This window comes from Melanostigma gelatinosum (assembly GCF_949748355.1).
Source record: "Melanostigma gelatinosum genome assembly, chromosome: 4".
NCBI lineage: Eukaryota > Metazoa > Chordata > Actinopteri > Perciformes > Zoarcidae > Melanostigma > Melanostigma gelatinosum.
This window is the reverse complement of record NC_136637.1, coordinates 21,967,574-22,031,251: the sequence shown is the minus strand read 5'-3', so window position 1 is coordinate 22,031,251 and position 63,678 is coordinate 21,967,574. Positions and strand designations below refer to the sequence as shown.

Here is a 63,678-nt window from a genome sequence, read left to right as displayed (position 1 = left end):
GACTGACATGTTTTACTATTCACTGGTGGTTTTCTTATTTTGATGTGATTTAGAACTACAGATAATAAGGGTAGCTGCACAATTTAGGTTTTAGTAACTTTTATACCTGGGCCTTCAGTGCTGTCCTACTACAGTTGAATTACCTCCTAATAACCTCATTAGGAAGCATCAATCCAGCAAACCTGCAGCAGATCCACGCATTCCACCACACAAGAGCACGAGCCATTCAAATATTATTCATAAAAACGAGTTATATTTGGCGCCATTTACTTTTACGTCAGGCTGCCCTGTCATAACGTAACGACGCAGATACTTTGGCATTCCTTTGTGTGAATTCTGTTGTCTTGCATGTTTAGGAGCGGATGTATACAGAGAGAGTGAGACCAGGAAGAAACTAATGTGGTTTATGTTGTCTTCTGCAGGTATGTATTTTCCTTTGTTTAATGTTATAATTTTCGCGGGTTTTGTTAATCGTTCCACCTCATGTAGTTGGTTGTTTTGTCCACTTGATGTCGCTGTTAGTCCCGACTTCCCCAGACAGTGGCGTTTCGTACTGATGAGGGAGCGGATGTATACAGAGAGAGTGAGACCAGGAAGAAACTAATGTGGTTTATGTTGTCTTCTGCAGCGAATAAATGCTGGAAAACTACCCTCTGAGTCGTCTCCTTCAATGCCATTCCAAGTCTGTTACACTAGTGCCGTGACCTTCGGATCTTCAGATCAGCTTGATGCTCGTCGCCGTGGATGCTGTGCTGCCGTCCTGATCTGCCTTTTCAGGACTGCTGTGATCATATAAGGTTTATAAAAGACTGTGGAATAGGGCATAGTGATTTGAATTGTCTATCTTTATTGTGTTAGTTATTTTTTTTTAATTTTCTTTTTACATTAACTTGCATTTCTACTGCATTTTGGTTCTAAGTACACACAACGCAAGTACATTTAATAGTTATAAACGGCTGGTGAAATAACAATGGATGAGTTTGCTAGTCCTCGTCTGCCAAAAGGTAGGGGTGTTTGGCTCAGTCATATAGCGGGCAGTAGGGATGTGGGACATTCTAAGCTAACACGTGACAGTCGTGAGGATACAGGGCTAGGTCAGAGCCCAGGTAGTACTCCTGTTAGTGGGCTTATGAGAGACGGTCCCCTCACGTCCACTCCTAGCAGTGATTTGGATGCTATTCATCATCTTACAGACATGGTAGGGCAGTTAGGTGCTCAAATTGGGGAATCCATTGTAGCAAAGTTGATGTCAGCTGGTGTAGTAAACATGAACAGTGACCACCAGACTACTACCACCCAGAACACACACTGTGATGTTGACCAACATGACCGTTCTCCACATGTGACAGTCCATGTAAACTCTGATAAAGGACTCCAGACATTCAGAGGGGATAACACCGACAAATACCCAATCCAGGACTGGATTGACATGACTAAAACACATCTCAGAAAACGAGAGATTCCTGTGTGCGACCAAGCCGAGGAAGTTATGAGCCATTTAATGGACAAGGCCAGGGATGTTGTGAAGATTGCATTGCGTAGTGATCCTACGCTTGACGTTAAACAGAGACCTGAACTGATATACAATGTTCTTCTTCACTACTTCAGTGTTGCTCCCTCATGTCTCCCTCTAGCAGACTTCTATGCCACTCTGCCTAAGCAGATTCACCAAGTCTGTCTGTGGCAGACACTTCTGACATAAGAAGTGTTGCTTCTGATCCCCAGGATGCTTCTGTTTCACTTGAAGACCACATAGAAGATCAGTCTGTGACTTATGATTCTTGCTCTGTGACTGTTGGAGGTATTTCAACACATGTGAGACAGCCAGACTCTGCTCTTGACACCATGACACAGACAGATAACACATCTGACATTTTTGCACACTGATGTTCAGACCTCAGCCACGATCGGTGGTCGTTCTATTGCACAGGTCAGGTCAAGTTTTGGTCGCTTAGTCAAGCCTGTGAACAGGCTCATTCAGACCATGTCCAGGCAGGATGTTGTTCAGGAGAAGTCGAATGTTAAAGTTGTTTGACAATCTATGTTCCTGGTGCTTCCAGATTGAAACCGTAGGCATGTAGCTTATGCCAATGATGGGTTTGGAATTATTTTTTTTTTGGTATAATGTTCCACTGTTTCATTTTCTTATCTGACATGAGCCTGTACTACACTGCACTTTGTGTTTGGGTCTTGTGGGGTGTACAAGGCACCCTGTTGCCAGTTGCTGGATTGAGGGATAAGCGCTGCTCTCATACCACTTCATCCCCATGGGATACATTAGATGTTGGTTTTCTTGATGATAACCCTTTTGTAACTTGTTGATTTGTAGTGTTTTCGTTAGTGCACACTGTGTAGTCGGTGCTCATATTCGCTAAAATTTAGTGGGGGTGGATGTAGCAGAGTTAAAAATGTACTTCATTATTCTGTTGAGAAACTAATGTGGTTTATGTTGTCTTCTGCAGCGAATAAATGCTGGAAAACTACCCTCTGAGTCGTCTCCTTCAGTGCCATTCCAAGTCTGTTACAGTAGCAGAATCACAAATAGCTTTGTGATTCTGTTTAGGCCAGCAGAGAAGGCCTTGCAGGTCCTGTCGGCCCGCCACTGGTTAAATGTCTGCCTCTGGCAAAAAAATACAATGCAAAGTTAAATGAAAGTGTTTTATTTCACTTCTCTCTTACAAGGTGGTTTCCAGTAAAGTGATCAACGGCCCCATCACTAATAAAAGATCACTGGTTGCACTGAGAAGCTCCCAGGTGTGCCACACTTTGAATGCAAAGAACAATGCGCAAAAAGACCAAAACTGTCACTGGATAAGTAGAGGTACAGTAGACTCAGAGCATTTACAGAGATTAAGAACCTGTGAAAGCCTCCAAACATTTAGTTTAATATCGCTCCTATAAATTCTCGCTTTCCCTTAAACATCCCCTGTCATGTGATCAGATATTATTACTTCCTGTTTTGCATTGGCTGTACTTCAAAGTTACTCAATCATGAAGCACTCAACCCAACAGAAGTTTGTAAATTCCATTTTTTGTTCACTTTGCCTGCAGGAGTCGTTCAGTATGGCCACACACTTACATTTGTGCTTGCAGATTATTATCATGTTTTTGTGTTGCACAGTGTGCAGTGCTGACATTTCCTGTAAGAATGAAGCCGGTGAGCCTGTTGATTGGTGAGTTGATATGATACATTGCAGCAGAGTTATACCACAAACTTTTTAGTTATACTTGAAATGTCCCGTGACTTTTGGAGGGTAAGCAGATTTTGTTATCAATATGAAATGTTTTCACTTGTTCTTGCTTTTTTTCGAATTGAATTGAATTGAATTTATTTATTTTTCAGGGACAATGCACACTAATTAACAGTTACACTGTAAGTGAGCCAGAGTTAGCCAGAGAGGCTAATTTCCATCTGCTGTCCCCGGCCAGATGTTTCAAGGCAGCCTAAAATAACAAAATCTCAAATTGAAACGGAGTTAAAATTCATAGAGAAACGGACAGCAACATATAGACAAAACCGAAACACAGCAAAAGAAAAGTGTACGACATTAAAGCAGAGCAGACATAACAGGTTTCCGCATGCATCACGCAGAACAGACCCACCTACAGGACAAGCACATGTAACACTGAAGCACTTCACATACACATCAAAACAAATGGAAAATAGCAACACTGATCAAGACAAATGCACATATAGGCAAAGCAAGCAGGCAGGACAGACAGTACATCAATGCTGGCACACCTGATTGGCAACAAGCCATTTCTTTAAGTGATGCTTGAATGTTTGGTACGTGTTTTGTGTGCGTATGTGTGGTGGCACAGCATTCCACGAGTGAGCTGCCTTCACAGAGAATGTAGATTTACTGAATGTGCTTCTAAGATGTCTTCTTTTGTAAATTTACAACCCACATAAAAGTATCTCCTTCTACTGCAGGTTTATCATCTACAAACTGCCCAGGTATAAGATTGGCGAGGTCGGCAGTGGGGTGGACTACATGTACCTGGACTCCTCGGTAGGGAGCTGGCAGCTGAGTAAATTCATGGTTAACACCAGTCAAGGAGCCATAGCAAACACATTGAACCAGCTTTACAACGGAAAGGCCTACAAGGTAAGATAATATCCCAGTTCTTCAAGTGGGTTTTATACAATAATTCCTGTCTATAGAAATATAGAGACAGAGCCCATAAGCTTGCTGAGTAGACACTCTTTTATTTCCTTTGGGGAACTGAACTGAAGCTCTACATTGAACAACTTCCTCAGACAAATGAAGTAAATAACACAGTCCTTCCTCATGCAGTTCACATTCATGTACCGGTAATTGTGCATCATAGTGTTTGGAGATCAGTCTCTGTGCAGCATCAGAAAAGTAATCAAGACAAAATTCAGAAAAACTGAAAAGAAACAAAGAAAAAGGTTGCTTTTGAATAGTTAGACATTTTTGGAAATGTGTTTTTTCACTTTCTTGCTGAGAGTGAGATGAGGAGATTGATTTCCCCCTCATATCTGGAGAGGCTAAATATGAAGCTATATCACTGTCAGCAGCTGCTTAGCTTAGCTTAGCATAAAGACTGGAAATAGCTAAACTGGCTCAGTTCAAATGTAGCAAAATACACCCACTAGGACCTCTAAAGATCACGAGTAATGTATGTTTGGTTTCACCTGTACAAAAAAAGAAGAAGACAGCCAGCAGAGAGTAACAGGAATTTAAACCTTTGGTCAAACAGACTAGCTGTTTCCCCCTGTTTCCAGTCTTTATGCAAAGCTAAGCTAACCAGTTGCTGACTGGGCTGTAGCTCTATATTTACTGTGCTAAAATAAGCTAACTTTGCTCGCAGTTGCCATATATTTACTGTACAGATACTGTACCGAGAGACTAACTCTCGACAAGAAAGCTAAATATGTTTTCCAAATGTCAAACTATCCCTTTAAGAGCGATACAAAGGAACTGGAAAAAGCACATCCCCAAATGTATTCCTCTCCATATTCTGTACGTATAAAGTATTTCCCTCAGTCTAACAGTTCAGTGTATGCACTCTACAATGATGGACCACCGATCTTGGAATACATTCAAGGATACGGACACACTAAAGGTACAGCGCTGAATGAAAATTTAGTTTTCGTTAGTTTTGATTTGATTTGAACTCTATGACATAGCACTCACTACCTGTGGGACCTGTGTATGATAATCAATGACATGTATTTCCACATTGCTATTCAAGCTTTGCAATGCTATGATTTTGCAAAAAAGAACAGATCAATATGTTGTTTTTTTTGGTGTCAGGGGGAGGAAACGGGCAAAGAGCATCTGGCTGATAACTGCTGTTGACTCTGGATCAATGACTGCCCTGATGTTTGCATGATACATGGATGTGTGAGACATTGTACGGGCATTGAGCGTTGTTTGTGTGCATCTTGCAGGGGTGCTGCTCTTTGACCGCTCTCAGGGTTTCTGGCTTTCGCACAGCATTCCCCATTTCCCGTCATTCCCTGAGAGAGGCTACCTCTACCCCTCCTCCGGAAAAGTCAATGGCCAGACTGCTCTCTGCGTGACCTACCACTATGACCAGTTCCTCCGGATAGGTGAGTGAACGCTCATGAAGCAACAGGGCCTGATTTACTCCAGCTCTGAACACATCCCACACTTACAAAATTCTCTAACGTTTACACAGTCAATGATCTGGACTTATGTCAGTGCCTTTAATACATATACAGATATGACTCTAAATAACCTGCAAAGGGTTTGTCCAATGATGTTTTGAGGGTCTACTCTCCTATGATAAGTATAAAAATGTTTTAAAGTCCCCTTCCACTCAAATATCAGCCATTATGCAACTAAATGTTAATGTTCACTGTGTCACCATTTCTTTTGTATTGTGATATGTATCTGTGTTTGTGACATGAGTCAATATCTTCATGTTTTACAAACAAAAGACATATTTTAATGGCTAGCAGCTCCTTAAAGGAGCATGTCCACATGTATATAGTGCACCCTTTAGTTTTCTAACATACACCATATCTCTTCTTTGTGATGCACTCTCCTCCCTCTCCAGCAAAGCAGATGGTGTACCTTTACCCACGCTTCTACAACTGCTCTGTACCTGCTGCATTCATGGCCGACCTGCCACAGTTGGCCGTGTTATGCAAGGGGTCCAAACCACCTCTGGCCTCAGATAAGAGAGTGGACCAGCTTTTCTCCCTGCAAGGGGACAAGTTTGTCAGTTTCGTCAAATCTGAACGCTTTGTGGATGGTAAGATTTGCCTTGTGTGCTGTCCGTCATTTGTTTTGCTGTAGGCCTACAAAGAAACGCAGATATGAATGTATTGCAACAAAATCACTTTTCATGAGTTTTTTGGCACTTTTACTCCACAAAAAACGTGTGACCCTCATTACATTTTATGGCCTTAGTGTGGACAGTTGTGATCAGTACTTTTCCCCCCTCTTTTTTCATTTGAAGGATTTTTAGAGCCCCCTGTTTGTACTTGTATTTCAAAAGAAAAAAAGAATACATCAGCATGAAGGTTATATTTGTGCTGTAAAACATAATCGCTTATTTGGAAATGAATCCCCGGACTCACTTTAAATTCTAAAAAGGATTTCTAATTTTGTCCAAGAAGTCTGCATTTGCGTTTCATAGAAAAAAAAGATGCTAACATAAAACTCTATTACTATTCCTATATTTTTCTATATGCTTTTTAAAATTTATCATAATGCAACTGATCTAACCCCCTAACTGGCATTCATTCAGACATCTACACAGGCTGGGTGGCTCAGGCTCTGGATGCCGATCTGCTGGTGGAGTCCTGGCAGAGACAAGGTCACGAGCTTCCCTCCAACTGCTCCTTGCCCAAACACGCTATGAACATCAAGAGGATTCGGCTCCCCGGATCAGTCCCGTTCCAGTCTCACTACGACCACTCAAAGTGGTGTGTGTCGCAGGCCTACGACGACCAGGTGACCTGCCTGGGGGATCTGAACAGAGAGCGGGCCCAACTGTGGCGTGGTGGGGGGCTGGTCTGCACCTTCAACCCCATAATTTACAAGGCCTTCAGACAGGTTGTGGACTGGTACATTGGCTGTTGAACGAGAGAGAAAGATAAGATGATTGGGACTTTGAGGATGAACAACAGGTCTTTGATAATCTGCTGGAAAAGTTACAAGTTACAGGCTATAATGTGACGATATGTTTAATGAAGTGTTCCTGTATTCCCATCACTGTCTCGCGTTTATATAAAAAAATATAATTCAGTTGCATCACATAACTTGCCTGTGTTTAAGTAAGAATCTTTATTTCTTTACTTTTTATGTTTTCTGAGGAATTTAAAGTAAATCTAGATTAAATACTGCTAATTCTGAATATGTTCAAATGAAATAGATCAAGGACAATGTTGGCCTCAAGAAAATGGGTTAAATCTGGGTGGGGAAGTGAAATAGCATCGCCTCCGATGAAATTCCTCTTCGTCATTCCCACCTCAGGCTTTCCCTTGAACAGGTATTTTAACCCCCCAACTTCCAGTGGACCTTGCCCAGTAGTAGCCAGCTGCAAATCACACTGCGGTTGTACTGGTGTGTGTCAGCATAAGTGTGAGTGGGCCGTTTCTGGATAAAAAAGCAGTTGCTTAACTTTCCTGAATGAATGAAAGTCAATATGTGTATCTATTGAATTTTTATATTTTACGCAGGTGGAGACTGTGAATGCATTTGTCATCATTATGTCTGTAGTTACCTTGTCAGGAAGATGCACTTGGTGAACAACTTAAGTATCCGCTGTTTTTGGTAAACAGTGTCTCCTTGTGGTTAGACTTATTGAATCACACTGAGTCGTATTTTCTCTGTGAAACATTAGATAGTGAACATACCAACACGGCTCTTTACATTCAACCTATTATTGTGTCCTACATTTGTACTTCCCTTAAACAAACCAATAATTCTGCCACAGGGTTAAGATGAATTAATGTCTTCAATACTCGTCAACTCATTTCAAGGATTTTCTAGAATCGTATCACATTCTTAATACTAATAAAGACATCGGCCTTATTCTGTCTTGTTCAAAGACACCGATACAAGAGAAACTGCACAGGTAACAATACAGAATCACAATTATCATCCAAACCACACCTCAGCTTTGGATTTTTATACTTTTCATCTGTTGATTCCTGGTTCAGCACCAATTTTTATACTCAATGTTTGACTCAAAATGGAGGAGATTTAAATTTCTCAACTCTGCCTGAGAAGCTGACCTGACCTCTCCCACTAGCTCTGTTCTGTTCCATGTCTCACTGTGTGGCAGCACCGGTGGCGCTCCTTCACAGGATCTAACTTTTTTACCTTGTGACTTTTACGAAATTGTAGTCCCTGAAGGTAATGTCCATTGTGTCCCTGACCCATGGAGGCATCAAAGTCATACAGTGTTTTGCAAGACGCAATCAGCTGTGTGGCTGAGTGCCTTAGAGGGTGTTGGATGGTACAGCCAGTACCATCCAACAACAAGCAATAACACCAAGTTTGTTATCAACTACTGCACGTCGGACGGTTCTGGTCTCCACGTCGTGCATTAATTCCTGATAATGGATACCTCATCAAAAATAATTGTACTGTTGTGTGTTGCTCTCCAAGAAACAATCTTAATTTTCACTGTGGGACAAAAATGGTTTGACCAGCAGAGAGAAAGGGAACAAACCTGTTCATGTTAAAAACCTTTTTAGCACTGTACTTTTTACTTGTTCTGTTAGTTGTTTTCAGGTCCTAATTTTTGTGAACTTTTATCCGTTGTAATGCCCTTGAAGTGCCAGATGGATGCAGTAATTCTGTGTCAAACTATTTGTCAATCCACTTTTCCCTTTTATAATGACTATTCCTTCCTAGAAATATTCAAAACTGTTTCTTCAATCCTCAAAAAGTATTCATCCTTTAATTTTAGGAGTACAACCATACAGTAATTCGTTCTTTGTGGATGTAGAATTTCTATCAAAAGCTTTACTCTTGAGCTATGATACAAGTGCTCAGTCTGAAGAGTATCTTACGCATGTCATTGTCATGTCAAACCGGTTACTGGTGTGAGTCACAAAAGCAATTGTCTGAACGAGGAACAAGGAAGCAAATAAAATGTGAGAAATGTGGGTGCCAGTTCCATGAGTGATATGTCACAAACGCAGCTTTGTAAAACAAAAGCACAGTTGACTCTGAAGAGAAATGACGATGGCTGGATACGTAAGTAAAATGATGCTAAAAACAGTAATAGTCGAAATTTAAGATAAAGAAAACCACAGGATGAGCTTCACGTGTTTCATATGTATTCTAAGAAATGTCAAAATAACTAGTCAGTGGAATTCAAAGTTTATATATATTTCCCTCTGAGTATATTGATCTAGAAGTGCACAGAAAATGGAAATAATCAAATTACTGTATTTACATTTTGTTACAGTGAAAGGATGTTTACTCAGAGCAGCCCATAATTAAAACTGTTAACTGTTGTTTTGACCTGTTAATACTTGTGAAAATGGAACCAGTTGTGTTGCACTATTGGAATGATTTAATCTACAAGGTCCAGGAAGTTCATTGATTGAAATGCAGAACTCTTATAGCCCTCTGATAACTCACCAACTTCCCTCCAAAACCACGGGTGAAATTCTTAGCAGAGCCTTGAAATGAATTGTAATACTGTATATCACAATCCCTGATGGTGGTGCCAGTTACAATTCTCCATTTAAAAAGATCAGTAAAACAGATGCATCCTAAACCTCTATCACCACTATCATCAAAACATCAAGAGGACTATTTTTTTGTAGAATGATGTTCCCTCCTGGAGAGTTCAGAGACTTGTGAATTTATGCTTTGAGGTTGTTCTGTGTTCTGAGTGTTAAGAGCAGGGGTCTCAAACTCCCGGCCTGCGGGCCGAATTTGGCCCGTCACGTCATTTTATGTGGCCCGCGAATCCGCCAGCAAAAAAAAGAAAATGTTTTTAAAAAAACCCCTTTTTTTTCTTCTTTTTTTTAAGTTAGACTAATAACAATAAAAATATCCCCATAGTCGAAATTATGAGATAGAAAGTCGAAGTTATTAGATAGAAAGTCATAACTATGATATAAAGTCATAATTCTGAGATAGAAAGTCAAAATTGTGAGATTGACAGTCAAAATTATGAGATTGAAAGTCAAAATGATGAGATTGAAAGTCAAAATGATGAAATAGAAAGTCAAAATTATGAGATACTTAAACACAGTCATAGAATCAGCTCTTTGGCTTACTGTACATTTAACATGGAAATGTATTGTGAGCACATTGAAGACTACTTTAAACTGCGAATGCAGAGAGTTATTTAACAATATGTTACGAGTAGTTACATTTACAACCGGCCCTTTGCGGACGACCATGATGCTGATATGGCCCGGAGTGACAATGAGTTTGAGACCCCTGGTGTAGAGTGTAAACCAGTGCTGGCAAATCAGCAATCGGAGTTTGCTCCATTGACATGGTATTGATTCAATTTTCATCATGTGAACTCAGTATTGACTTTTGGTTCCATCATGACGGGCGAGATTGTTACCTCTCGGCTCAAGGATACAAAGCTGAAAGCTCTGGATATTTATTTATGTCATCAACGTTAAGTTCAATAAGACTTTGTGCCATTTTGAATTCACTCTAAATTAAGGTGAGGATGTTTTTGTCGACCAATTGTCCAAATTCAAGAAAATTGTAAATTTCTTAAAACTCAGAAAATGAAAGGACTCTTGTCCTTGTAATTCTCATGATCATGTTTGATTGTTTCAGCGAACAATGATGGAGTTGCTCTTCAGTGTCTGGATCCTTTTTCAAGGGTGTGATTCAGATGTGAAATGCAGGGATGACAACGGAAATGAGGTGGACTGGTTGGTAGAAATTTTGAATTGTGGCAATTCATATTTTCACCTCACCTATTCTCAGTGTCAGCTGAATATGTGATAGAATATATTTATCTCCGTATCATTAGGTATATCATATACAAATTTCCCAAAGCGACTGGTTACGATTTGTCGTATCTGTACATGGATGAGAGCACCAACGGATGGAAAGAGAGCAAAAAAGCAATCAACAGTGACTCTGGTACTCTGGCAAACACCCTGAAACCTCTTTTTGACTTCTACAAGAGAACGGTAATGTATTAAAGGACATAATGTCTCTCTTGGACAGCACAGAGTTCAATCTGCACATGGATTCAGTTTGCTGTTATTTTGTTGTAGACTGAAGGTCTTGGATACATTCTCTATAATGATCAACCTCCAGAGCCATATGATAGACCTTCTGCTTCATTTGGCCACAGTAAAGGTGGGTGCAGCCATTTTCCACTTTAATAAGTTAAAAGTCAAATATATCATTGTTTAACAAAGCTCTGCTTCTGTTGTTTTCTTCTGTTCTACTTCCTAAAGGAGTTGTGATTTTGGACAAACAAACAGGAGTTTGGCTCTCACACAGTACACCAAACTTTCCAAAATATCGCAGCGAAGACTTCTGGCCAGACAGTGGAAGAGTTAATGCTCAAACTTTTATGTGTGTGACTTACTCCTATAAGGAATTCAAAGAAATAGGTAGGTTAATGTCGGTTACATTCATGAAAGTTATTTGCCAAAAAGAATAACTTCAATTTGAATTCTCAGGATTGCAGCTCAAATACATCCATCCTTTTCCATTTGACCATCACATCCCGACAACCTTCCACAATGACCTGCAAAGGGTTGCACAGTCACGGCATCAAAGATTCTACCCAAAAGAGAAACCCTGGTTTCGTGTGAAGATACTGACTTCAATGAACGGACGTAAATTCTCCAGCTTTGCCAAATACACACATTTTGGGGATGGTGAGTGGTTGCTATTAATCAATCAATCAGGATTCAAGTGTTAGAATTCCACATTAGGTTGACGATAAGCCCGATGAGTTTTTTACAAAGCAAAATTAGGAACACGTTTATAATTATTCTAGTCTGTCCTGTTGACTGTTACAAAAATATACCATATAACTTGTTGTTTGTACCCCTGTATGTACAGGGGTTTACTCTTCATTTTCAAAGATAACAGTATTGTGTTTTGTTTTGTTTTCAAAACTTTTGCAGATCTTTACTCTGGCCTTATTGTGAACTATGCCCAGCAGAATCTGTATGTCAAGAGCTGGGGAAGCATGAAAGGCCCTCTGTCTTCTAACTGCAGCTCCAGCATCCCTCATCATGTGTACAACGTGAAGGAAGTAAAGATCCTGAATGAGCCCTTTAGGGATACTGTAGATCACTCCAAGTGGTGTGTGACTACTGTTGGTGGCTGGACCTGCATAGCTGATATAAACAGGGAAGAGAGTCAGATGAAAAGAGGTGGAGGAGCAATATGCACTGAAAACCTTGCAGTTGCGGAGGCTTTCAGATCCATAATCCATTCGTATGAACGATGTAAACGTGCACGACCACATTCTGATGCTCAAGACAGAGAGCTTTAAAGACATCACATGACCCTTTAGGGCGATGTAAAGAAAAGTGTATCTGCACTACCAAAAACAAAGAGACAAGACGGGGCAGCCTGATATCCCTTGACATTAACTGCACCATTATATCTAGACTTAAACTTGTTGCAAGCTTGACATTTTAGAATTTGAACACACCATCTTCGGTGTAACTGCATTTTTTTTCATTTGTAAGATCATGCCTTAAGCATTAACTTCCATACCATCAGGATACTATGACTGCAGATGAAATACATTGAAATGAATGATTATATTAAATGACATTGAATTATAAATGTTGCCGTTTTGTTTTTGTTTTTTTGTTGATTAGCCTGTCAGCCATGGACGGATTAAACTGTGGGCCCCTGCGCAAAAGATTAGTTGCTGGGCCCCTATAAACTATAAGGTCTCTCTCAATGCTGGGATACTATCTGGCTCCACAGTAACGCAGGAATATGAAGCACAAAACTAAAATAATTAAAGTCTCTCAACTAGATTTTGACACAAGGACCCCCTTCAAGAAAGAGACTCAAGGTCAGATATTAAAGCAGGACCCAGCATCAGGCCCTTATCATGTCGGCTGATATAGGCGTCAGTGTTTATTCCTGAACAGTGTGTCCGCTAAATAAAATAAGCTGAGTCACAGCAACCCTGGAGCTTTTGGGGGTCCCTGGCTCCCTGGGCCTGTTAGGTCTGTTTTATTTATTCAAGTGTGCAGTGTGTTCTCACAAAATGAACAACACTCAAAGAAGTCAGCAGAAATACTGAACCCAAACTAAGAACTTGAATTTGTAGTTTTCTTTTGATTTTGGATGCTTCATTTCAAATGGAAACAGTAATTCAGATACAACAGTAAACACCAACACTTCAGATATATTCATGATGTTTCCATTCCTTGCAGATGTGGAATTTATATCAAATCTGTAGGCTTGATGCTGCAAGAACAGTAACTCCTGTACATTATGCCCTTTTCAACTGTTTTCTACTGCAAAAAGTACAAAGTACAAATTATTGAGCTTAAAATATGTACTTTTCTAAATGTAATTTGTTATGTTCCTGCTTTGTAAACAAGTTATTGTTATTTGTTATTTTATTATTGTTTTCATGCTTTATTGTCACATTGTGAAAATCGAGCAAATATATGTGTTAAGAGGAGCATTTTTACAAAAAGGCTGACGCTTTGACTTGTTAATAAATACACTGGTTGTGTTGCACTATGATGTTGATCAACAAGGAAGTGGCTTTTTAAAAATGTTGAACTATCTTTGCCCAGTGATACCACACCTTCCTGTTCACACCACCACCACGCCTCACCATACTTTTAAAATTCTGGATCCTAATCTCGTGACCATTATTATATACCAATATTATAGTCAAAAGTTTAAAATGTCCTAAATAAATCCTTTCAGAGACATTCTGTTGTGTAACAGTGACTGTTTTTGCAGGTCACCCAATGAACACTTACAGCATTATATTAGGGTTGGTTGTGATTTCTGAGGAAGACATTTTTGGTGTTGAACTGGATTGCACTGCATTGGTATATATTTGAAAAATGTTGTCTCCACTGTGTGCAGTGGGGGGATCCTCTGTTATGCACATTTTCATGGTCAATAGTGTATTAAGTGTTTAATTGCCTTCTTGTGATTGTGGTGTGTGTGTGACTCCTGATGGTGGCTGGACCTGCATAGCTGATAAGAACAGGGAAGATGGATCAAATATGGACCATGTAAACTTGCACCTCCACGTAATCACAACTTGCTTAAAAAGGTGCATTTAAATGTAAACAAAAGGAAACGTGCACCACCAAAACACAAGCGCAAACACCCAGACCATTTTTACAAATAAATAGAAATGACAGTTGGCTTTCTTTTTTCCCCCTGAAAGATGAATTAATACGCCCATTCTTAAATAATTCCCCTTATCTAAGCTTATTGTTGACAGTATAAGCAAAACTGATTGGACCAATAGCAACGTTTTCTAGGATGATGAATCATCAAATGATTTCCACTGTGCCCATGTGGCCGATAAATCAATTACATTAGGTTTAAGCTGTTCAGAGAAACTTTACCCCTTCTACAGATGAATGTGTACTTTTCATACATACATATTTCTGCACAGGGACGATCAAACAACCAAGAGAAGTAACAAACATGTTGAGTTGAAAGGGGCATTAAGAATTATACTTGAATGTACTGACCATTACTTTGTCTTCAGAGACCAAACATCCCCCGTTTGTCCCCTGCTCTTTCTCCTCCTCACCACTAGGTGTCCCCATATTTTCATCCTCGACCACCACAACAGGGTCACTTCCGGTCCCCGGTAGCGAGAACACGAACAGGAAGCTAGCTCTACACACGTGAAAAATCTGTGGCCAAAACAGACAGCCTACCCAAGATGGACATTACAGAGGTCCCCGTGAGTCACGACAACAAAGGTAAGAAAAAGAAGAATAAGAAGACAAAGAATACGGAGGGAAGCGGAGGAGCCGATGGAGTTGAGACGAAGGAGGACGTGAAGATGGAGAAGAGCGAGGCAGCAGAATCTGCCTTCCCCCCCGCCTTCAGTGTGTCCGAGATCAAGAACAAACAGCGAAGACACCATATGTTCCTGAAACTCAAGCTGGAAAAAAGAAAGGTAAAGATCCATACACATACTAGCTAAGCTAGTTTTTACCAAGTAAACTTGTGGGTCCACCGAGCTAAAACTAACCTGAGTGCAGTCTGCTACAACAGTCACGCTGTAAGCCCTCCCTTAATGTGGCCTATAGAAAGCAGGTCAGGTTGAATTGTTTGTCACTTTTTATGTTTGTAATATTAATTTACCCCTCATAAGTGGTGGAAGGTACTCACCCACTCATGTACTGTACTTGACGGTACATCTGAGGTACTTTCTCCATGATTTTACTTGAGCACTTCCAATTGTATGCCACGCTATATATCTATTTTATTACATTTCAGAAGGCAAGGCAAGTTTATTTGTATAGCACATTTCAACAACAAGGTAATTCAAAGTGCTTCACATAAAACCATTAAAAGCATCAAAACACAAGGCAAAAGAAAAGGAGATTTCAAAAACAATTAAAAAACAGTGTAAGAAATAAAATGCAGTAGTAAAATGCAGAAATGCAGGAAATTGATTAATATATTAATTGAACGTGGTTCAATTAAAGGCAGCAGCAAACAGAAAGGTCTTCAATCTTGATTTAAATGAGCTGAGGGTCTCAGCAGACCTGCAGCTTTCTGGGACTTTGTTCCAGATATGTGGAGCAGAAAAACTGAACGCTGCTTCTCCATGTTTAGTTCTGACTCTGGGAACAGAAAGTAGACCGGTCCCAGACGACCTGAGGGGTCGGGATGGTTCATAAGGTAGCAGCAGATCAGAGATGTATTTTGGCCCTAAACCATTCAGTGCTTTGTAAACCAACAGCAGGATTTTAAAGTCAATTCTTTGTTGGACAGGAAGCCAGTGCAAAGACCATAGAACTGGAGTGATGTGATCCACCCTCCTGGTCTTAGTGAGGACTCGAGCTGCAGCGTTCTGAATCAGCTGCAGCTTTCTGACGGACTTTTTACAGAGACCTGTAAACACACCGTTACAGTAGTCCAGTCTGCTGAAGATAAATGCGTGGACAAGTTTTTCCAAATCCTGTTGAGACATAAGTCCTCTAATCCTTGATATATTCTTCAGGTGATAATAGGCTGATTTTGTAATTGTCTTGATATGGCTGTTCAGGTTGAGGTCTGAATCCATAACTACACCTAGATTTCTGGCTTGGTTTGTGGGTTTTAACATCAGTGACTGAAGCTGAGCGGTGATTTTCAATTGTTCGTCATTAGTACCGAAAACAATTACTTCTGTTTTATCTTTGTTTAATTGAAGAAAATTCTGGCACATCCAGTTGTTGATTTGTTCAATGCAGTTACCCAGCCCTTGTATGGGATTATAGTCCCCTGGTGACATAGTTATGTAGATTTGTGTGTCGTCTGCATAATTATGATAACACACTTTGTTGTTTTCCATAATCTGAGCTAGTGGAAGCATGTAGATGTTGAACAGAGGAGGCCCCAGTATTGAACCTTGGGGAACTATGAGGCACTAGAAGGAAATATGGTACTTCTTACTCCACAACGTTGACCTTAAAGCTGCAGTTATCAGTTGCAGCTCAAATTTAATTTTATAATCCTTAAAACATCAGAAGATAGTACATTTACTAGAGCACAAGATGACATCTTCAAGTTGCTGGTTTTGTCTGTCCAACGATCTAGAAACCTGAGATATTCAGCAGACGTGGACATGAAATCATCACATTTAGAAGCTGGAACCACTTTATAACTTTCAGCGCTACATTAAATACAAGTTGCAAGCACACTCCGGCTGACATTTCAGTATTTATATTTTTCTGTGTTCCTATTTCAGCAAAAGTTGCAGCTGAAGAAGAAGAAGAAAAAAGAAAGAGAAGCTTTAGGTGACAAGGTGAGTTTTCTTTTTACTCTGCGTCTTGTCGCATGTGTTGCTATCATCAGTCAAAGACTAAAGTTTATTAAGTGACCTCTTAGTTCAATGAATTTTACCATTGAACAAGGTAACAACATTAATATTGGGCAATCATTTCTTCTTTTATTCTGTCCCTCGTGAAGGCGCCGCCAAAAGAGGTCCCAAAGACGATAGAAAACCAGAGGGTGTACGACGAGACAACCGTTGATCCACAGGATGAAGAGGTGTTTACAAAGTTTGGTCGAGCTTGTTCAAACCATCTCTCGGGTTGTATTTAATGGGTTTGCATTAACGTGTGTGTTTTCATGTACAGATTGCGTTTGATGAGGGAACTGATGAGTTTTCTGCCTATTTCAATGGGTTGACAAACCCCAAAGTGCTCATCACAACATCAGACAGACCAAGAGGGGTAAGTGGCTGCTGCTCGGCAAAAATATTGGAAGTTGCCAGAATCTCTCACCTTTTCAAACCATTTCAAAATATATGCACCGGTAGATTTGGTAATACTTAAAGGTCATAGCCTGCTTCGTACACCGGGATAGAGTTTGCAACTTGCCATAGTGCAATGGGTCAAATGTTGAGGCTGTGTTATTGATATTTTAAAGATGGCTGTATACATTTTACTGTGGTGTTGAACATTAATAACTCTCTCGATGTGCGTCTTGCAGAGGACGGTGAGGTTTTGTCGGCAGCTGGCCACAGTAATCCCAGACGCCCACGTGTACTACAGAAGAGGGTTGGCCCTGAAGAGGATCATTCCTCAGTGCGTCGCCAGAAACTTCACCTACCTGATGGTCATCAACGAGGATCGCAAAGTGCCCAGTATCCTCAAAGGCAGCTGTGTCGGGAGAGGGGAGGATGATGCACAGTGCTCTGTATACTGTGCTGTTACCCCGTATTCATTACATCGCTGTCATTTAGATAATGGACGATGTGTCTTTTTTTTGTGATTACGCTTTGAATCTCACCAACTTCAGAGACGGCTGCACTAACAAACGTTGACGCGGTGAGCTAGAACTTGGACTAGCTCGACTAACCCTAGTCTGACCTTATTCGGCCCCCTTAACCCGCCTGTCAGATGGTTTGGTTCTCTGTCATCTTCCCGACGGGCCGACTGCCCACTTCAAGATCAGCAATGCTCGACTACGCAAGGAGATGAAGGCAAGTCGATGAGTCCAAATTCTATTTCCTGCTTCTGTTTTGATTAAATGAGGCTTTTGTAATACCGTGACAATAGTAATGGGTTCTACAGCTTTAAAGAAAATCATGTGCATGATGAATTAAGCCTACTATCTCTAGTTAAAAGTGAAACGTATGCCTTTTATTTATTTGCAATCATACCTCAATTAGTGTTTTGATGATTAGCTGTGTGGCATTCGAGCCTGAATCGTCCACGTGGTTTTACAATCAAAATCATCATTTAATATACGAAGCCACTGTTAGTCACGTGATCCCATCATAATTGTAGTGCTTTCTCGTTGCAGCGACGAGGCAAAGAGCCAACTTTCCACTTTCCAGAGGTGATCCTCAACAACTTCACCACACGTCTGGGTCACAGCATCGGCCGGATGTTTGCTGCCCTCTTTCCACAGGACCCTCATTTTGTGGGTCGGCAGGTCGCCACCTTCCACAACCAGAGAGACTTTGTCTTTTTCAGATTTCACAGGTGAGTGTTTCAGCTGAACTATATTGTATTGGAACCGTCGTTTTTTCCGAAGCTGTTCCAAGCATATAGACTGTCTATAAACTGGTATTGTGATCTCTCGAAGGTACATCTTCAAGAATGAGAAGAAAGTTGGTATTCAAGAGCTGGGACCTCGCTTCACCCTCAAACTGCGCTCTCTACAGAAAGGCACCTTTGACTCAAAGTTCGGGGAGTACGAGTGGGTCCTGAAGGTGAGTCTCTCAGCGCCGAAATCTTTGAGAAGAGCTGTGATGATGGAACCAATGGAGTCTGCACTTCAATAGTAATTCGTTTTGTGCCGTGCCACATGACGTTTATTAATGTCTGCCATGTTTGAAGTGCTTTTTAAATGTGACTCGGAATAGGAATAATGTCCCAGGCTTTTTCTGTAATGCTAAAAAAAAATACACTTCTTCTGTTTCCAGCGCCATGAGATGGATGCCTGCAGACGAAAGTTCCAACTTTAAATGCAAAATAACAACCAGCAGGACAAAGATATTACTGCACTTTGTGGCTTTCCACAAATGGACTTTAGAGTGGACATCCAGATTATTCTATGGACGACTAGTTATCACTTGTCCTTTCAACTAAACATGATGACAACACCGACTACTGGATTTTTTTTTTTTTTTAATATCACATCGTTGTAGAGTCAAACTCACTCTGAAAACGACTTCTATAAAGCTGCATCTGCAGGCCAAGTGTGGGACAGGAGCCTGGTGCTCATCACAAGGATTTAGTCTGGGAGACACCAGAGAGGAGACATACTGGCTCTCTACATGAATCTGAATAACCTGAATGCAAGTGTCTGTGAGAGTTGTATGTGCAGTTCCTTTCAAATGTATCTAAACAAACTGTATGAATGTGGCAAAAATGAATAAGTCATTGTGTGACTGCCGTGCATGCAGACCTATGACATCCTGGTCTGTGCAGATGATATCAGTGCAACAGTTTCTGGAAATGGTTACATGGTTCAAATCGTGTCTACAGTGCAGCAGCTTTTTGTATTTAATAATAGACACATTGAACACATTTCAAAAGGCATATAATAATTTTAATAAAAACATGTTGCTGCAAGTTTAAAATGTGGAAATGCCATTTATTCTCAATCAGGAATGAACAATATGCAATTAAAAAAAAAAAAAAAAAAAAAGGCACATGTGTGGGTTCGTTATGTCAAAGCTAGTAGGTCAAGACGAATATCCTGCCACATAAGCACCAGGAAATGTTTCTGTGAGATTTTACAAAGACAAAAGTAAAAACAAAACAAAAAATGTAGTTGCTCGTCCCAAAAATTCAAACGCTACTGAGGCCGTTCCAGTCCACAACGCAGGTCCTGCAGTCCAGTTCCGACAAGGCAACACAATGTCCAAAACCTGCAGAAATGTTTAATATGAATCAGTCAGACCCAATAACCATTGTACTTAAGAGTAACTAGTACTGTACACGTCATCTCCAAGTTTCTTTTAGAGTTCATGAACCAGTTACATGCCATTTATGAGTGGATCATTACGAACCAGGTGTCTGTAAATGAGATGCATCTTGTTGCCTAACAGTTCTCCAGGTATTGCACTGTGGCTGTAAATTATGACCTAATATAAACTTGATGTTTTTACTTAACTTGAATAGCAAAGTCCATTATAGATTAACATATACTGTTGTACAACAGAAGGGGCAAAACATGTTAAGCTTTTCAGATATGCCTATTCTCTCAACTGCTTGTGTTTTTGTTTTTGTTTTCATAAAGACTGTGCTGCTGGTTATCGGTTGGGGGGGGGGGGAGAAGTACTCTGTGTACAAATGATCTCATTACAAGTAAATGTCATGTATTCAAATGTTTTACTTTAAGTAAAAGTAGAAAAGTATCAGCATCAAAGTACCAAAAGAATATCCCTTTTATTTTTTTGAATGAGATTTTGTGATGTGATTGCAGGTGTTAATACTGTGTCCGGTCTCTGATCTCTTCGCACCCAGAGAATGACATGCACAGATGTTACTGAGAAGAACACGTGCTGCGGTACTACCGGAGGAAGAGGCTCCGTGTGTCGCTGCTATAGAAAGGAGCAGACTTTCTGCGGTCTGAACGGGTTGTTGCTGGGCGACATGCCGGTGAGCAGAGGGTCCTGCTGGGCGTTCTGAAGGCAGAACTGCTGCAGGTCTGCTGCGGCCTGCGACACCTGTGGAGGGAAACCAAAAACAAGTCGCTGTTATGTAACCAACCAGATGGGATAACATCTGAACAACAAACGAAACAACACGCCCTAAACGGAGTAACGTTAACGTCACCTTAACTCTGTGTATGCCAGCTTCCAGGCGTAACCGTTGGACGACTTTCTTCATCGCTACGATGCTGGACGATCCCGACATTGTTGCGGTTTCGTGGGACTGTAGTCTTTATAATGACTTCAAAAGTTTTCCAAAAAAAAAGTCACTTTTGGGTTCCAAAGCTTGGTTGCCAACTATTTCTTCCTCATCACAGAGTTTCCGGTTTTCTTTACAGGAGTGTCCACCGGTGCTGCCTTCACGGGGTGTTCTTAACATGTATTCTTGTTCCGTCGACTGTTTATTTTAGATGGAAATTACACCATATGAGAATACGTTCATGAAAGCTAATTCATTTAAGTTAATAATAAATAGTTTTTATGTTGTATGAACGCTCTAACTCTACTATCAAAAACACGAATGAGCTTTGAGGGAGAATAAACAATTTCTCAGTAAAATTCATAATTACGACAACTTCCAGGGTGCACGAATGCAGCATCAGACCAATAGAAATCGCGACCTCTAGTGGTAATAAAGTGGTATCACACTTAGACATAAAAACCAGAAATACTGTACAAGAAAAACTTCATTTCTCGACATTTCTCGACATACCCTGAATGTTTTCAATGTAATGTGTGACGTTTAAGAAGTAACTTAATTTTTTTGTTTTGTTTTGCTAAATCTATAATACAATCTGAAAACAAAATATAGCTTACTAGTAAAAAGGGAATTAAACCATATCGCATGTCGCCTTTGCTGGATGAATAACGTAATATAAAATAGCGAGGTTGCCCTGCCAGTATTCACCCATTGAATTTCAATTTACATTAAACTGAAAACTGAATTCAAACTGAATTCAAATTTAAGGACAGTGTCAGGTGACGACAAATTGGATTCGCTGCTTCTCTCTGCAGTAATTGTCATCATCAGCACCAGAGCAACCAGCGCTGGAACTCTCATAAAATAAACTCCACTGGGAGACTGTCCGGGTTTGATTGCACCAAATTGTTACCGAGCAGTTCACCCCTTCACGTCCCAATAAACGAGGCTTCCTGCGAACAACCCTAACAGAAATCTGCCCTCTTAAAAGTGTTTCTCTGCTTCTCCTGGGAATGGTAATGGAGCTGTCTTGTGAGTCAATGAGAAATCCTGAGGACAGAAGACCGGCCAGTTGCAAGGTACGTTAAGAAAAGTACTGCATCATTGTCTTTGTGTACAGGGAATACAAATGTACTGTCTAATACTTACGCTGCCAATATGCACACTGAAATGTGTTGATGGCCGTTTTTGTGTGTTTAGTTTGTGGAGCTCCATGTGCTGTATGTTCCAGAAGACCAGTGGAACGTGAAGCTCAATAAAGTCCCTGCTGCAGCCATAGGGAGCTTCATATCGGCTGGCTTCATCAGGTAAAAAATGTTATTCTGGAAATGTTTATTTATTAGCAAGTGTTATCAGGTAATTCTGTCAGACAAACACAGTGAAATAACAAGTACAATATTTATTTAAATTAAAACCATAAAGTGACTATCTCAAAGTTCTCGATGTTTTCAAAGCACAGTGCAGCCTGTAAGGAAAGGTTCTTTACTTTAAATGAGTATTTAATGTTTAATTATTAGCTTTTAAAGCTTGATATGATTATGGTATTTAAATGTGAGCTCTTGAAAGCTGTTATATTTTTATTTCAGCAATTATTAAACTTTTCCCTCAGATTTGTATTTTACAGTGTTTAGACTATAACAGGTCACTAAAAAATCCACAGAAACCCAGATTACAGATAGTTATACCTGGGTTCTTCACGAGGTGTCACAGTGCGAAAGAAGTGTGAAAACATAATTGGTGTTGTGGTTCAGTTATCTCGAATCTCCTTTTCATCACTCAGGGTTTATCCTGATAGCACCCTGAGAACTCTGAGGAGCGAGCTGGGAGCTCTTCTTGGCGCTGAGAGGCACATCGAAAAATTTTCCTTCCTCAAATGTGTGGGCCGCAGTTTGGCTCTGGTGAGTGCAGCTGGATGTTTATTGTGGTTTTCTAAAGCTGGTTGTGTTTCACCGGGCAGAGAGAGAAACAATGCAGACAGTTTGATTAGCAAGTTCACTATTCAAGCTGTAAACACTGAAGTGTGTGTGTGTGTGTGTGTGTGTGTGTGTGTGTGTGTGTGTGTGTGTGTGTGTGTGTGTGTGTGTGTGTGTGTGTGTGTGTGTGTGTGTGTGTGTGTGTGTGTGTGTGGTGTACAAGAGAGGGAAGTGAGTACACAGTTTTTACTGCCTTTCACAACAAACAAATCCTTTGCTATTACAGGTCAAGAGCAAACAGGAGAAGGATCTGAAAGTGAAAACGTTCGCTCCACCGTATGTATGTAGAATCCATGTTCCATATTTGCATTTTTGTTTTTGGTATTATAAATAATAGTTTTTCAGGTTTTCAAAATAACCAAAATGTAAAAAAAGAAAGAAAAATAAACCACTCTTGTGCAAGAGCGGGTCCCAATCACAGCAAGTGGATTTCAAATGTATGGTATTGCCATTGCTGTCCTTTTGAAAACAAATAAGAGATCATCTTCACTTGTGTGAGTGTGACTTTATGGCTTTCAATTTTCTATTTGTTATGCCATCTACGCTGCTAATTTCTCCCTCAATTTTGTTATGAACTTCAGTGATTTCCTGTACTTGTCTAATTAGTTCGTTAGTGTTGCAGCTCTACAGTATGTGATGATCTTCATTATGTGCCAGCTAAGCCCCGCTTATGTCTTGTTGTCACCTGTCGGCAGGCCCCACAGCCAGAGCTTTACCTGCTGCCCACTACGGAGATCGACAGCAGTGTTTGCTCCCAGTCGCTCAACCCAGACACCAGCAGCAGCTCCCCAGACCACCAGACCGATTACCCCCCTCCCAAGACATGCAGCCTGCCAGCAGGAACAAAAGAGCCTGTTAAATTTCCCCTCATCCCCCAGTGTTCCCATCAGCCACCTCCCACTCCCAGCCTGGAAGAGGAGGAAGATGAGGAGCAGAGCTATAGTTCTTCAGAGGCAGAAGGGGAAAATGAAGAGGAGGGTCTCTCTTCCAACAAGTTAGAGTGGGCAGAGCAGGAATGTTGCCCGAGGAAGCCTCATAATCAAAGGGCAACACAGCTTGTTTCACAGAATAAAGGCAAAATTACAGGTACAATATATTAGCTTTTGCTCTGCAACAAAGAATGCCTTATACGCTCCAGTTGTACACATTTGCAGCCTGTTATCGGTGCGATTATCCCATGTGATGAAAGTGCAGGTTTCTGTAATTTCAAACAGTGCTGCTGATATTCACCATGTTTCAGAACAGATCTTATCACTCCTCTTGTGACTCATATTCTTGAGGTAAATGTGAAAATGGCAATTGTAAATCATGCTACAAAATACCCTCATCTTCTCTGAAAAGCCCATTTCAGGCAAACAGACAAGACACAAAATGATGCAGAACAAAGTTTTTATTCGTTTGAATGTGAAAATGGCATTTTGTAATCTGGTTTACCAGACACTTGTTGCATTGGTAGAACAAGATTGCACATCTGCCAACAAATGACATCTTCAGCCCATTTTGACACTAATCTCCTGGATCTCACATTAATGTACTAAGCTCTTCAGTTATATATATCCACAGCTTTACAACGATGTGAAGCTGATTCAGCTCAGGTGAAGCAGTTGCCAGAGAACAAAGAAACCTGCAAAAAGAACAAACAGTACCACCGACCGAAGAGAACGGCCAGATATTCAGGAGTCACCAAGTCTCTGGAGGACAGAGATTCAGGCTGCTCGCTCACAGACGGGTACTGTGCAGCTTAACTTGAGTGCCGTACTTGTACCCTGCTGTGAATACGCACACTACTGCTTCTGTAACGGTGTGTCTTTTTGCAGGCTCGGCAAATCAAAAGATGTACATGTATTGAAGTCCAACAGGACTAAAGCAACAAGTGGGGTAATGTATAGCGTTACATATGTGCCAGCATTTTCTGATACAACTTTAAAACATATCTCAGCATGTTGACTTCAGTCTTTCCTCTTGAGAAAACACCTTTGAGAGAGGTTGCCCTTAAAGGACAGGGCCTTTTTTTTAAAGAAAAGAAAAAAAGGAAATCCTAAGTTTCTCGGTGTAGTCGTTAGTCTAAATTCCACTGCCAGTGGAGTGTGTGAGGAATACAGACTGGTCCATTAAAATCAAACTCTGTTCAGACTGGTGTATTTCTTGCTTTCTTTAAGGTGACAGAAAGTCCAGTTGGGTTGTCTCGGTGTGTTGGGCTCACCTCTCCAAGTCGAGCCTTCACTGTGGTCACTCAAAAAACGACTGCCTCGCTCGCCTTTCAGACAAACAGTGAGCTGTCACTTTGGCCACAGACCAATGATGAATGATTGTTCACTTTTCTTTTTTTTAACCCAACTAACATGTCTGCTACTGTTAGGAGAGGAACTGATCGAGGAAATCAAGCTGGTGAGGGAGGAGAGAAAGCAACTGGAGTGGAAAAGGCAAGAGTTGCTAAGAAAGGGGAAAGATTTGTTGGCTCAAAACAGACATTGCAGGAACCAAGGTGAGCAATCAAATACTGTAGTTCTGTAGTTTGTCATCAGTCTGTGAACCCACGAACAGAACAGAATTGTTCTTTATGTGGATCAACAAACCTGTAACATATTACTGTTGTAAAGAGAAAATGCACTTAAATTTAAGTATAAATATTCTAGTGCTTGATTGCTAATGCAGAGTTGGAGAAGATCTAATCCCGTGGTTTTAATTGCAGTTGACTATACGATAAATATATATGAAATAAAGTCAAAATGTAATTCCTATATTTTTTAGTAGGTCAAATTGTCAAAAGTAACGCAATTCGGCTCATGCCTTTCTCGTCAATGCAAAGCACGTGACAGTTGGAAGAAGAAATATTTTGAGACCAAGAAGGCCACGGCACCATTGGAGGAAAAGCTGAGAAACTTACGACAAGAGTTAGAGACATTTTACAACAAACTCATGCATCAGCTCCAGGCCAGAGATAACAGAGGGAAGCCAAGACGACAGGGCAGATCTTCCATAAAGGTAAAACAGATTTTATCTTGATTTTTATGTCTGTTTTTTATGTTGATTTTGACTTATATTAAAAGGTAGACACAGTATGGGTTTGGAAGATTCCCCAATCCTATTCTTTCTCAAAATATTGCATAGCTTTCAAATAAATCGGACACACTGAGTGACATTTTGAATTGCTAATGTACCTTTTTCACAGCATACATTTGAACTTGTAGAAGGAAAAGCAAAAGTTGAATAAAGAATGCATCACAGCAAAGCCCTGTAAGTGGAACCCCTGGCTTTTGTTGTGATGTCGTGTCAAAATGTCTGCTATGAAAAAGGTATGGGTCAGTGATTAAAAATGACACCAGTGCTGCTATTGTTTTCATAAAAGTCAAGTAAATGACTGATTGAAAGATCATGACTTTCAGAATGAGCTCATCATTCAGATCATGACAGAGAGCCATGAGATTGACAACCTGAAGAGGAAGGTAGAGAATGCGAAGATGAAGCTGGTAACAGAGATAAAGGTATGAATCTATATAAATGTTTCTATGACCTCTGAACAAAAGGAGCATCCTACAAATATGATGTGTTCTAACATGTACTTGAAAGTGATATTATTACATAAAATATTCTACATACTTTACTATGAGGATACAAATTATTACTAGTTCGTACTACAATGCAAATTGGCATATTTGACCAGCAAATACATCATTATTTTATTCATTATTATAGTAAAAGTCCTGCATTCACGTACTTAAGTAAAAGTATGCAAGTATTATCAGCAACATTTACTTAAAGTATCAAAAGCAGTAAAGTGATGTTTTTGGATTAAGAAAACCGCTGCATTAAAGTACTGTAGATGTCTTAATGTTTTGCTAATGTCTACTTTATATACTGTTATGTAGTTTTAGCTACAGTGATGCATAAAAGTCTACAGGATCATCATGTGTCTGCAGCGTGGCTGTCCTGTGAGAACCACGTTATCTCAGGACGTTAGTAACAGTACCTTGAATTTCTGCTTCAGTTGCTGTACTTGGGTAAATACTTAGATATGCTGGTGCAGCATCTGGTGTATTATACTAAGAAACTTTCAATAAAACTTTTATTGTTTCATGAATGGCTGCGTAGTTGAGGAAACAGGCTGCCACAGAGCTGACGGCCCTGAAGGCTGAGCTGGCCCAGAAGAAGTCCTCTCATCCTGGTCCCATGTCGTCGCTGGGCTTTGGAAAGACCACACGGGACAGACCACAAGATCAAAGCACCTCCATCTAATTCAGCACATACAGACTGAAGAAAACCTTTGGTGGGACAGCAGTTGATATTGATTTGTTTGATTTTCTGAGTTAAGTATTTTTGTACTTTTATTTTTCCACTTTTTTTGTTATTACTTCTTGTAAATGTGTTTGAAATGTTGATACTTTTTTCATTCTGAATTTCTGAGGTTCTGTAAGCTGAGAGACCCACAGACCCGTTTTAGTCAATTTTTTAAGGGGGGATTTTTAGGGTGAGATAGCAGGTCAACAGATTCATTTGAGATGCTCAGGAGTGTGTGTCAAGTTGTAGTCATGACTACAAAATTAAAAATAATAATTCAAATACATTGTGTCAGTGTAAAAGGGCTAAGAATATTATGATGGAAGGTCTGATGGCCATCCCCATGCTCTATGATGCCATTATTACACAGATTTGGTGCTAAATGTCACAATTTCTTTCCACTGGATAATAATAAAAATGATCAAAGATGCCTCCAAAATACCACATTAAGACACCAAGACCTTGAGGAACACCATAGAAAAAGTCATGCTTTAAAATGTTAAACATGTTTTAATTATCAAAAGAATCAACAGCTCAAAATTTGTCAATCAAAAAACTGTTTATGTCACTTTAAAGATTGGTTGTCTTACCATCCAAGAATCAGTTGTTTCAGTTTGCACAGAGTAATGTCAGAGCCGTAACTACATTCAATGACAGCAGCAATAAAAGCCCCAATAAACACTTGCGTGCGAGTATGCATCCCTGACCATAAAGAAGCCACACCCCATTACTGCTGCAAAGGGATCTATTGACTTAGCAACAAACAGGAGGGGTGAGGCACATTTCTGCAGCAGTGTCGAGTGTATCCCAGCTAGCATCCCAAGAGTGCATTCCACATCACTGCAGTCTGCTGCTTGGCAACCGGTTCATCACTGTAGTCCAAGATGTTGCCATTCCACATACCAATGCCCCTCAAACCTTTAGATTTCACTGACTCCGCCTTGGGACAGACACTCTGTGGGTCATCGTACCAAACCTGATGAATCTGTCCTTTCTGGTCCTGAGGAAGAACAGGAATCCTAAAGTTAAATGTGATACATTCTGAGACCCTTTCCAAACATTTAAGACCTCATCGGCAATTTGAGTTAATACCAGATACATCAGTGACACACTTTACCTTTACTTTACATTGATTTTGATTCTTATTTTGTGATTACTCCTTGGACTACTGTAGCAATGCAACTAAATTCATAGACGGCATGGGAACAAAGCACAAGGCAATGAACCGAGTGACTAACCCAATGCAAGATTGATTAGAAATCTTGCATGACCCCCGCGATAGAATCAAAGGTAGCGTCACTCACTCGCAACAAATCAAACACACATTCATACTTGTAGGACCGTTATTTCACCTATGAGCGTTGAACTTTGACAAATAGTAACGACAACTTAAGAGAATGTGAATGGTTGCATAGCATGTCTGGTATGTCATCAAAAACGTCATACAAAATTATTATAAGTAAAAAGAAATGTATGTATTTGTGTAAAATGTATACATTTTGGCCAACTAAGTAGCTGTATATTTGTAAGCAAATGAAAGCAGACATAATCCTTAAACTACAGTATATGATAAAGACAACGTACCTCGTAATTGAAGTTAGGAGCGTGCTGCTTGTCGTCCCAGAGCCTGCCGGACAATGAGTTGTTGACCTGCTTCATGATCCACTTGTATGTTTTCTGTGTTCCAGCTGCATCACTACAGGGGGCTCCACGGAAAGGAACTTTGTTTATAAAACATACTCCCTCCTGGTATGGAAAAAGACATTAAGGGAAATCTGTGTTAACATTTCAGACAGAACAACTTATGATGTCCTGCAACAACAAAATAAGTGTAAATAAATGACAGCAATAGCATGTTTTCCAGGATGGGGGAAGAGAAAAAAAAAAAACTGAAGAAAGATCATAAATCACAGAGAGAAGAGAAAAGGTTCAGAGATTAATAATTACCATATTTCATACACAAAGGCAATTAAAGGGCTTTATATAATGCATTTTTTCTTATTGTCAATAAATTCCATAAAAGTTGCAACACAATGTCTTGGTCTGTCTCAATATATCTTTTGACTCCCTCCCCTATCTGTAGCTCTCAGCCATTTGTTTGTAGTAATGGAATCAACTGGGCACTGTACATTACATAAACACCAGTAAATAGTGCATGTGTTATTAGTATTAATACATAACACATTTAGTGCTCCAGTGAGAAGCTACAGCAACAGTAAAGCATACATGCAATTGACTCAGAATAAATGGTCATCAACGGCGTGGCTCATTAATGTGTTTTATTAGTTTTAATAGCCAGTCATTGTCAGTCTTTTTATGGGATTTGTAAACAATAAAAACCAGGCTAAGAGTCTACATCCATGGTAGGGGCACTATGAGGCTGATTTGAGATGAATGCTAACTGCAAGCCACATCCATGATGCTAACACGCTCTCAATGACAATGTGATGAGCAGTGTTAGACAAATCCTGAGGTGGACGTTAAAGTCTGTCCAAAATCCTCACAGCAGTCACGCCTAGTTTTCAAGACATTTCACTTAAAAGCGGCACGAGTCAACCTCAAGGTGACGATAGAGGAAAAGTCAGATAATCACTCAAGTTATCAGCATTCATCGACAGGGCACCATAGATATCTGGAAATATATTTCATGGCAATCCATCCAGAAACTTGTCAAAACATTTCACTAAAATTCAAAATGTCAACCTGCAAGAGTCAGGGACTCACCAAAGTCAGTATAGGAGTCATCCTCTGAGGACCCTTGCTAAAAATATAGATTACTATCCTTAAAAATACAACAAACATTTGAATTGTATATCTTATTAAAGGAGCATATCTCACCTGGGAAAAGTTAAGGCATGGGTAGTCATAGCCGTACCATGGCACTCCCATGACTAGCTTCTTTGGATCGATCTTCAGACTCAAAAACTGGTCATAACCTTAAAAGAACAACATTTCATATCGTGGTGATGAATAAGTCTGCATTGATAAAATAACGCATCATCATTATCATGCATTAATGGACAACAAACCATTCAACGTTTGAGAGAGTGGGGCATTTGCCATTGCGATACAGTCCCCCGTGATCTGGCTCTGCTCGTCATAGGACATCACAAACAGCAGGTCACAAGATTCAGCGATGGTAACGTAATCGTAGCAGCGCCCGTCGATACCATTTGGTGACCAGGCAACGTCAAATGAGACCTTGAGATCGAGATGAGATCAAGAAACATAAGAGCCCAGTTAGGCAAGGCTTACAGCACTTCAATCATTCATTTTGTTGCCTGCTTGATTCCTATTTAGGGCGAGGGAGGTATTTAGGGAAAAGAGAAGACGGCGAACCCAAGCTACATGTTCATATTAGGGGACCTCGTCAAAACACTGTGTTCACCTGGGAGCCTGGGATCGCGCTGTGGAAGGCCTCAGTGGTCTCTTTGACCAGATCTGTCAAAGCATGGTACTCCGGGGAGCCCTCCTCCACTGCTTGTTCGATGTCGATGTTGATCCCATCCATAAATTGACTCTTGGCCAAGTTTACCTTCTCTGTTACCCACGCCGTCCTGTTATATTGGTCCACGATGTCGGGGAGGTGAATATCACCTTTTCCCACCAACAAGGAAATAGAGAGATGGAGATAGTTATGGGTCGATGGATGTGGACAGCAGGAGCAAGGAGTAGAGCCAGAGTTGATTAAATGCCATACATTGATTAAAGATTGAAGCTAATAACATTCACTGGATGGATATAGAGAAACATCTCAATGATAGGAGGACGTCATGTCATATTGATGTAGATAACTTTGTATGTTACGTAGATAACGGTTTAGCCCTTGACCTAAAGTCAGAACAACGGACCATACTCTGCAATTGCTACAAATGGTTTCATTCCACAATGGAATAAGTTATCTTACCTTTAAGTACAACCCGTGCTCCTTTGGAGTGAGCGTAACACATGAGATCAGCATCATATTTTCCAAATGTCGCCACTGTCGTCACCATGCTCCAGTTGTAGGACTTCCATGTCTTTCCACCCACGTCAAACACAAACACCTTAAAACACAGAGACCACACAGACAGATGACTGTAAGCTTCACTTCTCCTATTCATACTCCGTTAATGTCCTGCTAAATATGTCAGTTATTTGTTAATTTGATAAATCCCCCAAAAAAGAATACCTGTGACGGACTGATATTTTTCAAGTCAGTCTCACTTCTCCTAATCTTACCACAACAAAAAAAAATTGTATCCTGAACTCCAAACTATTAGAAACAAAGCAGGGCTGAAGATGGTGATTGCAAATAACCTTGTTTTGTTCATGATCAATCCTCAATTATTTTTTTAATAAGTAAATGAATCGTTTAGTCTAGCCTGTAAAATGTCAATCACAAAGTACCAGAGGCCTAACAGAGTTCTTAAAACTACAGTCTGACCAGGCCTGAAAGTATCAAAAATAAAATGCATGCGATGTTTGATACTTGGCTAAAACTGTTGAAATCGCTAAAATGAAACTGGCTTTGGATAAAGTCGATGAATAAATGGTCACTGTTGCTGCCAACAGAAACAGGTTCTTACATCTAACCACATCCATTTCACCGGAGTTAGCTCATCGTTTATTTCTAATCAGACCTAAGCCGACCTAGTATTTGGATACAGGGTTCCCTTGGTCAGAAAAAAAACCCATGATCAAAATCTTATTATCACATTTTTGGAAAAGTAAAGCACGTGTCAGGGTAAAGTAAATTGAATGATCGATGTTTCACTTTGTATTTTTGAAAAATAATGTACAGCAAATTATTGCAAAACAAGCAACTACACCACATCTTCTGCTTCTTTTGGCTGTTTCCGTTAGGGAAGAACACCACTACGTACTTCCTGAAAATGGTTTTTTTTTTTTTTTTGCTTCGAAGCTCCATGTAAGAGTGCCAATAAACCACATCAGGGAGCGACAGTGGACGATACCCGGGTTAACAATGTTAGTAGTTACACCTGTTTTTGTCAAGTCAAATTAGAGTATGTCAACTATCAAATATCAAACATTGATAAATGTACAGTTACAAAAGGGCTCTTCAAAATAGCAGAAGTCAAGTGTGCACAAAAAAAAGATAGCCTTTTCATATATCAGACACGCTGCAGTGATAAAGGAACAGCGGTCCAAATATGAAACTTACAATAGAAAAAATAATAGAAAGCTCACCAAATATTAGTTATTGCCATGCAGCCAACACATAACAGATTGATTTTTCAATTACTTTATGTATGTTTAGACTGTGATAAATTAAATGTTTTCTAGGTGAAGATGCCACTTTAATACTCACCAACCAAAGCATGACATTTTATCGACTTCCATCATGAGATCTAGTTTTATTACAATCATGAACAGAGGTTTGTCACACACCATTGTAAAACAGTAGCCAGCATAAACTTCTGTCCATTTATCTTAACAGCAAAATGTTTTATTTGCTCTTCTTTCAGCCTGCTGTAACTTGTAGCTACATGGTAAAGTGGCCTATCAAATATGCTGGAAAATGGTGAAAGTTTGCAAGGTGAATTGTCCTGTAAAAGTAATGTGCTGCAGGTGGAGTTTGAGCGATACCATGTTGTCAAACGGACATTAACTACCTCAAAGTCTCTCTCCTCGCGGATCTGTTGACAGAGCTCCGGCTTCTCACACGGACACACGGCAGCCCCGCAGACCAGGATTATCGACGACAAAAACAGAAGAAAGTATGACATTTTCGTAGCAGGAAGAATTCTGAACTGAGTGCAGCAAAGCAAGACAGGAAGTACGAATATTTCAAAATAAAAGTCAAGGCAATAGAACGACCGTATGCAAGCAATTCTTATTTACAGTCCATGATGCAAGCACGTACCAGGGTAACATTAGAAGAACATTTAACCCTCCTGTCGTGTTCGTTTCTCCCCCCTTACTTTAGTGTTCCGTGGTCTGTTTTAACTGCTCTCACACATTAACACAAAAACCATTAATCATCACCAAATTTTATTTAATTAACTTTTAAGCTGTAAACAATCTCATACTAGTGGTTTATATGAATAAGTGCTGTGAATAGACAAAGAATTGATGGGCACATAAGCGCGGGATAGAGATGGGTTCCCATAACAAACACCAGATTTTTTTAGTTTGAAGTTTGAAATGTGTAAAACTGTGTATATGGGGCTGTGAACAGGTGTTTACACAGGTGTGTGTGTGTGTGTGTGTGTGTATGTGTTCGTGTTTATGGGAGGATGGGTGGTTGTGGGTGTGTATGGGGCTGTTTTCCATCTGATGAATGGACATAATCTAGTGTTTCCCATTCATTTCCTATGGCGGTCACGTTTGACCGGGAACACCATGGGTGTTACAACGTTGACTAAACCACAAAAAATTCAATGAAAGTGATCAGCAATTTGATATGTTCAAATGCCTAGTGGGGAGGATATCATGAGGCCTTGAGGTAATCAGATGTAACACAATATTTATGATTGTTAAAGTTGTAAATCGGTCAGATTTGACCCGAACACGACAGGAGGGTTAATTAATGACTGTAAATAAATATATCTGAGTCGATGGTACTATGTTATCTACAGTGTATCTCGCTGACTACAGGTGATTTAATATTAATTTATCCATGTACACAGCAAGAATCAACTTTTCGATTAATCGGTGCATTGTTTGATGCAATACAGTTCGTAATATAGTTTAATCAAAAACAATTTGTGTGTGCAGAGTGGTTGCTGTTTGCACTGATATTTATTTTTCCACCGTATTCTGTTTCTTGAGTGAAGGCAGAGCACAGCCTGTAAAACGAGACGCAGAGTAAAAGTGTTCGCCATTTCTACCAGTAGATGGCAGTATAAGTGTATTTAAACCATAGATATTTACATGTGTCTTTGTTAATTATCTCTATGTTATAGATACAGAGGTATTTAATGCTGTTTATTTCATGATATTTGATGTCCATGGTTAATTTGCAACCTAGTTGTATTCATCATGTATTTACCTGTTATTTTTATGTAATTTCAGAACCAAACACACCTACATGGAAGAGTGAGCATGTGTTGATCACAAGGCCATAAATAATGACAATTGAAAAATAAAGAGACATTTAGTTTGTTCTTATTAAACAGCCTTCAGTGGGCCTTGCCTCCAGTCATAGCACCACTGTGCGTCCCATTTTTACCTTCATTACTATATTATCACTGGACCATCATCATGAACCTCTACACCAGGGGTCTCAAACTCATTGTCACTCCGGGCCACATCAGCATCATGGTCGCCCGCAAAGGGCCGGTTGTAAATGTAACTACTCGTAACATATTGTTAAATAACTCTCTGCATTCACAGTTTAAAGTAGTCTTCAATTTGCTCACAATACATTTCCATGTTAAATGTACAGTAACCAGCCAAAGAGCTGCTTCTATGACTGTGTTTAAGTATCTCATAATTTTGACTTTCTATTTCATCATTTTGACTTTCAATCTCATCATTTTGACTTTCAATCTCATCATTTTGACTTTCAATCTCATAATTTTGACTTTCAATCTCATAATTTTGACTTTCAATCTCATCATTTTGACTTTCAATCTCAGAATTATGACTTTCTATCATAGTTATGACTTTCTATCAAATAACTTCGACTTTCTATCTCATAATTTCGACTATGGGGATATTTTTATGATTATTCGTTTTTTTTTACTTTTTTTTTTTAAATGACGTGGCGGGCCGAATTCGTCCCGCGGGCCGGGAGTTTGAGACCCCTGCTCTAACCTGTTCTGTTATAACTGACAAAATCATGTCATCATAATGTGAGCTATTAGGTCTAGAGAATGATTCCTCCCTGTGCTTGTGTGTGAAGACTGTTGTAGGAGTTGACTGTATGAGTTATTGTATGAGACTGAAACATGGAGAGCACAGCTACTGTCACATTTCTAAGATGTTTCACATTGTTTAATAGTAGTCAAATGATTGTTGTTTAGCGCTACATGTTTTTAGTCGTATGTTTATCTTCATGCATTTACATTTAGATAAGTCATATTTATTGTATGTGTAAACACTTAACGCTGATTCTGATTATAGAATTAACAATATACTAATTGGGGTAGTTTGCTGTTCCTGTAAAACTGAGAACAGGGCCAATGGTTTACCCAGGTTACATATTGGTCACATAGGCCGGTCATGACCTTGCTTAGATAAGAGCAGTAGCTCATATTTGCTTCTGTATGATCCAATGACATCTGCACACGTCTAGATTAGCAAAGAAAGACAATCTTTGGTATTTTCTAATTCTGTATGTCAAGCACAAATTAAACACTTCCCTAAAAGCAGACACCTTCAGAATTAGTTGTTGCATTGTTATCACATTCCTGTATTTGACTTGTATTGCTGTATCTCAATTATTCAGATTCTTCCGTCTGCAGTACTCTGCTCACATGATTTCAATCATCACAGCTTTGGCTTACAATAGCTGTTACAAAACACAACACTCTTCTGTCCAAAAATGATTGTCATCAGTGAAGTTTCCATGGTCGGAGAGAGGACTAAATCCATCCTCAGTTTGAGTAGATTTCATTTTCTTTGATAAACTCATACGTCACAAAGACTATCAACAGTGGATGTTATAGCTCCAGCCTTTCCCATAACAGATAAATAAATACAATTAAATGAATGTTCATTATCTTCTTTAACTCTCCTGTTATGTTCGTTTCTGAGGTACAGCAGTGATGTTCCCGGGTCAATGTGACCCGGTGCATGATTTATCATCCTAAAGTTGTCAGAAACCAAAAAATCCTAATAAATATAGTTTGTACCTCAACACCATCACCAACAATTGAATCAGTATTTAGTGGAATGGAGTTATTCACACCTCCATAGATCATAGTTCAATTAGGATAACTCACTCGTTTTCATGAACAACACATGTTCAAACTATTTTATAGGTATATTGGAAAAACCTAGATATAAATCGCATTAGTCTACCATAATATGTATTTCTTTCTAAATCTTTTCTACATTTTGAAACTTTCTTTTTTTCATGGGGTGATGTAGATAAATAGAGATGAGACACCTCTGCTGTTCAGGGTCATATTGACCCGCTCACTCAAAATCAAGCCAAAAGAGCCATAAGGATTTGTATTGAAAGTTATGTTTATTTATAGTGTTGAGAAACAGACATTTAAAAAATTAACAAGCGATGAGCACAATGAACGAGGTAGGTGTGTGTGTGTGTGTGTGTGTGTGTGTGTGTGTGTGTGTGTGTGTGTGTGTGTGTGTGTGTGTGTGTGTGTGTGTGTGTGTGTGTGTGTGTGTGTGTGTGTGTGTGTGTTTGTATGCGTTTGTCTGTGTATCTGTGTCTACACAGCACACGAGTGACATGTCGTCACGGTGTGCTTTGTGCAAATACATTTTGGCACTGTCTTTATAATATTTTCGGCAGACAGTCTTGGCTGACGTGTACTGGGTGAGGATGACCACTGTATTTCACAATTTTTTGAAACGAATGTCTCGCCTGGAAGAACAGGTATATCAGCTTCCTCATCTGACGGTTCATAATCAGTACCATTATAAATCTGAATTGACCTCAAGATGGTCTTCATCTTCAGACACATCCTCCTCTACTTCACTGTCGTGATCAAGGATGTGCTCCAGAGCCTCCGGGGCTGTCATCCTTTTGTTACTGTTGCTCATGTTGTCAGTGATAAAAGGTTCCCGTCAAAGTCAAAATAGTATCTGTATTTTTCGCACAGGTGGGGTAGTGAGAAAGAGTGTGTGTGTGTGCATGTGAGATTGGGATAAAATATAGTGTGTGTGTGCGTATGTGTGTGTGTGAAATGGGGTGAAACATGGTGGGAGGGAGTAAGAAATACTTTGTCTCACATTTTCAAAGAAAGGAATGGTCTAAACTTGACTCTTCTGACCCCTTATAGCCTCCACTTCCACTGCCGGGTCAAATTGACCCGAACATCATCTCTGTAATATAAACCTGCAGGGGGGGGGGGATTGCACATACATAATATGAACCATTTTTATTCATTTATTTACGTTGATTACACTAATTAAGGCAAGCAGAAGAAGTTTCATACAGAAAAAGTACTTTCAAATATTTGTTCTAGATTTTCAAACTTTGAAACCGGTCAGTTTGACCCGCAACATAACAGGAGGGTAAACAAAGTAAAGTCAACAACCAAAATAGGAAACGCTGAGGCTTAAAGAGGCTGTTAGTCTCTTTTTTTTAACAAAACAAACAGGCTCATATTTTCTTAATAATATTAGTTAGTCTAAGATACTGAAATTGTACTTGATAACACTCACTTCTTGAGTTCCTTTGCAGAATATCTACGACATCAAAACGTACCTCTATCTTGCTGAGGTTTCCAATCAGCTGCCGTCTTTCTTGCTCATATTTCTGACATTGTACAATAACGTGTTCTATTGTTTCCTTTTGCCCACAATAGTCGCATTTGCCTGTTTCATGTTTTCCTACTTTTAGAAGCGTATACTGTTAAGGCCACTGTGTCCAAATCTAAGTCTTGATATCACTTTTTCATCTCTCCTGTTCCTTCCTGCACATCTTATTTCTCCCACTTTACTTTGAAGTCGGTAAAACCATCGTCCTTTTCTGTCTTCTTCCCATTGCTTCTGACACTTTTCCTTCAACCTCTGTTTAATAATACCTTTTGTTTCTGATTTACTGAAGCTGACTGTAACATTCGTGCAGCAAATTGGTTTGGCCTCTTTTGCAGCTTTATCTGCCATTTCATTCCCTTTGACCCCAATATGTACCGCAAGTATTATGATTCAACACTTTCTATACACCATATTCACGTGAATGCAGAGGGGGAAAAAACCCTGGTTAGATTAGTCTTTCGCCCCTATACCCAGGTCGGACGACCGATTTGCATGTCAGGACTGCTATGAGCTTCCACCAGAGTTCCCTCTGGCTTCGCCCTGCCCAGGCATAGTTCATCATCTTTGGGGTCCTATCGCACAAACTCACCCCAAACTTAGCATTATAAAGAGACATTAAGAAGATCTAATGGGCTTTGGGTTTCGTCAGTGTCCATTTTAGAAAGATAGTACCACATAACAGTGTCTGTCATATTTAGTGCAGTGTTTCCTTTACTTTTAGACCCCAGCTATGTGTGACACAATACCGACTGTCACTTGTTTTTACACGATTAGATTACACATGGCATTTTGCTTTCTAAAAAAAATCTTCTAACTAGGCGTGTAAAAACAGGAGTTACAAATACAAAAACATACTTTTTGCCTCAATAAGCGAGTCCTGTTGGATTATTATGTTTGGATTGTAGCATTTTAAACATAATGTAAACAGGTAAACTGTTAACGGCTTTGTTGCAGAGATGAAATGGATTTAAAAAGCAACAACAATCAGTTCATCCCTCTAACCATTGCATATGTCAGCCATTGCATGTAACTACACCAAGAGTATCGTTTGAAAATGTGTTCACTTCATTCGTCAACACAGGAATGAAAAGTACTAAAAATAAATATAAAAAGTCACCACCATCACACATTCATTTTCTCAAACAGTACCTTTACATTTGTAATTGACTTGAGTTGATTGACTTGATTTGATTTTGATACAATTATATTTTCCATTAGATTATTTTGAAACACTGTGTGAGTGAGAGTTAAGTAAACAGATGTTGGATTGTTGTTTGGAGAGTCAACAATTCCTTGATCCAACTGACAGCTGTGCAGGTCATAACACAGTGACATTTTAATGAAAGATTGGAATGGTAACATGTTTATGCAACAGAAGCCATTCTATGATAGCATTTTATAATATTGTATTTCACTGTTGTTTTTATCATAATAATGTGATTTTTAGTCATTAGATGCTTTAAAACTGTAATTGCTTGATTTTGGCCATTTATTGAATAGTATGTTACACATAAGTATATACTGTACATAAATTCCATTTTTAGATATGTATTATTTGTTAAATAGTTGTTGGTGAATGTAGACAAATGTGTTACACTGTCATAAAGGTTAAAATAGCATTTCATTTCATTTTTTGAAAATGGGTTATTCCACGAGACAAAAAAATCTATGTATTTTGGACATTGAGCTGTTTGTGTCAGGCAGTCCGGTTAAGACAACTTGTGTGACATTTTTCATTCGTGTTTTACTGTTTGTCTAATCTGCATGGTCAGGGCAAGGTAACATCAATGACAATGAAGGCGGATACTGAGTTAATGATACATTCTGAGCAGCAAAAACTGTGTATATAAGGACACCTCTTCTTGTAGTTCTTCACATTCATCAGCCATGTGGGTGCTTTTGGTAGCTCTTGCTGTGGGCCTTGCCGGTGAGTATGTCTTTATGCATTTAAAAAATAATTCAATTTAACCTGAAATTGAATTAAAGTTCTGAAAATGTTGCTTTTTGGAGAATGAGATAATAGCAGAAGAACATTTGTACATGGTAGCAATTATCTACTGTTATTGTGTTTTATTAGGACATAAATAACTTACTTTTTTAGGAAACTACTTCTGCACTTGCTGACAGTGTAATGCTGTTGATATATAACCAATGATAGAGCAAAGAAATTGACATTGGGTTCTCCAGTGTTACCAACCGTCTTTCTAAACTCTGTTTTTAGAAGTGCTATATATATAAAGTTATTATTATTCGTATTTCCAGTTAAATACCTTTTTTCTTCATATCTTGTCCTTTCTTTGTTAACATCAAAATAACTTTTTATTTCTATTTTGTAGCGTGTCACCCGGCGAACCTTGGTAAGTTGTCATTCTGTTATGTTAAAAATATAATTCTGGTGTATAGATATAAAACGTTTCTCAGTTCAAAGTGGTATTGAAATGGAAATGCATTCATAGTTGGTTTTCTTGTCTATTAATGCAGCTCCAGAGTTTGCCTCTGGAAAGACCTATGCCTACGAATATGAGGCCTTTGTTATGGGCGGCCTGCCTGAAGACGGTCTGGCACGGGCTGGAGTGAAAGTCCGTAGCAAAGTTATGATCTGTGCAGAGGCTGCTGGCACCTTCATGCTGAAGGTAAAGACAATTTTAATGTTTTCATTCATTTATGATTAATATTAAGTGAACTGGAATAATGAGTGGCTATATCAAGTGGTCAATGCACTCAAAGTATCATTCTTCCTTATAGCTTGTGAACCCAGAAATCTTTGAGTACAGTGGCATCTGGCCCAAAGATGATTTCCTCCCAGCTACCAAGCTGACTTCAGCCCTGCAGGCTCAGCTCTCGACACCCATCAAGTTTGAGTATACTAACGGTGTTGTTGGAAAAGTGTTCGCTCCGGCTGGCATCTCTACAACTGTGCTGAATGTCATCAGAGGAGTCCTCAACATCTTCCAGCTGAACATCAAGAAGACTCAAAATGTCTATGAGCTGCAAGAGGTACAAATAACTCATCTTCATCGAGTTCCACTCCCAAAATGCCACAATACTTAAACTAACAAAGTGTGTTTGGATTTATGTCAACTAGCCTGGAACACAGGGTGTGTGCAAGACACACTATGTCATCAGTGAGGACACAGAGGCTGAGCGCATCATGTTCACCAAGTCTAAGGACCTGAACGAGTGCCAGGAGAGAATCGTGAAGAACATCGGTTTGGCTTACGCAGAGAGATGCACTGAATGTGAGGCTGTAAGTGCAAAGTCCCCTCTCGCTTCATAATATCGAATACAGTATACTCCTTGACACTGCTGGTGTGATAATATTGGGTCTTCTCAACGCAGAGAGGAAAGGCCCTGAAGGGAGCTTCTGCTTTCCACTACACGATCAAGCAAACAGACACCGGTGCTATGCTCTTGGAGGCAAATGGTACAGAGATCATCCAGTTTTCACCTATCAACATCATGAATGGTGCTGCCCAGATGGAGTCTAAGTATGTGGTTTAAATTAAAAAGAAGAGTGCAATACTTGTGTCATCAGCACTATTCTCAACACAAAGTGTCACAGTGCAGATTGATAGTGCTAATGTTTATTTGCAGGCAAGTCCTGACCTTCCTGGAGATTGAGAAGACCACATTCAATCCTCTCCCAGCTGAATATCTTCACCGTGGATACCTGCAGTACCAGTTTGGCGCAGAGCTTCTCCAGACACCCATCCAGCTTCTGAGGATCACCAATGTCGAGGCTCAGGTACTTCATAAAATGATCCCTCAGATTTTGTTGAATTCATCTTGCAGCAACAAACTTTAAAATGAGAAATATTTTTGTCCTGACAGATTGTTGAGATTCTGAACCACCTGGTCACCTTCAACGTGCCCAAGGTCCACGAAGATGCCCCTCTGAAGTTCATTGAGCTCATCCAGCTGCTGCGTGTGGCAAGCTCTCAGAGTATCGAGGCCCTCTGGACTCAGTTCAAAAATAGAGCTGATCACAGGTAACTGCGACTTTCAAGAGCATTGAAAAATATGTGCCATGGATAATACAATTATCTAATATTATTTTCCCAGGAACTGGATCTTGAATGTTGTCCCTGCCATTGCTACTCCTGCTGCTCTGAGGTTCATAAAGGAGAAGTTCCTTGCTGACGAGCTGACTATACTGGAAGCTGCTCAAGCGCTGCTGAAATCTGTACACTTGGTGACAGCTGACATCGAGGCCATCAGTCTTCTAAAGGCAAGTCAGCATTGCATTTTTCTTTCTTTGTAAGGATGTAAAAACTGGGATGCATAATCATCAATTCCCAAATCGTTTTACCCCTTTTCAGGACCTGACTATTAACCAAAAGATCAAAGACAACCCAGTTCTGCGTGAGATTGTCATGCTAGGATACGGCACCATGGTTGCTAAATACTGTGCAGAGAACCCAACCTGCCCCGCTGAGCTTGTGGCGGTATGTATCGTTTTTTAAGTGTGTTTGATATCAATTCAATTCAGGTATAACATCCGAGACATGTGACATGAATGTTTTTCTGTCCCTTCCACAGCCCATGCATGAGCGTGTTGTCCAGGTTGTTAGCCAGCAGGATTTTGAGGGGCTCATTCTCGCTCTCAAAGTTCTAGGAAATGCTGGACATTCTGCCAGCCTGAAGCCAATCATGAAGTTACTGCCTGGCTTTGGAAGTGCTACTGCTGCTGCTCTGCCACTCAGAGTTCACATTGAGGCTGTTCTGGCCCTGAGGAACATTGCTAAGAGGGAGCCCAAGCTGGTGAGACTCGCCTTTTCGATTCCTTGCATTGCTAAAAATAAATGGATGGATTTAAGGCGGTTTTATGTACATCCAATCTTTGTGAATTAGATCCAGGCTATGGCTGTTCAGCTGTTCATGGAGAAGGATCTCCATTCAGAACTCCGTATGGTTGCTGCTATTGTGTTGTTTGAGACCAAGCTGCCCATGGGTCTGGTGATGACTCTTGCTGATGCCCTCTTGACTGAGAAAAATCTGCAGGTCTCTAGCTTCGTCTACTCTTACATGAAGGCTATGACCAAGAGCACCTCTCCTGACTTTGCCTCTGTGTAAGAAATATTTTATTTTATTTTTGCAATTTAAACTTGTACCAATAATGCACCAATAATCACATCATCTTTTAATGTACTACTTTCAGTGCTGCTGCCTGTAACGTTGCTATGAAGATCCTCAGTCCCAAATTCGACAGACTCAGCCATCGCTTCAGCAGAGCTTTCTATCTTGATAGCTACTACGGTAAGGGCATAATAGGATCATTTATCATCAGAGATTTTGGATTCAAATATGTGTTGTGACGGTTCTTGTATTTTGCCCTGCAGACCCCTGGATGGTTGGTGCTGCTGCCAGCGCCTTCTATATTAACGATGCTGCATCTGTTATGCCAAGAGCCATTGTGGCCAAAGCTCGCACCTACATAGCAGGAGCTTATGCTGATGTTTTTGAGGTAATCATGTTTTTCATAGTTACCTAATACACTGAAAGGCTATTGTATATCTGGCATGTGCCCTCCACTCTGATACACCTTTGCACAACGCACTATGTCAAATTATATTTGCAAAAAGGACATTGAGCTGGCCATTGTCACAAGCTTCATTAATATGGCTTCATATCAACCTTTCACATGGTAATAATTTTAAAAGTACTTACCCATCAAATGCTGTTTTCCCATTTTTTCAGGTTGGAGTGAGAACTGAGGGGATGCAGGAGGCCTTTTTGAAAATCCAAGAGGGTCCTGAGAATGCCGACAGGATGACCAAGATGAGACAAGTTATGAAGGCTGTAAGTTTAAGGCATCACTCTTTTTTTAATCTTTAAGAATGATGTGATCAAAGCACATTTTCATTTATAGAAGTTTAATGCAGTGTTCCAATTACTTGTCTTCTTCGCACAGCTTTCTGAGTGGAGGGCTCATCCTTCCAGCCAGCCCCTGGCCTCTGTGTATGTGAAATTCTTCGGACAGGAAATTGCGTTTGCAAACATTGACAAAGCCATTGTTAACCAGCTTATTCAGGTACACCATCGCCATTTTCTACGGTACTGTAAGTGACTGCTAAGTAATACAAGTATTATGAACTAAATATATGATGTCTTACAAGAGATGTTGTGCTTACAGCTTGCCAGTGGAGAAGCAATTCGCACTTATGGCAAGGAAGCTTTGGATGCTCTGCTGGCTGGTTTCGTATCGCATTACGCTAAACCATTGCTGTTTACTGAGGTTCGTCGCATCTTTCCCACCGCCACTGGTCTGCCCATGGAGCTCAGTTTCTATACTGCTGCTGTGGCTGCTGCATCTGTTGAATGTAAGTTGCAATTGTGTAGCTTAACTGATGCTGATTTGACAAAATGACTTATACCAATGCTAAAAATGTTTTTTTCACAGTCCGAACCACTGTTACACCATCTCTGCCTGCCGACTATCAAGTTTCCCAGCTTCTGAAGTCTGACATAAACATGAGGGCTGAGATTAGCCCCAGGTAATACAGGTGTAGCTTCATTGACAACTCATAAGGTTCTTCTCATCGGTTTCACTATCAAAAAGAAATGTATTCGGGGAGATCACCCTTAAAATGTATATGTTCTGTCCTTTGCAGTGTTAGCATGCATACGTACGCAGTTATGGGAGTGAATACTGCTTTCATCCAGGCTGTTCTGATGTCAAGAGCCAGAGTTCACACAAGTGTTCCTGCAAAGATAGAAGCAAGAATTGACATGATTAAGGGCAACTTCAAGTTTCAGGTCCTGCCTGTTCCTGGCATCAATGAACTTGCATCTGCACGGTATGTACTTGTCACCAAGTAACATATATCACCCAGTTAGTTTGAAATTCTGTTGTCCTTAAATTATTTTTACTTTCTCCAACAGTGCTGACACTGTTGTTATTGCAAGAAATGTGGAAGACCTCGCAGCTGCCAAAATCACACCAATGATTCCAGCTGCAGCTGAAGCACAGTTGTCAAGGAAGACCTCCTCTAAGATTTCAAGTATGGCATCCTCTCTGGCTAGTGACATGGTGAGTTTGATTCACTGACCACATTTTCCAACACGAGCATTTACCCTTTTCTAAATGAATATTGTGACCTCTGTTGTTGTTTTACAGTCAGCATCATCTGAAATCCTTCCCGCTCCCAGAGAAGAGAGACTCCCCAAGGCGTTCAAGAAGAAAAGGTGTGCTGAAAGCAAAACCTTTGGATTCAAGGCATGCACTGAGTTTAAATCTCGCAACGCCTCCTTCATGAAAAAGTGGCCATTCTACACCATGATTGGAGAACATGCTTTCTTGGTTGAGGTTTCTCCAGGCAAGTTAATCGATGATGTTTCGGCTTCCTTCTACCTTAGATGCCTTGTAGTAAATAGACATTTCCCACACACTGGCTTTCAAATTATTTGGCTTTGTTTTACTCACAGTTGTGGTGACTTCTTTGGCTTGTCAGACTGGCTCGTGCGGTTAATCGAAAATAAATCAAGGTTGTTCCAAAACACATTCAAGAAAGGAAATAGGCCTTTACGACAATCAAAGCCAAACTAAATTAAATAGACCAAACTCAAATAAACTGATAAGCACACTTAAATTGTCGAGAGATTTACGTAAAACGGTTACCATTAAATTGATTTAGGACTGTCTTTCGTCGACGTCTTCAACTTCAAATTGCTCACACCCGACTCTAATTAATTAGCTGGGGCACCATGGGAATTGTATAATTCTTTCTTCTGTGGCGTAAAGAGCATACCCTTTAAGTGGCAATATTGTTTGGGCTAGTTACACAACACAAAAACTGTCTCTAACAGAGGGCATTACATTACGTATAAGTAACTTTGTAATAAGTTGCTAAAAAGTAACATATCTATTGATCTATTTGTTTGCAGCTGCCGGACCAGAGGTCGAGAGGATTGAAATTGAGATTCAGGTTGGAGAAAAAGCAGCAGAGAAGATCATCAAAGTCATTACCATGAGTGAGGATGACGAACCTCTCGAGGACAAGAACGTCCTGATGAAGCTCAAGAAAATCCTGGAACCCGGTCTGAAGAACAGAACAGCACCTTCCTCTAGCTCCAGCAGCTCTTCTTCTCGCAGCTCTCGCTCTGGCGTCTCTTCCTCTGCATTATCCAAGTCCTCCTCCAGCTCCTCCTCCTCTCGCCATAACAGCAAGAAGGTCGCTTCAACCAGCAGTTCTTCAAGCAGCCGTTCATCTCGCTCGTCCAGCAGCAGTTCTTCCGGCAAAAGGTCCTCCAGCTCCAGCTCCAGCTCCAGCGCCAGCTCCAGCTCCAGCTCCAAAACCAGGTCCAGCTCCAGCTCCAGCTCCAGCTCCAAAACCAGCTCCAGATCCAGCTCCAGCTCCAGCTCCAGCTCCAGCTCCAGATCCAGCTCCAGCTCCAGCTCCAGCTCCAGCTCCAGCTCCAGCTCCAGGTCCAAGGTGAGTCAGCTTTACCTCTGAACATATAAAATAAAACCCAGTAGAATCAGAAATGTACGTGAAAGAATGAATATACTTTTTTTCTATTGCAGCAACAACTGTATGCAATGAACTTTACCAAGAACCACATCCACCAGGTAATCATCAGATTGATGAGACAGCCATTTTTTTACAACATGTATAAGCAGGCTAAATGTATGGGTTCTTTGTTTGCAGCATGCCCGCTCCACAGAACGTCCCAGCAGCAGGAGCAGTGCCCAGAGCTTCGAGGTCATGTACAATAAGGTAAGTCATCAGACAAAGACATTTACAGACTGTTGTATTTGTTGGGAAAAAATCGAAACTTTCGTGATTGTCAATCTCTGATTTTCACTTAAAGGCCAAGTACCTCGCTAATGCTGTCACTCCTGCTGTGACCATTCTCATACGTGCTGTGAGAGTCGACCAGAAGGTTCAGGGATACCAGATTGCAGCTTACATTGACAAACCTAATGCCAGGCTGCAGATCATTTTTGCCAACCTGGAAGAGAATGACCACTGGAGAATCTGTGCCGATGGTGTGATACTGAGCAACCACAAAGTTATGGTAAAAAACATTTGATTTGGTGATGTAACAATAGTTGTTAGAAATCTGTCTGATGCTTGAGATTTTAACTCTGATTGAAATTTCTCTTAGGCTAATCTTGCCTGGGGCCTTGAGTGCAAACAATACCAGACTAATGTCACAGCTGAGACTGGTGTTGTGGGTAAAGAACCTGCACTCCGCCTGAAGATTACCTGGGACAAACTTCCAAAGAGCATGAAGTGTTATGCCAAAGAGTAATGAAACAAACTTATGCCGATTTCAAACATTTTTATTTGATGTTGAATGTTGTGTTATAAAAACATGGAAAACAAAGTAATGAATTTCTAAATACTCTCAGCAACTACCATAATCAGGCATCTTGGATGTAGACATTTGTGTCTATATTACTTTCTTTTGGAATGATTTCTTCTTAATCTTCCAACACACCTATCTACCAGACATGTATTTAAAAAAATGAAAATAACCTTAATCTTTATGGTTTCCTAGGATCTCTGACTACATTTCCCGCATGACAAAGGAATTTGGAATGACCCAGGCAAAGGCCAAGAATGTTCCTAATCAGATCAAACTGTCTGTGGCTGCTGCTTCTGAGACAACCCTGAATGTTGTTCTGAAGACACCAAAGGTGCGGTTTTATCGCCCATTATTTACACTCAGAAAATGTCTGCATCATACTTTGTCATACAGTTTGCATATACACTCTTCATAACAATTTTGATATTTCAATATTACAGAGGACAATGTACAAACTTGGCGTGGGTATCCCTTTTTATCTGCCAATCGGAGAAACTGCCGCTGAGCTGGAACCATTCCAGAACAACTTGGCCGACCAGATCTCCTACTTGCTCACCAAAGCGAATGCAGGTGAAAACATTTAAAGGAACAGGTTTTACTTAATAGTCAGGCGGATCCGTCAATAGTTAACTTACTGATTCATCTTTTTCTCCCACTTCAGCTGAGTGTGCCTTGGTCAAAAACACACTGATCACATTCAACAACAGGAGAAACAAGATTGCGATGCCCCACTCTTGCTTCCAGATTTTGGCTCAGGATTGCACCCCAGAACTTAAATTCCTCGTTCTGCTGAAGAGGGATCAAACACAGGAACTGAACCAGATCTATGTCAAGATCGAAAACCTGTAAGAACAACAAGTATTCATCAGTAAATTGTAGGAACTGTACCCGGAAAATTATCTAGAAATGTACTTCAATACATGTGTTTCAATTGTTTTCCAACAGTGAAGTGGAGCTGTATCCCAAGGATAGTGTTAGCACGGTCAAGGTTAACGGTCGCGAAATCCCCAACCGCAACCTGCCATATCACCATCCCACAGGTTTTATATTCTATTCATTCAAATTGAACTGTCATGCTCAAATTTTTCAATTTGTTAAAGGTAAAAAAAAACATTTATATATTTTCATCCATTTCAGGCCGAATTCAGATTAGACAGAGCGGTGAGGGCATCGCTGTCCACGCTCCCAGTTATGGTCTCCAGGAGGTCTACCTTGATCTGAACAAACTGAGGGTAATACAAGAAATCGGACAACTATCTTTTAGATTTAGATGTATTAATCGCCGTCCTATAAATGGAGCAAACACTGAACTGTTTGAGGTTTTTCCAGGTTAAAGTTGTGGACTGGATGAAAGGAAAGACCTGTGGACTCTGTGGAAAGGCTGACGGTGAAATCAGACAGGAGTTCCAGACACCCAACAAACGCCTGACCATGAACGCAGTCAGCTTCGCTCATTCCTGGGTTCTGGCTGGAAAGAGCTGCCGTGATGCCTCTGGTAATACAATACCTGCTTCATCCTTCACTATAAGAATATCAGTTTCTGTCCAAAATGGGATAAATCATATCAAGAAACTCTTAAAAAGACTGCTGTTGTAAGTAACTAATTACACTGCCGATCTTCCTTTGTCACCCTTTTCAGAGTGCTTCATGAAGCTTGAATCTGTGAAGCTGGAGAAGCAGGTGAACCTCCATGGCCAAGAGTCCAAATGCTACTCTGTTGAGCCTGTGCTGCGCTGCCTGCCCGGCTGCATCCCAGTGAGGAGCACAGCTGTCACTGTTGGCTACCACTGCCTGCCCGTTGGTGAGTCTGCAAAAAATCTCACAAAACTGAACTATACAATATCTTATTATCTTAAGCAGTGCCTAATTGCTTTACTCCCTCCATTTTTTCAGGTGCTAGCCTGAACCGCTCTGACCAAAGAAGCATCTTTGAGAAGAGCATTGACCTGAGGGATGAAGCCGAAGCCCACCTGGCCTGTCGCTGTCCCGCTCAATGCGCATAATCTCACTGCCTTCAGTCAAATTATGTTGTACCTTTTGTTTCAGACAAAGTATTTCTGATTACCTTGTTGAACTGTAAACATACTAAATGTTAATAAAGCAAACTGAAAAATCATAAGAGGTCGTCCAACTTTCATACTCATGTTGAAATGAAACATAGATCAAACAAATAGATAAAAAACAACCAAAACCAACAGGCAACAGTCATTCAAGCTTGTCAATGTCACACTCAATTTGTCACCTTTTAGCAAAACAAAATGTTTGCAGTACACTGTTCCTCTTCTTTCACAATCTCTCCATTGACAAACATTTGTTCTTATAATTTTTGGTGGTAAAAAGTTGCTAAACTGTAAGAATATTGACAAATATTGCTTCATAAGATTATAAACTTTAAAAAGAAGAACTGGGCCCTTTCTTTGCCCTGTTTACTTTTAGGTCTAGGTCGTCTACCTCGGGAACAGTGCTGTTCATGTTACAGTAAATTATTACTGTCTGAAATATCTTAACTCATTGAAAAAATAATAACATAGGACAAGAAAATAATGTATCTAATAGTGTAAGGGCACCATCTATCTTTCTTTTTATATATCATTTTCACCGTTGAAAATCTTCCCGTGTATACAAATGTCTAAAAAAAACCTGCTACATCCCTTTGTATTTATTTACATTTTGTTAAATGTGTTCACACAGATCGCCATGTGTGGAGTTTTGAGAATATTTCCATGGTCTCGAGCTGTTTGAGTAGCGCCTCATAAGGCAATGTTCTAACCACATTCCTTATGTTTTTATGAAAGCGCTCGCACACGTAATCTGCATGCGCACCTCTACACACACACGCACCCATGGATCTCCTTAATGCTTGCAGATTTTGACATTGATTTGCCTTCATACATATCAATTCATACAGCCTAGGAGAGCAGTTTGGTGTCTTGCCTAAGGACACATTGCACATGGACTAGCGCAGCCGGGGATGGATCCTTTGATTGAAGGACGACCCGCTCTACTACTGAGCCACAGAAACCACTTGACTCTGCAACACACGTCGTCACATTCTGTTCATAATGTTAGTTCATTTTATAATGTCTTAAACCACAGTTCTGGCCAAATATTGAACATTGCACATTTTAAATGGGAATTTTCAAGAAATTGACAGAGCCACACTAACTTCTAGAAGATGATCAAAGTAACATAATATAACACAACACAACACACCAGGAGTCTGAGCTCACCAAAAACAATTGTAATCTGCTGTTTAACATTTTAAAGGAGTGTGGAAAGTCTGTTTTTATATCAGGGCCGATCCCCACACTTGGTCGTGGAGCTGATCGTTTTAGCTGACTCCTCCATACCTGGCTCCAATCTGTCAGCAGGACTCACAGCAGTGGCGGCTGGTCAATAGAGGGCCATGGGGCCTGGCCCCACCTGGAGCCACACAAACAAACAAAAAACAAAAAAAAATTATAATAATCATAAATTATACAAATTGTCAATATTTGTGTTTTTGAACTGTGGAATGTACCCAGTAATATGTGTAAAATATGATATCTGCGCAAAATATATGCTTTTCCTGCTCGTCCTCTCCGCCTGTGTGCTCCTCTGCTCGTCCTCTCCGCCTGTGTGCTCCTCTGCTCGTCCTCTCCGCCTGTGTGCACGACACGTCTCAGAACGCGCAGCTAGGGGGGCCTAATCATTTTGGCCCAAAAGAGGCGGGTCTATAAAGCAGTTTAGCCAATTGCTGATTAAAGATATAAATGACTGACATGCAATTTAGCCAATCAGCGCCCTCAAATTGATTCAGCGTGGGGCCAGAACGATTCGGCCCCCCTAGCTGCGCGTTCTCGTCAGGAGAAGTCGCTACGCACGAGCGCCAGCGCCAGCCCGAGCACTACTCCTCCAGGTCTCGTTTGACAGGAGAACTTTGGCAGAGATTCTGCAGCCAAAGAGCTGATATCAGATCAGCCTGACCTCACAATCAGACAGCAGACTAGCGGGAAAGGGAAGCAGCACATGCATCTCAATAAATAACCATGTTATATTATATTATATTATATAAGTGTTATTTACCGCTTTTCTTCGTGTTGGAATAAATGTTAAATATTTAACTGCAAAGTAGTAATGCATGTTTGATACTTTCATTTTTTTTGCATGAAATCATACTGGGATGTTTGCTGAAATTGATAGGATGGCCCTACCTAGAAAATGTTCCGCCACTGCCTCACAGCATGGGTTTTATTGACAATTTTAACCTGTTCTGGATCGTGCCTTTTCGTTTCAAAGAGACGGGATCCATCCCAACAAGAGGGGCAGCCACATGCTATCGGCTAACCTGCAGCATACAGTGCAGCAGTCATTCACACGACTTCTAACATGTCACACAAACACTCACCAAACGGATCCCCCTTCCTCCTTTTCCTCTCCATCACAACCTCAGCACACTGATGCACATGAGAGCTCCCCCTACAGGTCCTTCTTGGGAGCAAATGTCAAGTCAACTATTTCATCCTGTACTACTGCACCCCATTCACCTCTCATAAACAGGGCAGAGAAACCCAAACCACCATCACTTCCCATCACAGACGCGCTGCAGCACGCTCTCTGTCAAACCCCTCTGGTGCTAACCAGAACAATTTAATTACAGTCTGTCTGCAACCTCTGCCACCTCCTGTTCCTGACTGTAAGCCTGTTAGTTTTGGCCTTTTCAACATCAGATCCCTAAATAATAAGTCGTTTTTAGCTCATTATTACTCGCTTATTACTTTTAATAAATTAGACTTTTACATCATCACAGAGACATGGTTGTCTCAGGGAGACTGTAGTTCTCTAATTGAAGCAACCCCTCCAGATATTACACATTTCCACCAACCCCGGCTGTCGGGCAAGGGTCATCTACAGAAAAGTTTTTAAATGTATTCCCATTTTACATGTCTGTTTTACTTCATTTGAACATCTACATGTATTTTACGGGTGTTGGAAAGATGCAATGAAGACTTATCAAATGGCAGTTAAAGGTGACAGAAATTCCTTCTTCTCCAATTTAATTTGAGCAAATCACTCGAATCCGAGAATTTTATTTAAGATAATCGACTCCAACTAGTTCAACTAGCAGTTGGCTTCTCATTGGTTTTAACAGACGACATCACCCCAATCCTGGCTTCTCTCCACTATCTCCCTGTACCTTTTTAGAATTGATCTTAAGATTTTACTCATCACTTTAAGCATGTATGGGTCCGGCCCCAACATATATAGAGGAAATGTTGACCCCCTATGAGCCAGCTCGCAGCCGAAGATCCTCGGGTGGGGTCCTTCTGGCTGTTCCAAAGTCGAGGCTGAAAACTAAGGTGACCATGCCTTTGCCATCAGGGCCCCTCGGCTTTGGAACGAGCTGCCTGAGATAAGGTTCGCAGAATCAGTAATCTCTTTTAAATCACTTCTTAAAACACATCGTCAGCCATGTTTCTGTAGATGAGCGAGCAATCTTCTGTACTCCACCGCAGCAGGGAGGATCTTATTTTGTTTTGGAGGATTTATTAATGTTTGTTTGCTTTTTCTCTTCTTTTACTAACCCACACACATATGGCGTTAAGCTAATGTAGCTCCGGGGTCAGCAAACTGCTTCAGACACGTGTAGATAACGACGCCTTTATATTCGCCATTTTAGAGTCTTGCGACATCATACGTTGTCTGAGCTGTGCTCTCACCTCTCCCCCAAACACACACGATATGCATGCACACACACACACTCACACACACACACACACACACACACACACACACACACACACACACACACACACACACACACTCACTCACAGACTCTCCCTCTTACCACATATTGTTGATTCTAGATAGCGCGCTCATAAATGTATTGTATTTGTTGTAAGTTTTAAATATTAGTTGACGAGATCATTATTATTGGAATTTTATAAACTCTGTCATACTTTAAAGAGCAGCTTTCTGTGATTACTGTGCACGTGTATTGTGGTTAGTGTTACGTGTCTGTTGATCAAACTCAACCTTCACTTTTCACTCTGAATGTGGAATAGTACTTTGACTATTGACATTGTGAGTGAATAGTAATTATGAGACTTACATTATAGTTTGGTTATTGGTCCCTATTCTCAGGGTGTTGCCCCGTTATTATTAATAATTGTTAATAATCTTACTGACATTAATAATCCTATTGATGTGAATAATTGAGTTTTTCATATATCCTGATAACTTAAACACGCTACTTTTCATTTCCAACATATATGTATATGTATGTGTCTTATTAGTTTACTTCATTTATTTCTTAGTTTATTTTTAACCTATCCAACTGTCTCACTGAGCTTTCTGTTGTTGTTATTTTCTTGTTTTTGCTGCTTTGTTTGTCAAAGCACTTTGTGAACTCTGATTTTAAAGGTGCTCTATGAATGCAGTTATTATAATAATAATAATAATTATTGTTATTATAAGTTAACACACTGACATTTTAATGAAAGATTGGAATGCTAACATGTTTATGCAACAGAAATCCTTCTATGATAGCATTTTTATAATATTTTATTTCACTGTTGTTTTTATCATAATAATGTGATTTTTAGACATTGGATGCTTTAAAACTGTAATTGTTTGATTTTGGCCATTTATTGAATAATAAGTTACACATAAGTATATACTGTACATGAATTCCATTTTTAGATATGTATTATTGGTAAAATAGTTATTTGTAAATGTAGATAAATGTTGTTACACTGTCATAAAGGTTAAAATAGCATTTCATTTCATTTGTTGAAAATGGGTTATGCCACGAGACAAAAAAATCTATGTATTTTGGACATTGAGCTGTTTGTGTCAGGCAGTCCTGACTGATGTCATGAAAAATGTCACACAACTTGTGTGACATTTTTCATTCGTGTTTTACTGTTTGTCTAATCTGCATGGTCGGGGCAAGGTAACATCAATGACAATGAAGGCGGATACTGAGTTAATGATACATTCCGAGCAACAAAAACTGTGTATATAAGGACACCTCTTCTTGTAGTTCTTCACATTCATCAGCCATGTGGGTGCTTTTGGTAGCTCTTGCTGTGGGCCTTGCCGGTGAGTATGTCTTTATGCATTTAAAAAATAATTCAATTTAACCTGAAATTGAATTAAGGTTCAGAAAATGTTGCTTTTTGGAGAATGAGATAATAGCAGAAGAACATTTGTACATGGTAGCAATTATCTACTGTTATTGTGTTTTATTAGGACATAAATAACTTACTTTTTTAGGAAACTACTTCTGCACTTGCTGACAGTGTAATGCTGTTGATATATAACCAATGATAGAGCAAAGAAATTGACATTGGGTTCTCCAGTGTTACCAACCGTCTTTCTAAACTCTGTTTTTAGAAGTGCTATATATATAAAGTTATTATTATTCGTATTTCCAGTTAAATACCTTTTTTCTTCATATCTTGTCCTTTCTTTGTTAACATCAAAATAACTTTTTATTTCTATTTTGTAGCGTGTCACCCGGCGAACCTTGGTAAGTTGTCATTCTGTTATGTTAAAAATATAATTCTGGTGTATAGATATAAAATGTTTCTCAGTTCAAAGTGGTATTGAAATGGAAATGCATTCATAGTTGGTTTTCTTGTCTATTAATGCAGCTCCAGAGTTTGCCTCTGGAAAGACCTATGCCTACGAATATGAGGCCTTTGTTATGGGCGGCCTGCCTGAAGACGGTCTGGCACGGGCTGGAGTGAAAGTCCGTAGCAAAGTTATGATCTGTGCAGAGGCTGCTGGCACCTTCATGCTGAAGGTAAAGACAATTTAAATGTTTTCATTCATTTATGATTAATATTAAGTGAACTGGAATAATGAGTGGCTATATCAAGTGGTCAATGCACTCAAAGTATCATTCTTCCTTATAGCTTGTGAACCCAGAAATCTTTGAGTACAGTGGCATCTGGCCCAAAGATGATTTCCTCCCAGCTACCAAGCTGACTTCAGCCCTGCAGGCTCAGCTCTCGACACCCATCAAGTTTGAGTATACTAACGGTGTTGTTGGAAAAGTGTTCGCTCCGGCTGGCATCTCTACAACTGTGCTGAATGTCATCAGAGGAGTCCTCAACATCTTCCAGCTGAACATCAAGAAGACTCAAAATGTCTATGAGCTGCAAGAGGTACAAATAACTCATCTTCATCAAGTTCCACTCCCAAAATGCCACAATACTTAAACTAACAAAGTGTGTTTGGATTTATGTCAACTAGCCTGGAACACAGGGTGTGTGCAAGACACACTATGTCATCAGTGAGGACACAGAGGCTGAGCGCATCATGTTCACCAAGTCTAAGGACCTGAACGAGTGCCAGGAGAGAATCGTGAAGAACATCGGTTTGGCTTACACAGAGAGATGCACTGAATGTGAGGCTGTAAGTGCAAAGTCCCCTCTCGCTTCATAATATCTAATACAGTATACTCCTTGACACTGCTGGTGTGATAATATTGGGTCTTCTCAACGCAGAGAGGAAAGGCCCTGAAGGGAGCTTCTGCTTTCCACTACACGATCAAGCAAACAGACACCGGTGCTATGCTCTTGGAGGCAAATGGTACAGAGATCATCCAGTTTTCACCTATCAACATCATGAATGGTGCTGCCCAGATGGAGTCTAAGTATGTGGTTTAAATTAAAAAGAAGAGTGCAATACTTGTGTCATCAGCACTATTCTCAACACAAAGTGTCACAGTGCAGATTGATAGTGCTAATGTTTATTTGCAGGCAAGTCCTGACCTTCCTGGAGATTGAGAAGACCACATTCAATCCTCTCCCAGCTGAATATCTTCACCGTGGATACCTGCAGTACCAGTTTGGCGCAGAGCTTCTCCAGACACCCATCCAGCTTCTGAGGATCACCAATGTCGAGGCTCAGGTACTTCATAAAATGATCCCTCAGATTTTTGTTGAATTCATCTTGCAGCAACAAACTTTTAAGTGAGAAATATTTTTGTCCTGACAGGTTGTTGAGATTCTGAACCACCTGGTCACCTTCAACGTGCCCAAGGTCCACGAAGATGCCCCCCTGAAGTTCATTGAGCTCATCCAGCTGCTGCGTGTGGCAAGCTCTCAGAGTATCGAGGCCCTCTGGACTCAGTTCAAAAATAGAGCTGATCACAGGTAACTGCGACTTTCAAGAGCATTGAAAAATATGTGCCATGGATAATACAATTATCTAATATTATTTTCCCAGGCACTGGATCTTGAATGTTGTCCCTGCCATTGCTACTCCTGCTGCTCTGAGGTTCATAAAGGAGAAGTTCCTTGCTGACGAGCTGACTATTCTGGAAGCTGCTCAAGCGCTGCTGGCATCTGTACACATGGTGACAGCTGACCTCGAGGCCATCAATCTTCTAAAGGCAAGTCAGCATTGCATTTTTCTTTCTTTGTAAGGATGTAAAAACTGGGATGCATAATCATCAATTCCCAAATCGTTTTACCCCTTTTCAGGAGCTGACTATTAACCAAAAGATCAAAGACAACCCAGTTCTGCGTGAGATTGTCATGCTAGGATACGGCACCATGGTTGCTAAATACTGTGCAGAGAACCCAACCTGCCCCGCTGAGCTTGTGGCGGTATGTATCGTTTTTTAAGTGTGTTTGATATCAATTCAATTCAGGTATAACATCCGAGACATGTGACATGAATGTTTTTCTGTCCCTTCCACAGCCCATGCATGATCGTGTTGTCCAGGCTGTTAGCAAGCAGGATTTTGAGGGGCTCATTCTCGCTCTCAAAGTTCTAGGAAATGCTGGACATTCTGCCAGCCTGAAGCCAATCATGAAGTTACTGCCTGGCTTTGGAAGTGCTACTGCTGCTGATCTGCCACTCAGAGTTCACATTGAGGCTGTTCTGGCCCTGAGGAACATTGCTAAGAGGGAGCCCAAGCTGGTGAGACTCGCCTTTTCGATTCCTTGCATTGCTAAAAATAAATGGATGGATTTAAGGCGGTTTTATGTACATCCAATCTTTGTGAATTAGATCCAGGCTATGGCTGTTCAGCTGTTCATGGAGAAGGATCTCCATTCAGAACTCCGTATGGTTGCTGCTATTGTGTTGTTTGAGACCAAGCTGCCCATGGGTCTGGTGATGACTCTTGCTGATGCCCTCTTGACTGAGAAAAATCTGCAGGTCTCTAGCTTCGTCTACTCTTACATGAAGGCTATGACCAAGAGCACCTCTCCTGACTTTGCCTCTGTGTAAGAAATATTTTATTTTATTTTTGCAATTTAAACTTGTACCAATAATGCACCAATAATCACATCATCTTTTAATGTACTACTTTCAGTGCTGCTGCCTGTAACGTTGCTATGAAGATCCTGAGTCCCAAATTCGACAGACTCAGCCATCGCTTCAGCAGAGCTTTCTATCTTGATAGCTACTACGGTAAGGGCATAATAGGATCATTTATCATCAGAGATTTTGGATTCAAATATGTGTTGTGACGGTTCTTGTATTTTGCCCTGCAGACCCCTGGATGGTTGGTGCTGCTGCCAGCGCCTTCTATATTAACGATGCTGCATCTGTTATGCCAAGAGCCATTGTGGCCAAAGCTCGCACCTACATAGCAGGAGCTTATGCTGATGTTTTTGAGGTAATCATGTTTTTCATAGTTACCTAATACACTGAAAGGCTATTGTATATCTGGCATGTGCCCTCCACTCTGATACACCTTTGCACAACGCACTATGTCAAATTATATTTGCAAAAAGGACATTGAGCTAGCCATTGTCACAAGCTTCATTAATATGGCTTCATATCAACCTTTCACATGGGAATCATTTTAAAAGTACTTACCCATCAAATGCTGTTTTCCCATTTTTTCAGGTTGGAGTGAGAACTGAGGGGATGCGGGAGGCCTTTTTGAAAATCCAAGAGGGTCCTGAGAATGCCGACAGGATGACCAAGATGAGACAAGTTATGAAGGCTGTAAGTTTAAGGCATCACTCTGATGCAAATTGTTTTTTTTAATCTTTAAGAATGATGTGATCAAAGCACATTTTCATTTATAGAAGTTTAATGCAGTGTTCCAATTACTTGTCTTCTTCGCACAGCTTTCTGAGTGGAGGGCTCATCCTTCCAGCCAGCCCCTGGCCTCTGTGTATGTGAAATTCTTCGGACAGGAAATTGCGTTTGCCAACATTGACAAAGCCATTGTTAACCAGATTATTCAGGTACACCATCGCCATTTTCTACGGTACTGTAAGTGACTGCTAAGTAATACAAGTATTATGAACTAAATATATGATGTCTTATAAGAGATGTTGTGCTTACAGCTTGCCAGTGGAGAAGCAATTCGCACTTATGGCAAGGAAGCTTTGGATGCTCTGCTGGCTGGTTTCGTATCGCATTACGCTAAACCATTGCTGTTTACTGAGGTTCGTCGCATCTTTCCCACCGCCACTGGTCTGCCCATGGAGCTCAGTTTCTATACTGCTGCTGTGGCTGCTGCAACTGTTGACTGTAAGTTGCAATTGTGTAGCTTAAAAGTTGCTGATTTGACAAAATGACTTATACCAATGCTAAAAATGTTTTTTTCACAGTCCGAACCACTGTTACACCATCTCTGCCTGCCGACTATCAAGTTTCCCAGCTTCTGAAGTCTGACATAAACATGAGGGCTGAGATTAGCCCCAGGTAATACAGGTGTAGCTTCATTGACAACTCATAAGGTTCTTCTCATCGGTTTCACTATCAAAAAGAAATGTATTCGGGGAGATCACCCTTAAAATGTATATGTTCTGTCCTTTACAGTATTTGCATGAATACGTACGCAGTTATGGGAGTGAATACTGCTTTCATCCAGGCTGTTCTGATGTCAAGAGCCAGAGTTCACACAAGTGTTCCTGCAAAGATAGAAGCAAGAATTGACATGATTAAGGGCAACTTCAAGTTTCAGGTCCTGCCTGTTCTTGGTGTCAATAAAATTGTATCTGCACGGTATGTACTTGTCACCAAGTAACATATATCACCCAGTTTGTTTGAAATTCTGTTGTCCTTAAATTATTTTTACTTTCTCCAACAGTGCTGACACTGTTGTTATTGCAAGAAATGTGGAAGACCTCGCAGCTGCCAAAATCACACCAATGATTCCAGCTGCAGCTGAAGCACAGTTGTCAAGGAAGACCTCCTCTAAGATTTCAAGTATGGCATCCTCTCTGGCTAGTGACATGGTGAGTTTGATTCACTGACCACATTTTCCAACACGAGCATTTACCCTTTTCTAAATGAATATTGTGACCTCTGTTGTTGTTTTACAGTCAGCATCATCTGAAATCCTTCCCGCTCCCAGAGAAGAGAGACTCCCCAAGGCGTTCAAGAAGAAAAGGTGTGCTGAAAGCAAAACCTTTGGATTCAAGGCATGCACTGAGTTTAAATCTCGCAACGCCTCCTTCATGAAAAAGTGGCCATTCTACACCATGATTGGAGAACATGCTTTCTTGGTTGAGGTTTCTCCAGGCAAGTTAATCGATGATGTTTCGGCTTCCTTCTACCTTAGATGCCTTGTAGTAAATAGACATTTCCCACACACTGGCTTTCAAATAATTTGGCTTTGTTTTACTCACAGTTGTAGTGACTTCTTTGGCTTGTCAGACTGGCTCGTGCGGTTAATCGAAAATAAATCAAGGTTGTTCCAAAACACATTCAAGAAAGGAAATAGGCCTTTACGACAATCAAAGCCAAACTAAATTAAATAGACCAAACTCAAATAAACTGATAAGCACACTTAAATTGTCGAGAGATTTACGTAAAACGGTTAACATTAAATTGATTTAGGACTGTCTTTCGTCGACGTCTTCAACTTCAAATTGCTCACACCCGACTCTAATTAATTAGCTGGGGCACCATGGGAATTGTATAATTCTTTCTTCTGTGGCGTAAAGAGCATACCCTTTAAGTGGCAATATTGTTTGGGCTAGTTACACAACACAAAAACTGTCTCTAACAGACGGCATTACATTACGTATAAGTAACTTTGTAATAAGTTGCTAAAAAGTAACATATCTATTGATCTATTTGTTTGCAGCTGCCGGACCAGAGGTCGAGAGGATTGAAATTGAGATTCAGGTTGGAGAAAAAGCAGCAGAGAAGATCATCAAAGTCATTACCATGAGTGAGGATGACGAACCTCTCGAGGACAAGAACGTCCTGATGAAGCTCAAGAAAATCCTGGAACCCGGTCTGAAGAACAGAACAGCACCTTCCTCTAGCTCCAGCAGCTCTTCTTCTCGCAGCTCTCGCTCTGGCGTCTCTTCCTCTGCATTATCCAAGTCCTCCTCCAGCTCCTCCTCCTCTCGCCATAACAGCAAGAAGGTCGCTTCAACCAGCAGTTCTTCAAGCAGCCGTTCATCTCGCTCGTCCAGCAGCAGTTCTTCCGGCAGAAGGTCCTCCAGCGCCAGCTCCAGCTCCAGCTCCAGCTCCAAAACCAGCTCCAGCTCCAGCTCCAGCTCCAGCTCCAAAACCAGCTCCAGATCCAGCTCCAGCTCCAAAACCAGCTCCAGATCCAGATCCAGCTCCAGCTCCAGCTCCAGCTCCAGCTCCAGCTCCAGGTCCAAGGTGAGTCAGCTTTACCTCTGAACATATAAAATAAAACCCAGTAGAATCAGAAATGTACGTGAACGAATGAATATACTTTTTTTCTATTGCAGCAACAACTGTATGCAATGAACTTTACCAAGAACCACATCCACCAGGTAATCATCAGATTGATGAGACAGCCATTTTTTTACAACATGTATAAGCAGGCTAAATGTATGGCTTCTTTGTTTGCAGCATGCCCGCTCCACAGAACGTCCCAGCAGCAGGAGCAGTGCCCAGAGCTTCGAGGCCATGTACAATAAGGTAAGTCATCAGACAAAGACATTTACAGACTGTTGTATTTGTTGGGAAAAAATCTAAACTTTCGTTATTGTCAATCTCTGATTTTCACTTAAAGGACAAGTACCTCGCTAATGCTGTCACTCCTGCTGTGACCATTCTCATACGTGCTGTGAGAGTCGACCACAAGGTTCAGGGATACCAGATTGCAGCTTACATTGACAAACCTAATGCCAGGCTGCAGATCATTTTTGCCAACCTGGAAGAGAATGACCACTGGAGAATCTGTGCCGATGGTGTGATACTGAGCAACCACAAACTTATGGTAAAAAACATTTGATTTGGTGATGTAACAATAGTTGTTAGAAATCTGTCTGATGCTTGAGATTTTAACTCTGATTGAAATTTCTCTTAGGCTAATTTTGCCTGGGGCCTTGAGTGCAAACAATACCAGACTAATATCACAGCTGAGACTGGTGTTGTGGGTAAAGAACCTGCACTCCGCCTGAAGATTACCTGGGACAAACTTCCAAAGAGCATGAAGTGTTATGCCAAAGAGTAATGAAAACATTTTTATTTGATGTTGAATGTTGTGTTATAAAAACATGGAAAACAAAGTAATGAATTTCTAAATACTCTCAGCAACTACCATAATCAGGCATCCTGGATGTAGACATTTGTGTCTATATTACTTTCTTTTGGAATGATTTCTTCTTAATCTTCCAACACACCTATCTACCAGACATGTATTTAGAAAAATGAAAATAACCTTCATCTTTATGGTTTCCTAGGATCTCTGACTACATTTCCTGCATGACAAAGGAATTTGGAATGACCCAGGCAAAGGCCAAGAATGTTCCTAATCAGATCAAACTGTCTGTGGCTGCTGCTTCTGAGACAACCCTGAATGTTGTTCTGAAGACACCAAAGGTGCGGTTTTATCGCCCATTATTTACACTCAGAAAATGTCTGCATCATACTTTGTCATACAGTTTGCATATACACTCTTCATAACAATTTTGATATTTCAATATTACAGAGGACAATGTACAAACTTGGCGTGGGTATCCCTTTTTATCTGCCAATCGGAGAAACTGCCGCTGAGCTGGAACCATTCCAGAACAACTTGGCCGACCAGATCTCCTACTTGCTCACCAAAGCTAATGCAGGTGAAAACATTTAAAGGAACAGGTTTTACTTAATAGTCAGGCGGATCCGTAAATAGTTAACTTACTGATTCATCTTTTTCTCCCACTTCAGCTGAGTGTACCTTAGTCAAAAACACACTGATCACATTCAACAACAGGAGAAACAAGATTGCGATGCCCCACTCTTGCTTCCAGATTTTGGCTCAGGATTGCACCACAGAACTTAAATTCCTTGTTCTGCTGAAGAGGGATCAAACACAGGAACTGAACCAGATCTATGTCAAGATCGAAAACCTGTAAGAACAAGTATTCATCAGTAAATTGTAGGAACTGTCCCTGAAAAATAATCTAGAAATGAACTTCAATACATGTATTTCAATTGTTTTCCAACAGTGAAGTGGAGCTGTATCCCCAGGATGGTGTTTGCAAGGTCAAGGTTAACGGCCGTGAAATCTCCAACAGCAACCTGCCATATCAGCATCCCACAGGTTTTATATTCTATTCATTCAAATTGAACTGTCATGCTCAAATGTTTCAATTTGTTGAAGGTAAAAAAATCCCATATTTATATATTTTCATTCATTTCAGGCGGAATTCAGATTAGACAGAGCGGTGAGGGCATCGCTGTCCATGCTCCCAGTTATGGTCTCCAGGAGGTCTACCTTGATCTGAACAAACTGAGGGTAATACAAGAAATCTGACAACTATCTTTTAGATTTAGATGTATTAATCTCCGTCCTATAAATGGAGCAAACACTGAACTGTTTGAGGTTTTTCCAGGTTAAAGTTGTGGACTGGATGAAAGGACAGACCTGTGGACTCTGTGGAAAGGCTGATGGTGAAATCAGACAGGAGTTCCAGACACCCAACAAACGCCTGACCATGAACGCAGTCAGCTTCGCTCATTCCTGGGTTCTGGCTGGAAAGAGCTGCCGTGATGCCTCTGGTAATACAATACCTGCTTCATCCTTCACTATAAGAATATCAGTTTCTGTCCAAAATGGGATAAATCATATCAAGAAACTCTTAAAAAGACTGCTGTTGTAAGTAACTAATTACAGTGCCGATCTTCCATTGTCACCCTTTTCAGAGTGTTTCATGAAGCTTGAATCTGTGAAGCTGGAGAAGCAGGTGAACCTCCATGGCCAAGAGTCCAAATGCTACTCTGTTGAGCCTGTGCTGCGCTGCCTGCCCGGCTGCATCCCAGTGAGGAGCACAGCTGTCACTGTTGGCTACCACTGCCTGCCCATTGGTGAGTCTGCAAAAAATATCACAAAACTGAACTATACAATATCTTATTATCTTAAGCAGTGCCTAATTGCTTTACTCCCTCCATTTTTTTCAGGTGCTAGCCTGAACCGCTCTGACCAAAGAAGCATCTTTGAGAAGAGCATTGACCTGAGGGATGAAGCCGAAGCCCACCTGGCCTGTCGCTGTCCCGCTCAATGCGCATAATCTCACTGCCTTCAGTCAAATTATGTTGTACCTTTTGTTTCAGACAAAGTATTTCTGATTACCTTGTTGAACTGTAAACATACTAAATGTTAATAAAGCAAACTGAAAAATCACAAGAGGTCGTCCAACTTTCATACTCATGTTGAAATGAAACATAGATCAAACAAATAGATAAAAAACAACCAAAACCAACAGGCAGTCATTTAATCTTGTCAATGTTACACTCAATTTGTCACCTTTTAGCAAAACAAAATGTTTGCAGTACACT

At 40.4% G+C, this 63,678-nt stretch overlaps 8 protein-coding genes across 8 annotated transcripts; 6 read left to right on the top strand and 2 right to left on the bottom strand.

Moving 5' to 3' along the window:
• Nucleotides 1-3,057: 3,057 nt before the first annotated feature.
• LOC306776137 (deoxyribonuclease-2-beta-like) lies at nt 3,058-7,494 on the top strand. The gene is made up of 6 exons (XM_079266739.1): nt 3,058-3,173; nt 3,935-4,109; nt 5,013-5,091; nt 5,420-5,581; nt 6,052-6,249; nt 6,748-7,494. Exons 1-6 carry the CDS (start codon nt 3,064-3,066, stop codon nt 7,080-7,082), a joined length of 1,059 nt encoding a protein of 352 aa, XP_079122865.1. The 5' UTR covers nt 3,058-3,063; the 3' UTR covers nt 7,083-7,494.
• A 1,616-nt stretch (nt 7,495-9,110) lies between these two features.
• LOC306777065 (deoxyribonuclease-2-alpha-like) lies at nt 9,111-12,597 on the top strand. The gene is made up of 7 exons (XM_079268027.1): nt 9,111-9,209; nt 10,770-10,867; nt 10,969-11,131; nt 11,219-11,303; nt 11,405-11,563; nt 11,633-11,833; nt 12,086-12,597. The coding sequence occupies exons 1-7, from the start codon at nt 9,192-9,194 to the stop codon at nt 12,457-12,459; spliced, it is 1,098 nt and encodes a 365-aa protein (XP_079124153.1). The 5' UTR covers nt 9,111-9,191; the 3' UTR covers nt 12,460-12,597.
• Nucleotides 12,598-14,797: 2,200 nt separating this feature from the next.
• Nucleotides 14,798-20,003, top strand: rpf1 (ribosome production factor 1 homolog). Its single transcript, XM_079267748.1, has 9 exons — nt 14,798-15,096; nt 16,879-16,935; nt 17,100-17,180; nt 17,270-17,365; nt 17,625-17,778; nt 18,035-18,117; nt 18,441-18,622; nt 18,726-18,852; nt 19,066-20,003. The coding sequence occupies exons 1-9, from the start codon at nt 14,857-14,859 to the stop codon at nt 19,105-19,107; spliced, it is 1,062 nt and encodes a 353-aa protein (XP_079123874.1). The 5' UTR covers nt 14,798-14,856; the 3' UTR covers nt 19,108-20,003.
• On the bottom strand, nt 19,878-21,153 carry LOC306776874 (guanine nucleotide-binding protein G(I)/G(S)/G(O) subunit gamma-5-like). The gene is made up of 3 exons (XM_079267749.1): nt 20,927-21,153; nt 20,665-20,817; nt 19,878-20,016 (listed from the first exon to the last, which is right to left on the bottom strand). Exons 1-2 carry the CDS (start codon nt 21,005-21,007, stop codon nt 20,692-20,694), a joined length of 207 nt encoding a protein of 68 aa, XP_079123875.1. The 5' UTR covers nt 21,008-21,153; the 3' UTR covers nt 19,878-20,016; nt 20,665-20,691.
• Nucleotides 21,154-22,020: 867 nt separating this feature from the next.
• On the top strand, nt 22,021-27,210 carry spata1 (spermatogenesis associated 1; the record flags this gene model as incomplete). The annotated part of the gene is made up of 12 exons (XM_079267244.1): nt 22,021-22,080; nt 22,202-22,308; nt 22,782-22,899; nt 23,201-23,254; nt 23,670-24,060; nt 24,538-24,703; nt 24,792-24,852; nt 25,134-25,245; nt 25,334-25,459; nt 25,784-25,959; nt 26,361-26,459; nt 27,067-27,210. The coding sequence occupies 12 exons, from the start codon at nt 22,021-22,023 to the stop codon at nt 27,208-27,210; spliced, it is 1,614 nt and encodes a 537-aa protein (XP_079123370.1).
• A 566-nt stretch (nt 27,211-27,776) lies between these two features.
• On the bottom strand, nt 27,777-32,981 carry ctbs (chitobiase, di-N-acetyl; the record flags this gene model as incomplete). Its single annotated transcript, XM_079267243.1, has 7 exons — nt 27,777-28,252; nt 28,837-28,998; nt 30,091-30,188; nt 30,282-30,453; nt 30,641-30,849; nt 31,160-31,298; nt 32,868-32,981. 7 exons carry the CDS (start codon nt 32,979-32,981, stop codon nt 28,064-28,066), a joined length of 1,083 nt encoding a protein of 360 aa, XP_079123369.1. The 3' UTR covers nt 27,777-28,063.
• Nucleotides 32,982-36,828: 3,847 nt separating this feature from the next.
• On the top strand, nt 36,829-48,965 carry vtg2 (vitellogenin 2; the record flags this gene model as incomplete). The annotated part of the gene is made up of 35 exons (XM_079267242.1): nt 36,829-36,882; nt 39,987-40,007; nt 40,107-40,283; nt 40,396-40,647; nt 40,736-40,897; nt 40,990-41,138; nt 41,245-41,395; nt 41,482-41,639; nt 41,713-41,878; nt 41,970-42,095; nt 42,190-42,411; nt 42,502-42,719; nt 42,809-42,906; nt 42,990-43,114; nt 43,348-43,449; nt 43,562-43,681; nt 43,784-43,970; nt 44,051-44,144; nt 44,262-44,447; nt 44,533-44,680; nt 44,768-44,966; nt 45,535-45,706; nt 45,902-46,082; nt 46,175-46,219; nt 46,299-46,367; nt 46,462-46,668; nt 46,759-46,901; nt 47,155-47,293; nt 47,403-47,532; nt 47,624-47,807; nt 47,908-48,002; nt 48,100-48,194; nt 48,292-48,457; nt 48,602-48,763; nt 48,856-48,965. 35 exons carry the CDS (start codon nt 36,829-36,831, stop codon nt 48,963-48,965), a joined length of 5,013 nt encoding a protein of 1,670 aa, XP_079123368.1.
• A 3,249-nt stretch (nt 48,966-52,214) lies between these two features.
• On the top strand, nt 52,215-63,410 carry LOC306776528 (vitellogenin-2-like; the record flags this gene model as incomplete). Its single annotated transcript, XM_079267241.1, has 34 exons — nt 52,215-52,301; nt 54,455-54,475; nt 54,575-54,751; nt 54,864-55,115; nt 55,204-55,365; nt 55,458-55,606; nt 55,713-55,863; nt 55,951-56,108; nt 56,182-56,347; nt 56,439-56,564; nt 56,659-56,880; nt 56,971-57,188; nt 57,278-57,375; nt 57,459-57,583; nt 57,817-57,918; nt 58,044-58,163; nt 58,266-58,452; nt 58,533-58,626; nt 58,744-58,929; nt 59,015-59,162; nt 59,250-59,448; nt 60,017-60,546; nt 60,639-60,683; nt 60,763-60,831; nt 60,926-61,132; nt 61,223-61,365; nt 61,599-61,737; nt 61,847-61,976; nt 62,068-62,251; nt 62,349-62,443; nt 62,544-62,638; nt 62,736-62,901; nt 63,046-63,207; nt 63,301-63,410. The coding sequence occupies 34 exons, from the start codon at nt 52,215-52,217 to the stop codon at nt 63,408-63,410; spliced, it is 5,223 nt and encodes a 1,740-aa protein (XP_079123367.1).
• Between the last annotated feature and the right edge of the window lie 268 nt (nt 63,411-63,678).

Coding starts and splice junctions, on each gene's coding strand:
- LOC306776137 (XM_079266739.1), top strand. CDS start 3,064: ATGGCCACACACTTACATTTGTGCTTGCAGATTATTATCATGTTTTTG. Junction 4,110..5,012: donor ACAACGGAAAGGCCTACAAG/GTAAGATAATAT, acceptor TATTTCCCTCAG/TCTAACAGTTCAGTGTATGC. Junction 5,092..5,419: donor AGGATACGGACACACTAAAG/GTACAGCGCTGA, acceptor TGCATCTTGCAG/GGGTGCTGCTCTTTGACCGC.
- LOC306777065 (XM_079268027.1), top strand. Junction 11,132..11,218: donor TTGACTTCTACAAGAGAACG/GTAATGTATTAA, acceptor ATTTTGTTGTAG/ACTGAAGGTCTTGGATACAT. Junction 11,834..12,085: donor ATACACACATTTTGGGGATG/GTGAGTGGTTGC, acceptor AAACTTTTGCAG/ATCTTTACTCTGGCCTTATT.
- rpf1 (XM_079267748.1), top strand. CDS start 14,857: ATGGACATTACAGAGGTCCCCGTGAGTCACGACAACAAAGGTAAGAAA. Junction 15,097..16,878: donor TCAAGCTGGAAAAAAGAAAG/GTAAAGATCCAT, acceptor TTCCTATTTCAG/CAAAAGTTGCAGCTGAAGAA. Junction 17,181..17,269: donor TTGATCCACAGGATGAAGAG/GTGTTTACAAAG, acceptor TTTCATGTACAG/ATTGCGTTTGATGAGGGAAC.
- LOC306776874 (XM_079267749.1), bottom strand. CDS start 21,007: ATGTCGGGATCGTCCAGCATCGTAGCGATGAAGAAAGTCGTCCAACGG. Junction 20,818..20,926: donor CTGGCATACACAGAGTTAAG/GTGACGTTAACG, acceptor TTCCCTCCACAG/GTGTCGCAGGCCGCAGCAGA.